At 39.2% G+C, this 72,089-nt stretch overlaps 1 protein-coding gene across 13 annotated transcripts; it reads left to right on the top strand.

Annotated features, from left to right (window-relative positions):
- The first annotated feature begins 19,250 nt into the window (after positions 1 to 19,250).
- Positions 19,251 to 71,790, top strand: EZH2 (enhancer of zeste 2 polycomb repressive complex 2 subunit). Of its 13 annotated transcripts, none has more exons than XM_037386546.1 (21): positions 20,504 to 20,647; positions 21,287 to 21,352; positions 41,332 to 41,455; positions 42,002 to 42,130; positions 45,068 to 45,184; positions 46,483 to 46,621; positions 48,788 to 48,919; positions 49,474 to 49,576; positions 50,157 to 50,320; positions 56,987 to 57,078; positions 58,054 to 58,294; positions 58,714 to 58,883; positions 59,268 to 59,362; positions 66,013 to 66,053; positions 67,191 to 67,316; positions 67,709 to 67,887; positions 68,722 to 68,817; positions 69,432 to 69,513; positions 70,357 to 70,437; positions 70,553 to 70,637; positions 71,447 to 71,790. In XM_037386546.1, the coding sequence occupies exons 2-21, from the start codon at positions 21,315 to 21,317 to the stop codon at positions 71,505 to 71,507; spliced, it is 2,295 nt and encodes a 764-aa protein (XP_037242443.1). In that variant the 5' UTR covers positions 20,504 to 20,647; positions 21,287 to 21,314; the 3' UTR covers positions 71,508 to 71,790. The 13 variants fall into 13 exon arrangements, with proteins under 13 accessions (XP_037242449.1, XP_037242448.1, XP_037242443.1 ...); XM_037386545.1 differs by lacking the exon at positions 21,287 to 21,352 and adding an exon at positions 33,160 to 33,272 and having other exon boundaries at positions 20,505 to 20,647; positions 48,788 to 48,931; XM_037386549.1 differs by having other exon boundaries at positions 20,505 to 20,647; positions 42,002 to 42,103; positions 46,483 to 46,603; positions 48,788 to 48,931.
- Positions 71,791 to 72,089: the final 299 nt, after the last annotated feature.

Genomic DNA, 72,089 nt, shown 5'->3' with positions numbered 1-72,089 from the left:
GAACAAGAAATGTCAAAAGTAAAAAAAAAAACCACAAGCCCAAACCAAAAAACTATGAGCCTAGAGCTATATATTCCTGCATGTAGAATTATCTATTCCTGCTCTGAAGGAAGTAGGAAAAGACAATACAAAATGAGAAACGCATTGGATTACAGGAGCTTTGTGGGTGTGAAAAGTACGTGTCATACAGAAATTTTATCTGCTTATTTTATTATGGTTTTAACTGTTTTACTTTAAATCATGGCATGCACTATTTATACAAGCTTAAACAGAATATTAATTAGAAGTGACGGTTAAGCCTGAATATAAATCAAGATGTTAAGTGAGCAGTCTCAGTGGACAATTATAATTAGCATTTGAATGTATAAGTACGTATTAATTGCAAGCTACCCAAAGAACTGTAGAAAAAGCTATAGTTTTGAGTATGAACAGGGCTGGATTTCATATGATTGCATTTACTCATACAACACATTTGGGTAAAAACGGATTCTCTCAGCTTCCTGGTCCCCTGAACGGCCTGCAAGCAGATTTTCTTAATGTCTGTCAAGACAATGACTGGGTTTTTTTCTCAGTCAGAAAAGAAGCTGGCGAGGATTTCCTCGACCCCAGGATGCTGGATGGCCTTTTTACAAACCCTCCACTGAAAGCAGCTGTACATGTGCCAAGTGGTGTTTGAGCAACACGTTTAAAGAGCGCTCTGCTGACTGCACCCCAAGGAAACCGTAGCACGAGTGCCCAAACGGCGTCTCACGTTCTCTCTGTCCCTGTCATTGTATGGTGTTGCTTACTGTGGCCTGACAGTGATCTGAGCACTGCTCTGCTTCACATACTGCTGCTGGTAAGAAGGGAATTAGAATTTAAATGATAATTTCATTAGGGATTCACAGGTCTCAATAAACTCCAGCTGACTCTCCATCAGCTGTGCAGCTCTGTAACACTAGCAGTAGTTAAGGGTCTGGTTTTGTCAGTGGTACAAGCATGTAAGTCAGGGAAAGAACAGATATATATATATATATAACAAATAATTTCTTAATTTCTTAAAATCTTGAAACCTAAGACTTAAAATCATTTGTATCATCTAAATATTGAAATATTATAAATATATATTCTAAAAATAATTCTTTAATTATGAATACAAACATTTTTGTATACAAGCATTGCATAACTTGCAGTAATATATTGTATATGCTAAAAATACTACTTAATCCAGGAGGAATATATTGTAACACAGTATTTCAATTTCCTACATAAAGCAGTAAACCAAAACTTACATTAAGCGAATCTGAGCCTTTGCATTCTGACATTGAATTAATTTTTACTTTGATAAGAAAAAAAGATTGAAATTAAACAACAGTAAAAGGTGGGAAAAATTTTAAGTGCAGTGAGGTGAGCTATGAATTTTCATCATCATTATTACTACTACTTTTTATTTCCTTGGGGTTTGCAGGGAATATTTGGTATTAAAAAGTCATGTTGGAAAATGAAAACAATTTTTTGCTAATACTAATGAGGTCTCTGATATTCTGCCATCCAAGGTTTACCAAGTGTTTTACAAAAGCCTGCATCATCAGTATTCTCTGATAACAAATGAAGAAACAGGTGTAAAAAGTGTGAACTGCTCCAAACACCATGATACAGCTGGGAGAGTGAAGAACAAACCCAAAGCCTCCTGACTCATCTGCATCTCCTCTGTTGTGTCACCAGTAAGTAGAGCACTAATGAGATATGAAAAGGATATGTAGGCTTTACATTTCCACACGTGGATTTGAGAAGGAGGTAATAGTGAAAGAATACTGGTACTTATTTACTTTATGGTTGGTAGATGAGCTGGTGGTCTTCATAAAACCCATCAGCACCTTGCAGGAGATGTTTGGTGTACACAGACATATTAACAACTAAAGAAAATGAAACCAAAAGCAAGGAGAGAAAATGAAATCAGCGTTATACCCCACAAAGTAATCCCTCAAAGACTGAAGCACTACTAAGATGCTATATTTAGGACAGAAGTCTTAAAGGTTGTTTTCTAGCTCATTGGGTCTGGCACTCTGCTTATCACAAGTGCTAGATCCTGTAGTTTATGTCACGACCCTAGCTGGGTCCATAACTCTTTCTCCTTTCACCTGTTTACAACCTAGTCGACACCTCAATGCCTTCCCCTCTCCGTTCTGTACACACTCCCACCCCCATCCCCTTTTCTCTGGTTTTCACTCATTTACGCTCAAACATTTTTATTTCCTTCTTCTTTTCCACACTGACTTCCTGATAGGGACGAAGAGAAATCCCTCCCTCCTGCTGCTTTCCTCTCTCTTTCCTCCTTAGTCCTTATCAGTTGCACCAGGGCAGCTCCATGTCACCTAAAGCCCTGCTGTAGGCACAACATTTAACCCTTTGACGTATTTGAGGAATACCAGAGTCACTTAAAAATGCTGCAACAATACGAAACACTGGAACTGCCTAGCTACCAAATTAATTCTTGAATGTCTATTTGTACTAGACAAAATTTACCTCAGGTGGCCTTCCTTTTGCACCTCATAGCTGAAATGATGTCTCGGCTATCTGTGGGCTCTCCAGACTAGGGGTAATTTCATATTTATCTCAGAAAAGGGTCTTCTGATTTTTTGAATGAATGGATTTACTACTCATGTAAGTAAGTAGAATGTTATTCCATCAGCTAAAGACAGATTTTATTTAAAACTTGTTTGCATTTATACTAAATTAGATACTGCACTACTAGTGTATCCATTAACTATAAAAATAAAAAATACATGTGTAGTTTTGCCACTGTTTTAATAATGTGACATATAATTGACCTGTTTCAGTCATCAGTTAAACCATACGTTATCACCAGTCTTGCACATGTACATAAGAACAAGTCAATCTTTTAGTCTAGAGAAGTATTAAACAATATTTAGCTGTGTCTACAGTACCTGGGGTCCCACTTACTCGTGCTTTGTCTGTTTCCAGCCATTTTCACAACATGTTGTGGATTTCATGTCTTAGTAGATGTCTATAGGTAAAGAAGATTTTCAGTAACTGACCTGGAGACATAAGACTTCTCCAGCAAGCAAGTCCGGAGCAGATCAACTCTCAATCAGATAATTCAGACCATAGGTGGTGATGTGAGTGGCGAAACTCCAGAAGGTATGATCGCATAGCAACATGCTTTCTTCTGGTCTTCACTTAAGATAACACATTTCCCACCTGTAAACTTTTCTCTAATGTTTCCCTTTCCGTAAAATTCTTGCTTGGCATCTAGTTACATGATGTTGGATTTGCCAGAGTTCGAGGCCATTTGGTAGACTGAGGTCTACACACGTGTTTACAATAAATGTTCTTCTTTACCTACATAACTGAAGGAAAAGAACATTAGAAATAGCCTTTGCCTTACAATTTTCCAGAATGTATTGAAAAAATCTTAGTACTTCCAACTGAAATACCTGAAAAAGGTTTAAAATTACATTTTGGTAGAACAGTCCTACCTGCAGGTTAATGCATATGTGCCGCACACCCATTTTACAAGTGTCACTTCAGGAACTGAGCTGCTTCAGACAGCTGCAGTCCACCTGAAACTTGGAATGCTGCAGCAAACGCGGCACCCACTCAGCAAGGCACATAAGCCTACACTTAACAGACTTTGCTGAGTAAGTATCTACAACTTCAAGACACTGCAATCTGTGCTTTCAATATACCTTCACTGATATATACAGGTATACCATATCATAAGTTCTTCTAAAAGCAACCTCTCTGTAACAATAAGACCCAAATTTTGATATTTTTTTTTCCTGATCTACAAACATGCATCTTCCCTCTCCTCTCCTGATCAGTTTGGAACTAGCAGAGATTTACAACAGGTCTCAGCATCTGGAGCCCAAAGTCTGGGCATGTGAGCAAGCTACCAGCTGGCTCTTTCAATAAAAGAAGTGAAGGCAAACAAACTTGATTCTGTAACTTCAAAAGCAAATTGAAATGGGGAATACCTCTTCCAACGAAGTCTGACAGTCTATGACTTGTTTTAATCAGATGCATGGCAAATGTTGCTGTAATTTTTCTTCACAGTATATATGCTTTGTAAAATATCAGAAAGGTTGACCAGCTGTACTCCAAACATCTTCAGCCTTTCCTGGTCTATTATACATTCCATCATGTATTTTGAATGTGTATACAATATGGTTAACAAGATAATAGGTGTTGGTTCCTTGTTGGCTGTTTCAGACCATAATATAATCACATAATTGTAGTCTTGAAGCATCTCATTTACCTGTTAGGCCTGAACTGCAGTTCTCAAAAGCCAATTGTAAGGATGCTCAGGCGAGACAGAAAGGATGTGTGGATTCATCTATGCATGGGTAAAAAGCTTAAGCAAAGCATGACAGAAAATAAATTCAGGGAGAAGTAGCTGAAAACCAATGATTACAAAATAAGAAACTCAGTAAAAAGTATCAGTAATAATAAAATAAGAACTCAGTAAAAAGTATCAGTAATTCTAAAACTATATCTATCATCCTTATTAAATCACAGAAGTGAAGTACTCCATGAAAGTGCCATGTAAACTGACAAAATCATAGCTTCCAAAGATTTAGACCAGACTGGTATTTGTAACTTTTTACTTTTTCTTAACAACAGATGCTGTTCCTCTCCCTTATTCCCTTGGTACAAAACAGTGTGTCTGTGATTTGCACAGGTAGGATAAGCCTGTCAGGAAATGGGTTTAACAGCCCCAAAGCACTTGAAATTATTAGTATAAAGCAAAATTGTCAAATGGTAAATTTTACTAAAAAATTTATTCATCACCTGGAAGACACCATTGCATGCCATCCAAAAATCTTAAATGAGTTTATACTTAGAAAAGAGGTGTAAGTATTAGTACAAACCACTGAGCCAATAAACTCCTGAAGCCCTTTGATGAAATTGTCTCATAGTCTTATATAAAAATTCCTATAAAATATCAAGGAAGACAAATTTTTTACAATAAGTAGAATGTTTGTTAGCTTCCAAATCTTGACATTTCAGCTGACTGATCTCCTTCAAAAAATGAGGCATTTGGAAACAATCTAGATAATTATTAGATAATTATTAGATAATAATAAAAATTGTTCTATTTACACAAATACTAAGGTTTTATTGAAGCAAGCCAGGTAGCAATAGTGTGTTAAACTTTTAAAGGTGCTAAACTAAACTGCTGCATCTGTTATTGCTTTCCAGTTAATACAGCAGGTGCACAGTCCTTTCCAGAGTTTGCCTTGGTATCCTTGACTTACAAATCTACTGCTTTCTCTTTTTTTTTTTTTTGTTTTAAGTCCTGTAATTAGAAATAACTTGTCCCTTTAATGTATTACTGAAAATTATTTCCATTAACAATAAAATACAAGATATATATCATTACAGAAAATGTTATCGACATAAAGGAAAGAAAACGTGCATTATCTTTGGTTCTTTGCAGTGTTAACATTTTGGTCTCATGCATTTTAGATCTTCGGCAGGCATTATTTCCTAAATTAAGGCACTGGCAGCTTATGAGATATGATAACGTCTCACTGCCATATGCAATGCTAAATGAGTTTAAAAGTCAGACTGTGATTTCATGGTACCATAAACCTGAATTTAACACTTACGCCAGCACTGGATAAAAACCACAATGGTGATGTAATTTGAAACACTGACCCAATATAAACTCTTCCAGATGTTTCAAATCTGTTTATGGCCTCAGATGAAGAACTTTGCAGTAACAGGCTTTAGTGCCAGAGCAGGTTCTCTCTCTGAGCTGCTCTGACCTCGAGACGCCTTAGGGAGCCTGTTTCACCATGGCTGATGCAATGCCTGCATGGAAAACACACCATCCAGTAACCGCGTGGTCCAGGCCAACAGCAATGTGATCATAAGCCCGTTCATCTGTATTGAAGACATACTCGTGGGAACCTTGCAGTGCCCTGACGCAACAGCGATGGCTGAGGAACCACCCCTTCACAAATAATATAGTCAGTTTAACAGCTGCTTTTCTGAAGATAAGATTACCATCTTAAGTATTTGCAAGTCTTTGTGCAGCCTCTGTTGAAAGACTGCAGTACAACAAAAAAAAATAATATGTATATGCTTATTTTACATATAGAGGGGGGAAAAAATAAGGCCAACCCAACACAATTTGTCTTGAGTGAAATCTGGCAGAACAGATGTTTATATGTGCCCCCAGCCTTCACTTGTTGTGATAAACAGATTTTTAATGTAACAAGAAAATGGAAAAAAACCTTTAAAACTGCAGACTTCTTTCTGCAGGCCTACAGTATCTTTATATTGCACATGGAAAGTGGCAGATATTAATAGAAGCCACAACAGGGGCCACTGTAGCTATGCCTAACTATCGACTTTTATGCTATTATTCAGTATTGTATATATATTATTCGTGGTCCTATTGTATATATTATTTTGCGTGGTCCTGCGACTAAGTCTAGGCGTTTTTCAAACCCAGTGGCAAAGTAGCCTCTACTGATGGTGAGATCATCACTGTTAAAATTTTGGCTATTCAACAATTGGGAATAAATCTTTTTCTGATCCCCTCTTCTATTCTATGGATAGCATGTGCACAGGCTTTGTTTTTCTCTTGTTTAAGTAAATGTGAATTCTAGATGATCTTCCTCATGGAAGACAAGATTAAAAAAGGATCAGGTTTCTGAAATGAAACAGAATTCTATGGTAGTTCATAAATTGGTGTATTCCATAGTCTACACGCATTATCAAAAGCATTTACTCCTTTATGCACACATCATATTTTGAAACATAGAGATGATTAAAATCTTAGAAACAATAGTACGATGCATAAATGGAAAATAAAGTGCAGTTTTACCAGTTCTGACTTACTAATTCCATGGGAAATGGTAAGGGTTCTTAAACGTTTTTACTGCCATTGGTCATGGACAATGAATACTGAATGGCCAAATAACAGCTACTCAAGGTCTCCACTTCCTTCTGCAAGCTGCATTTTTCTTTACTCAGCACCACTGCAGATTTAAATAAGAAGTTTAGGACTAGCTGTTAATTTGAAACATTCACATTTTCAAGGCACGCTTATTTACAAGTTAGGTTGCAAATCCAGCTCTAACATATAAGACTGTTTCTACTAAACAGATCAAAATTATGTGTTTCTTTGCAGACTTGACTTCCAACTAGCAGACATGACTGTAAGTAGGTTTTGGGAGTGGCAGCTCAGTGTTTATCCTTCTAATATAATGGGGGTTTTTCTGTATATGCTACTTCTACTGGTTCTTTCAGTCAAATTCAACATCCAGTATTAAATTCAGAATAATAGTAAATAGTAAAGGTTCACATGTTTCCTCCCTCAAAAAATTAAACCAGACCAGGGACACTCCCTGCCTCCCAAAAAGATCTCTGTATGAATATACACTGGACAAAACCAGTTCAAGTCAAATTCTTCATCTGTTCCGCAGTGTGCAATTTAGTGATCAATCATATAAAAATGCTTCAGAAAGATTGCTAACCACTTAACTCAGGTCCCAAATTTACATTTATGTATTATTGTGTGTGAAAACTTGTTCAGATAATAAATTCCCAAATATCACACATTATTTAATGAAGAACATGCTAACTAACACAGATTTTTCAGCAGTCCTTAGAAGCATATACGTTTTGAAGCTTCTCCAGCAGAGAAACACGGGGAATTCTCTCTTGGTTAGTAAATTTCTAGGTGTTGTTCACTTTGAGCTAAAGAGTAGAAGATAATTTTAAATATAAAATCTTACAGCATAGAATTGTTCTCTAATTCACAAATGCAGGATGTTATCAGCCACAAAATGTAAATATTAAGCTTCTACAGCAACATTAATTTAGACACAATGTACATCTGGTTTATTTTACAGTACACATTAAACAGCAGAAGTGTAACAAGCAATGTATTCCATTAATTTTATTACTGAGACGTATTTTATTATTATGCAAGCACTAATTATATTTTTCCAAACAAGTGTGGGCAGTTTAGTTGGTTTGTTCCAGATGTTAGCATCTTATTCTCAAAAACTGTGAAGCTTCTGCAGTTTAAGAGGGGCCATAAACCTGAATAAATGTAACAAGGAAAACAGGACGAGAAAGACTGTCTCCATTCCATGCAGGAAAGCTGACATAAGAACATTAACTTTTGCATTTCCTGACTTCTTACATTTCAACAGAGTAGCTGTACGTGTGCATGAATGTAGGGTTTCATTTATTTATTTTTGCATTTAATTTCCTAGAGTTTGGTGTTTTTTAAAAAAAAAAGGCGAGTAAATAATGACAAAAAGCCTTCTGTTTATGCAGTCTAACGAAGCTGATTTGGTGTGTTTGATGTGGTATTCTCTGCATGCTGGATAAGGCACACAGGGGGAAGTGTTTTTCAACTATGCAGTTTAGAAGAGCCCTCTGAACTGCTGCGATTCTTTGGATACAGCCTGAATCTCAGGATTAATGAGGTTTCTCTTTACGCCTTCATACAGTGTCTCCAGAAAACACTGCATACTACAAATAAATGAGCTATAGCTCCGAGAACATGTAAAGTTTACTCAAAGCATGAATCTGAAGCTATTCATGCTGGCCAGTCCTGCAGCATTGTACAAACTGGTTTTAAAGATGCAGCTTCTGTAGCACTTTTCTGGTCCCTTCAGTCTGTACGCAGAGAAGGGCAGCAAAAGCTGGTGAAATAAATTTGGATACTCATAATATGTGTCAACGAGCAGCTGTCAAACGGCAGCAGTTTTTTATTATGTAGGATCCTCTCTACCTTCACACTAATATGAACTTCTCAACCCGCGAAAGATACTCAGTGAAAGAGGCACTATGAACAAGCACATGATGTGCAAAGCGTGTGCATTTGGCTGCCACACTCTGAGGAAGCATGAAGAGAATTCTGAATCAGTTACATGAAGTATGGGCTAAGAAGGTGGAAAAGTGCAGCACTTCCAGAGGTAGGCCATTATTCTTAACGACGCTGTGCACAAAAGTAGTCATGAGGTTCTGTTTTTGTGCAGGCATCACTATAAGGCTGAAGCTCAAATACCAAATGAGTCATTCAGGTTTCAATTTATTTTTGTCTATTAGTCCAGTTTAAGAACCAGAGTGCAATCTGATCACCGCATGCAGCGGATGCTCTTCAGTTAAGCTCCATGAGCCATGGTAGACATCGAGCCACAGCCAGACTGACCTTTCTAAGATCTGCAAGAATTATGTGCACATGAGCCTTTGCTTGCTGTATGGTGTAACTAACAGAGCACACTGCCCTTTCTTATCTGAAAAGTTGACCCAGCTGTGGGCAAGGTTTCTCTCTCCGCGTATTTGGCCACCCAAAACAAATATGACATGATTTAACCCCTACTTATCTTCTGATACTGTATTTCAATATTGCATTCAAATCTTCCAATACAGTACATTCTGTACTTCAAAAATAATTTTAAAATTTCACAAATATGAATGTCAGTGACATCTTATATGGTATGTTTCCACTCCAATAATGACATTCTGAGATGCTAAAGCCTTCTTTTCTCTAGGCATCAAAAGCACTTTATAAACATTCATTAATCCTGGCCTCATTTTGAAAATGCAAGAATTAGGCACATGGAAATGCAGTTGCAAAAAACCACAAAGCGAATCAAAGGAACAGTAAAGCACATCTGTTCCCTTATCCTGGACCATCTACTCCTCACACCTCAGGTTCCCAGCAATTAATACTAAACTAAAGAACTAGACTGAAATAATCCCCAAACGCTCTTCTTTGACACACAGTTCATCTCAGAGAGATGTTGTTGAGCCTTCTCTGTTCAGTGGCACTGTTTGGAATTGGTAGTTGGTGACTGAGAAGAACATTGGGCAGTTTTCAGCTCTTTGTAAAACAGTTGCCAATGGTAGCCTTAGATAGGAACACACGTGTTTTGATTGCAGAGATCAAATAGAAGATTTTTGCCATTTACCAATCAGTTTAAAACCTAGACTGGTAATTCTCAGTTTTCTATAAAACAATTCTGCCGTTTAAAACATTTTCAATAATTTTTGCCTTTGTTTATCTCCAGGTTAGATATTTGTTGTCATGAGACCTGAATGGAATCCCACCCTAGTTTTACCACTGCATGGATAACTGGAACTTGCCCACGTGACTTCCATCAACAGAATTCACAAATTTTTACCTTTGGCATTGGACTTGCACATACATCAGTGAATAATTTTGCTCATAAAGTCAGATAGCTCTTTTGGCTAGGTAAACCCACAAAAATCCCAAAATTGTTACTTTCTTTAAAGCTAATAGCATAGTTTAGGACATCCAAATCAAGACCAAATACACTTGGAAAGATGGCAGCATATGCAGAACATCAGCATTTTGCTAAATCACAGTTTCTTTGCCAAATTATGTCCTTTTCTGGAGGACTGCCATCCCAAACCTTGGGGATGTAAAAAGCAAAGGATTCCTGCTTTTTAAAGAAGGGCAAAATGTTGTTAGATCATAAGATACATGAAAAAATACTGCCAGCTGCTCAATTTACTGACACATTCTGAGAGAGTGTGGTACAGATGAGAGGGCAGATTTTGGCTTAGGATCAGGAAATATCTTCTATTGGAACAATCAGCCGACATGCAAGAAAAAGCCTGAAAAACTGCAGGATTCATTATGTAATATACATATGTTTCCCATAACCTCAGTTTTCAAATTCAGAATAATTTACAATAATTAAAAGCATTCCCCAGCTCAGGTCAAGACATCAGAGTTGTTGAAATGCTGGTAACTACTAATGCTTGATATATTTTCTCCGGCCTTTCCTACTATTGCAAGTTACTTTTTTTATTATTATTTTTCAGAAAAAGGTGTTGAAGGCCAGTGAGTCTTCAGGAAAAAAAAAATCCATAGGGAGGAAAAATCTCAAAGTTTTCCAAGATTCTTTACTATGTCTTTATACGCATGTATCACACCTATGATTTGATTGGATTTTAGAAGCATAGTGTTGACTCCTCTTAATTGCATGCAGCTATGAAATGAAAAGTGACAATAGAACATGATTTATATATGATATAACAGAACAAGGCTTTATTCTGTTTCTGTGTGTGCTATTTGAAGGAATAAGCTTTTAGGGTGCCAAAATTATTGCTAGCCTTGTTAACTATGTTGGAAACAAAACAGTTGACATAAGGAAAGCCAAATCTGTTCCTTTATGAAAGTGTAATATGACAGAAAATCATTTCATTGTCAGCTAATGCTTCAGTTTATATTACACAATTAGATTTGCAATAAACTACAAACAGATTTGGTAATGTCACTTGTACCAATAATCCTGGAAGAAGTAAGAGTGTACCATTGAGCTCCCCAACACCAGCGGGCTGAAAGCAACCTGAAAGAGTTACAGGTATGCAACCGAAAACACACCTTGGCATGTTATCGTTCATATTTTTTAATTTGTCTCCAAACTATATAACAAGTTTAGCTCTAGCTTATGTGTATTAATATTCCAAACACTTGGCTCATTAGTCTAATGAAATGATGAAAAGACCACACAAATGTATGGATTGTTCAGTAACCCTGACCCCACTCATTCACACATGTAATAGCCCTGCCATTCACTCATGCATAGAAATGATCACAAAAGCAAACAATGCTGTGCTCACTCATTCACTTAATTAGTTAGTCACTGTTTCACTCACTTGGTTGACTCAGTCCTTCGTACTTACAGCCTTAGAATCTCATCTCACTTTCCCAGTGAGTAATGCCAATTAAAATTCACTTAAGACCCACATAGATTGAGAAAATCAGAATCACACCCTCAGTCTGACAGATACTAATCTTCATGAAACAATCCCTCAATGTGACTTGGAAGTATTTTAAGGTATAAGTAGAAATTTAGTACTGTACAGGCCTTGCCTAGCCTTCTCTTTTTTCCTTTCTACCTCACTTGCTTTGAAGCAAAAGAAAGGGTTCTGCCCTTGATATTATTTATTTAAGTAAGCATTATTGGGAGCAACATGTGGCCTTTTGCACACAAATTAAAGACAAGGTTTGAACAGTTCATAGTTGTCAGCAGTCTATCCTTCATAAAGCATTTCTCAGCATCAGTCTGTGCAGACACTCATTTATTTCACAGTTTTCTTGGCTAACATCTAGTTCCCTTAATTTCTTTTAATTGCATATTTCATACTCAGTGTAAAGGCTTCTGAAAGGATAGGATGACAAGTAACATTTTAAAATTGTTAAGCCAATGACCTATTTTTATTCTATGATACAAGTCTGAAACAAACTCAAATTGGTGTTTCCTTCTGTTACGTATCTGACCAGCATATTCAGCTGACACCCAAAATGCAATGTTGTCTACACATCTCACAAGGAAGTCTTGCATCACTGCATCACAGAGTAATGTGCAGGTCTGTCTGTATTTGTACATGCACCTAAATCACTGTAATGGTGATTCTTTCTGTCATAAAGCACAAAACCCTCTTATCCTCTGATTTTGGAAATAAGACCATTATTTTCTCAGTAATAGCTTTTCCAGACCAGCAGTAGAGTGATTTTTGTTTTTACCATTTTGATCTTCAGAGATATTATATGATAAAGAACCACATCTTTGGCAAAAAGTCTGCCAACTAACTAGAAATCCTTACAGCTAGGAAGTTAACTCACTGACACAATGTCACAGTAGTGAATGGGTCTGTGTAATCCTTTTCTAAAATTTCCATTTATTTGTGAATGTTTTCATCAAGAGGTAAGACTGGAAAACAAAAAGCCTGGGGTGCTGGAAGGCTTTGCCTTCAGTTGGTAGGGACCAGCAACTCAACTCACTACGGGATCTCCACAAAGATGCAAACAAGGAAGAGGAATGGGGCAGCAGCTTGGTATGATCCTGGACCTGACAGAAGCTTTCTGCAACCCATGCCCAAGGGATGAGCTTTGGAAAAAACTCTAACTTGAAGAGGCTTCTGAATCATAAGAAACATTAACACAACCCGGAAGCATATTCAAACAGGATCCATAATTTGTACTTTGTACATCTCCATAAAGCTTTGTGAAGAACATCTTATTTTTATGACTTGCATTAGATGACGTTTACCTAATGGGTGGATAGGTATCATTACCTTTTTTGCTTCCAATGTAAAGTCTTTACCATACATCTTCTTAAATTCACTTTTTTTGACAAAATACCTTACAAGTCCTGGCAAGATTTAACAGATTATCAAATCCACTTTCAAAGTATAGGTATTCACAGTCTTCTCCCATAAAGGCAAGAAGACCAGGATTTTTTTCAGTTGAATCAAGTTTATGTTATGAAATAACACTTTCATTTTTCCTTTATGAATCTACCAACCTTCAGAATGTCAGATCATGTGTGTATATATATATATATACATGTATATATATGTATATATATATATATATACATAATATGCATTATTATATTTTCTAAAAAGGTAGGTAGGGTTGGTGCAACTGTAAATACATCCCACTATTTTAGATGTCAGGATTAGGTAATTCTAGAAAGGACAGGATTGCACCTTTACAAAGGATGACCTGAAAGTGAGTATACTGTCAATATAAAAGAGAGAATGAGGAGGGGTAAATGATGCTACAAATGGAGGCCTATGCATGGCAAATTCGCACACAAATGGAAGTGTGGCTACATTTGGAGGTAATACTTTTGAGAGGTGAAACGATGAACAGAAGAAAAGAGATTTTACAACTGCATTTACTTTTGCAAACAATCTGATTTATGACTATGGGTATATTGCTCTTCACTGTCTAAAGAAATACTTTCTGCAGCCAAACTAGAAGATTTGATTCTAGTCAGTCAGCTCTATCCATCTGCTAGGGTAATCGAGCCACTGCCTCTGAAGAATCTTGACACCTCAGACACAGAGCACTCAAACAGAGCTCAAGCTTTTTATCTTGGATTTGGCCTGATGGTACACCATCCATCAAAGCTCATTGAATGCCCACTTGAACCTTTAAATTTGAGCAAAATCCTCCCCTGTGAGTAGCACACCCAGCAGTATCATAGTTACACTGCCAAATACACCTGGAGATGGGGACAGGGCTCTAGAATTTAAGTTCTCAAGCATGTGCTTTCATGGCAGTTTTGTTACATGAGACCATTTAGACCTTTAAATGGTTTGACTATAACAGTAAATGCAGATCAGGTAAAGAATAAAAAGAAAAGGGAAAAGCAAGCAATAGGGATGGGAGAAGTTTGTCTTCCTCAACTTAAGCAGCTTCTGTGACCATAAAACAAACAAAAGTAAATTCTTTAAAGTGAAACCTTACCTATAGATAGTTTTTTAAAGTCAAATTCACTTCTAACTGATGCCGGGGAAGTCAATTAATCCCTTTCACAAACTGAAATGGATGCTCACATGTAATAAGCATTATCTCTCTGTTAAAAAAAAAGTTAATAGGAAACCACCTGCATTGCTTTCCTTGTTGTATAAAAACAACACTGGAGTTTTCCTTTTGGCAACATTTCTCCTTAGCCAAAAAGATACTATCATGCATTTGATACAGAGCCATAGTTTGAGTTAATTGTTTGTGCCACTCTCACTTCCACCTTTATTTGTCTTGCATCCCCTTCCCTCAACAAAATCTCATTGCACTCAGTATGATAGAGCTGAGGTGGCCTGGCATGCTGAAAACAGTTATACTTAGTATAAAATAGATGACATACCTTTATCATGATACATGAGGCAAACATTCGGTGAAAGGTCAGGCAGCTTTACACTACTTGCAGCGGGAGGGACACTGATGCTTTTGCAGAGCTAAGAACCAGCTGCATGTGTTACCATTTGCAGCACCAGACACAGACAGACCCTAAATGGCACAGAAGTCATGTTTAGCAGTGTACTTACTCTTTTTTCATGCATGCGGTCTATTTAATTTTCATGGTGCTCTCGTGTTAGACAATACACCTACGCTTGCCACTGTGCACATTTTTCACTCTGGCTGCGTACACCTCCCAGCCTTCTTCGGTTATGTGAGTTCCCGGGTACGGGGTCTCGTGACAAGCGCGTCAAGTCAAATGGCAACCACACCTCTGCTTGCAGGACAGGGAAAGGGTCTTACAGCAGGAGTAACTTCTGCTAGCAGGGACCCTTGGAGCATGGTGCTTCTTTTGGAGGCATGCCTTCAGCTGCAGGGCTTGGTCCAGCCCCCAGGCCCTACACCTTCGGCACATGAGGCACCCAACCAGACGAGGCCACGGTGCTCGCTGCAAGTGAACAAACAGGGGAAGGCAGCGCAGGGAGTCAAAAACCACTGTGTATGTTAGGTCTTGCAGTGACTCGGCTCCTGGTTCTCTTAATCTAGCCTAATGGCCACTGTGTCCAAAGATACATTGGCTGATTATCAGATTATTAAATTCAGTTCTGCAGAGATGCACATAACAAACGGAAAGAAAGAGGTCAGAAAGGGTTTGCGAAACAGGACATAAGGTTGCATTTCTTTCAGGGAAATTGGCCCAGAAGTACCATTAAGATATTAGTGGAAAAACATTTAAAAACATCATAGTGGATCTCAAAATGGGTAGTTACAAAACACAGTCATTAGTTGTTTTTTAAAAGTTAACACAAAAGTAGTGCTTTTTTAATAATAATGAAACAAGAAGCCAACTCTTTTAAGAGGGCATGAACTGACTTCTGTGTAATCATTGCCATGCATGAACAGTTTAATGCCATCACAGATTTACTAGCTTAGGCTGTATATACGTTTCCATGTGTGTCAACCTTTGGTAAAATCTTACCAATTTCACATGAGCTACAATGCAGAATTTAAGCCCTGCAATAAGCCAAGTTACCAGGAAAACTACAGATTAGCATCAGGAATTGAATGAGTAGCATATGGAAGGCACATCTGCCAAAACAGACACGGAATATGTTTTTAAAATAAATAAAATAAACAACTCCCAAAGAAACAAAGACCATGCTCCTAAATGACCTGCTGAATGAAATATTATTTGCAGTGCTATAGGCTTTGCTTGTAGGGGTAAGGTACAAGAAGGGGAGTGTGTTCATCTTCCTTCTCTCCCCACCAGTGAGCAACCAAGCTCAAAAGGAAGCGGACTGAACCTTTCCAGGCTGCGTGGCTAATACATGAAGTCCCCCAGACCAAGCCACAGAGAAGACCCACCCAAAAGCTGCAGGCAGCATTGTTAGAGCGCGATTTGGAAGCACAAAGCCAAGTGATGCTGTGATCGAGTCACAAGCTTATCTACAAGAATTACAGATGCAGCTCCAGCATGCCTGCTCTGGGCTGCTTGTGGCGGGGGTGGCCTAGCTGTGCTTCTCCGTAGTGAACCCAGGCGGACAACAGGAAAACTGGCCAACATTCGTGGTTATTTCAGGCTAAGGCAGTTCCCTGACTGGTCCTGCTTGGTTCCCCCAGCCAGATGGAAGAAATGCCATGTGATTCTGACCACAAGGAAATCATTAGGATGATAAATGCTTAAAGAATAAGCTATGCTTTGGAAACACCATCTTGTCTGAGATGTCAAAATCTTAATTTAAAAGAAACCACTCAACTATCACTTTTGCTTTGAAGTGCTGTACCTTTTTTTTTTTTTTTCTGTATTCAAATGCCACTTTTTTAAAGGGGGGAAGAGGTTCAGAAGTACACCCCAATCATTGTTTGCAATATCCTGTGATGCTGTTAAACAATTCTTTTAAAGTCTAATTGATGTTTGTGATCTAGCACTGACAAATCCTTATTCTGCTACTTTAGTCATACATACAGTATGAACATACATCTTTCATTCACATCTCGGGAACATTGAAAAAGTTATTCTACAATGTGTTAGCTATAAAAAAAGGCAAAAGCTTTCAACAATTCCAGAAGGGTCTAAACCAAATCTGATACTTTTTTCCTAAGTCTGATTTTATTTTCATTGTTATGTAACACATGTATTTCTACAATGTTAGCTACTTTTCTCAAAAGCACTATTACATGCTGTCATCAGAATTAACTCTTTTCAGAATGACTCCTCAAAATACCAGGTTTTGTAATTATTTCAAAAATATTTGTACTATTTTTGCCTAAAGATCTGGTCTGAACGTCTCTGCATAAAGCAGATCCTTGTTCAAATAGGTGTTCTTTAATCATAAAAATGCAGCAGAAACAGAAAACTCTTTGGGTGTTTTATGGTGTGAAAACAGAAAGTCTGTACGGAGCTGGTTTCAACATCAAACTGCCGTATGCAGAAAAAAACCCCCGACCAGCTGCTAAAATTCTGCTGGTTCTTTGAGACAGCCTGAACAACTGATCAGAAGATTGGTGCATGATGGAGTTCCTCACTTTAAAAGCCTAGAAGGGAGCCTTGGTGGAAAGGTTGTTTTGCTACAGTGCAAAGGAGAAAGAGTAACTCCATTCAAAATGTGTTTAATTTTCTAGTAAACATTGGTTTCAGGTATAATGGATGATAACCTTCTGGGCAAGAGAGAAAAACAAAGTTATCTGTGCTGAGGTCTAGTCGCAGGATAGGTTCTACAAGGCAGATTTTCCACCTTGTGACTGATTGTGCCTTACAGTAAGTTACCCTTTGCTTATTGAGTGATGATTATTCACACTTACTAAGACCAGATCCCATAAAGTGCAACTCTAACTCTCAAAATAAATTACAAATTCTAGGTTGAGAAGGGACTGGGGAGCCATTTTGGTGGTGGCAACCATCTTGGGGCAGAATTGATTCAAATAGCTGGATTTCCAGAAATTACTAATATTTTGCAAATGTGATAATTTTAAGATAATCTTTCCAACTGTCAGCCATTCCACTAGAATTAGAGGAAGGGTACAGCAATCTACCTATGACACGTAATCATAAGAGGAATAATTTCTGCCACACATTTTTTGCTCTTAACTCAGAAGACCTCAGAGATTTAGAAATAAAAGTGAGTAGTAGAAACCACTTTTCGAGGCCATGAGGTAAATTGAGAACATACAGCATAGGAATGCCCCCTCTTAAGATCTCATTGCAGGTTTAATATTCAATGAAGTTTGGAGGTTTTAAGTACTTACACATTTGACACATAAACCAACTGCATGATTTAGGAACGAGGTTTTGTTTGTGATTTAGTTCCCCTGCAGAAGACTTATCACTCAAGACCTGCTCATTTGCGGAGCTTTGACCCTGAAGATGCACCAATGTATTTGTGAGGAAGAGGGTTCCTGATACTTGGTAAAGAAAGATGAGGGGAATAGTCTGTGAAAACAAGGATGAGGCTCATGCTCCTGTGCACCTCAGAAGCGATGCTCAGTGCGGGATGCACAGGAAAGGGGTACGGTCCCAAGGGAAGGACAAAGTGGCTGTTAGGAAAGTTTTATCTTCACAGATTTATTTTTCACCACTGAAGATGACAAAGGCTAGAGTGACTGAAGAGGGGGAGTACAGAGGACTTTTAAAGGAGCAAGAATCCTCAAGGTTTAAACAGAACCTCTGCAACAAGTTTGATGCACGGGGCAACGGTTTAGAAACGGGGGAAAACAATAGCAATCTTAAGAGGCTGGAGACTGCACGTAACAAGCCACACGATCCAAGCCTGGTGTGGAGCAGACACCTTTGCCGCTGCTGTGATTTATTACCATTCCCACGACAGGGCAGGGCAGGATTGTGGCAGTGGAGAAACCACTGCTGGATGCAGAGCAACGAGGCAGGAAAAGCCGAGAGGAACACCGTGATGCACAAAAAAACAGGGCACCTGCCGGTGAAGTTTGCGTAAGCAAAGGTCAAACGCCCCGACGTGAGGCAGCCCCGGGCAGTGAGTCAGCCAGCCGGCGGGCCCGGGGAGCGGCAGGGGCGCCCGTGTGCCGGGGTGGGAGGGCGCAGGCCGCCCTCGCCTCAGCCCAGAGCCGGCCGCGACCCGCTGCGGCGCCGAGAGCCGGGCGGAGGGCGAGCCGCCTTGCCCGCCGGGGAAGCAACAGGCGGGGGGCGGCGGCTGAGGGGAGCGGCAACTGAGGGGAGCCGCGGCGGCGGCTGAGGGGGGCGGCGGCCGAGGGGAGCCGCTCCCCTCCCCTGCCCGCCGCCGCGGCGAGCCCCGCGCCTCTCGCCAGGGCTGCCCCTTCCCGCGCGCGCAGCGGCGGGACCGTTAAAACCGTTGCCGCTCCCACTTTCGAACTGATTCAAACTCGGCAGCGCCGAGCGGCGCGGCCCCTCCCCAGGCTGTGCCGCGCTCCCTCCCGGTGCCCGCCAATCCTCTCGCCTCCCTCCTTTCCCCTCCCTCTCCCCCCTCCACGTGAGGCGGCGGAGAGTCCCAAGCCTCCCCGACGCGGCGCCGGGCCCGGCCCCAGTGAGGGGGAGCTGGGGCGCGGCGGGCGCGGGGCTGGGGCCGGAACCGGGGGGCGGGAGGGGGAAGCGCGGAGCCCCCAGTCCCCCGCGGGCAGCGCGAGAACAAAGAGTTCTCCCACCCCTCTCTCCCCCCCCCGCACGTGGGGAGCGAGTGCCCGCCTCTCGCCCCGCCCCCCGCCGCGCCTGATTGGCGCGGGGGGGGCCCTGTCCGGGGGCCGTCCAATCGGGGCGGCGCTCGGCGCTCGCCAATGAGCGCGATGCCGATTGGGCCGCTGCGTTTGGCGCTCGGTCCGGGAGGGTGAATCCGGCAGCCGGAGGCTGAGGGGAGGGAGAGCGGCGCGGCGCGGAGCTGGCGGCGGCGGCAGCGGCGGGGCGGCGGCGACGGCGGCGCGAAGCCGGGGCAGGGGGGCGGGTGAGTGAGCGAGCGGGTGGCAGGGCGGGCGGCAGGGCGAGCGACACCTCGCGGGCTTGAGGCGTTGGCGCCGGGAGCGGCTATTTATAACCGGCTGTCTTTGTAATGGGGGAGGGGAGGAGGGGGTGGAAGGGGGGCGACGGCTCCCGGGGAGCAGCCGCCTCCCGTCCCCTTCCCGCGGGCGCGGCAGGGCCGCGGGGGTCCGGCGGCGGGTGGCGCTGGCGGCCCGACACGCGCGCTCCCGGCCGGTGACAGCTGGAGGGGAGAGACATGGAGTCTGAAGTGCCCTTTGTCTAAGTTGGCTCCGTCCAGCCCGGCCGGCGCTCCCCGTTCCGACCCCCGCCCGGCGGAGCGCAGCCCCGGGTTAGGGGGCGAGGTCGTCGCCCCCCTCCTTCGGGGGTGGGGGGCGGCGGGCGCGGGGCCCGCGGGGAAGACCCGGTGGTTTCGTTCCCCGCCTCCCCGGTCCTGCTGGCCTCATGCGGCGGCGGCTGCCGGGCACGGTTTGATTGCAGGGGCAGAGGGGAGGGCTGCGGGCGCCTCCCGCCCGCCGGCTGCCGTCTCGGAGCGCTCGGTGGAGAGATCCGCGGCACCCGGCGCTTCCCCCGCCGAGGCCGGGCTGCCGGCGGGCTGGGACGGCGCGGCTCCCGCGGCCGCCCGGAAGCGGGCGCTCGGCGGGGCGAGCTGGGCGGGGAGGCTGAGCACGCCCCGGGCCGCCACCGCACCCGCTGTCCTGCAAACCGGCTCCGGGCCGGAGCTCCCGCCCTGCCGCGCCTGGCCTTGCGGGGGGTGCTGGCTCGGGGAGGGGGTTTGCGGGGGGCGAGGGGGTGGATCGGTCTGGAGCCGTCTCCCTTCGGCCAACTTCCTAATCGTTAAGAGCACGGTGCGAGCTTGGACTGCTGGAGCGCCGCGAGAAAGTTCAGAGAGAGCTGGAAGTCCCGGGGTTTGGACCTGATGTCGCCGAGCTGGGGTATACAGAGCGCTCTCTAAAACTGGGGTGTCTGGGGAGGCGTGCTGGGGGGCACTGGGCAGCGCTGGCCCCGAGGAGCAGTACGGTTGGGTAAAGGTGGGAGAAATCGGTGTGTTGTGGCGTCACGCGTGTGTGTGTAACACCAACAGGTATTCATGGTGATTCAGGAATTGTTATTAGCAGACAAAAGGAAAGCAATCTGTGCATAGATGCAGCAGGAATGAGATAATAAACCCTGCACGTTACTCAAGATACTTATTCCTAACTTACAAAGCACTACCCTTATTCTCTTGGAGCTACAGAAAAGTTTTTTTTGTTTTTCTAACTAGGGAGCTGGAAGTTCAGATTCTTGGTCTCGTTAATAAGAAGCATGTAACAGTTTGAACAAAGCTGTTTAATTGTTGCAGGCTAGGTTCGTCTTTGTTTAAGTCTACCAACCGTAGTTTCAGTTCTCAGGAGTTTGGTTCTTACTAACACAGATTCCAGTGAAGAGTTTTTTTACCAGCATTTTCAGTGTAATCTTCACTTCTAAATTGGGATTTCCTCATAGATAGGTTGATCTTTTTTGTAGGGGTTGGCGCATTCAGGTTCTTTATATGAATTATAAAAATTAAAAGGTCGTTCTTTGTTTGTCCCCAGTGTCTATATCAAATTGAGAGTCCGGGGAATGTTTATTTGTGGTAACAATAAAGCATCTTCAGAAGGGTGAGTATTCCTTGTACGTAGTGTACTATAACTACTCTCACTTTAGATTATTAAAATGTGAATATTTAAGATCTGCAGAGTCTTTCAGAGAGCATGCTTCCAGTGTTTTAGGAGATACAACTCAAAAGTTTTGTGCAACATGTTGAGTGTTTTTAACTTTGAGAGCTAGTGAGTGCTTTATCAAGTACTGGCTTTAAGATCATTACATCAAAAATGTTACATTTCTTGTTGTGGCATTTAAAAAAAAAAGGGGGGGGGAATCTTTTTTTTTCATCCGTCTACATGATGAATGAAAGTAACAATTAAAGTTGAACAACCTGTGGAGAAATCTGTGACAGTAAAGTGTTGCATGAGATGCCAACAGCTATTTTCGTCTGGAACTTTGGAAGAATTCAAGATTCTAATCAAGGAAAAAAATTAGGGAAAAAAATATTTTTTCCAGAGATTTCTGTTTTAAATAAGTAGTTTCATCCTGAAAAGTGACAGACACTGAAAACTGGCATTGTCAAAAGGTCATACAGTGTCTTTGCTCAGTTTAGAGCTAAAGCAGTAGTGTGTAAACTTAGGCCAGAGACTTGAAATTCAAGCTCAATTTTTTTTTTCTGACTGTATTTTTCCCCCTCTTGCTAGAATTGCCAACAAGCTGAAATACGGTGATTTCGTCAAATAGATTTTTGTTTGTTCTGAAACATTGCAACATTCGTGGGTGAAATGTAAATATATTCCTGCACTTCTGCTTACCTGTAAAGAAACTTCAGCTTAGTGAGAAGGAAATTTTTGTACTGCATTATTGAACACGCTAACTATATTATATAGAGAGTGCAAGCTAACTGCCGCTTTCTGTAAAGCAGTTTATGTCAGAATAAAATACATCTAGCATGTAGTACAGTCCAACAGTGTTCCTAAAAAAGCTGATGCACTCTAAAATTCCTATCAAAATCAGTCAAAAAAAATCTGTTCTTGTCACTGCTCACAAGCAGATTCAGCTTCTTTAGCTGTATATATTGTATACATTTTAATAAGTTCATAGATAAAATGTTAAAATTGAACAACAGTTTTAGACAACAGTACTGTATGCATGTGAATGAACAGTGAGAGTTATTTTTTAAAATGGCTGCAATACTGACAGCAGGCATATTTAATAAATGTTTGCTTTACTTTGTATTTGAGCAAGTGCTGTGGGAAACTATTGTTGGCTGTCATCTGAAAGTTCTGTAACTCTACAGTCGGCTAAAATGCATCTGTAAGCGCCGACTTGAGAAGTATCAGTGAAAATTCAGGGGGAATAAAGTTTTCCTCAGCAGGGATGCTGAAAATCTCAGGAACAGGACCTAGTCTTTGCTAAGCAAGTAAGTTTACTAAGTCAAGTAGGTCATCTTTACAGATTTACCTATTCAAGCAAAATTTGGTTTACCAGATTTGTTAAAAAGTGGAGGAAATGGACGAGGCGCTGTATATATAAATTTTAAGGCTATGTTGAGGTGTTTGAATAATACTTACATTAAGAAACAAGCTCCCTGTTAACAGAAGCTGTAGGACAGTAATGGGAGGTTTATTTTAATGTTAAAACCGCTACTAGCCTTCTGCTCATACTGTGAGCAAGGTCCATGGAGAGCAGTGCTGGGCTCATTGAAATGGTGTCTGGTTGAAGACCGCATTTATGCTGTCTCTATCTCTAAATGTATAGATACATTCAGCACCTATGTATATGACTTGTACAACTGTTCTGGAATGACTAAGTCGATGTTCAAATGGATGAGTTACTCCAGTACGGACATATAAGTGATAACTTCAGTTAAGTGATTACGTCTATGAGGTGAGGCAAAGAAAAACCTTGTATAAAATGGATGCAAAACAGGGAGAGGTGCTTGGCAGGGGAATGATACATTGATTACAAGTTAGCAGAGTGCTTGGGTTTCTTTTTTAGCTCTGAGTATGTGGCCCCGGGGGTTCTGTTGACCTCAAGGTGAAAAGGAAAACAATGTACAGAATTATTAAATTGGTATTCTGTTCTCACAGAGATCGGTTAAAGATTTTGGGATGATGCTGTGTATGTCTGTTTATGGATGAGGTAAAACTGAAGAGTGAAATCTGTTGGAGGAAGGGAACAGGTTCTGTTGAGTTCCAAGCAAGAAACAGTGAAGTTTTCTAAAAAACAGTAGTAACAGTGCTGCTTTCTGTAACAGATAATTGTAGGTAGTTTGATAGTTATGGGCTTTTTCTAGTTATACACCTATATTTCTACTAAGATGTGTCACGCTGTTGTCTTGAGGTCTGGATCCTCAGTGAAAGTGAGAAAACCACCTCCAGTCTTGCAGTCAGAATATGTATTCTGAATTAAAAAGATAAAGTAACACTATTAAACTGTTGTAGAGGCAACTCTTAAGAAGAGTGAAAAGTATAATTTGCCTATTATATCGATAAATTAAGCTTCTTTAGAAATGGTAAAAAAGAAAGGAATCTTCAAATATATGACTATTTAACTGCAGACTTGTAAACTGGTCATCATGTAAAAAAAGAAAAAAATATTGGGAAAGAAGAGGATGTCTGTTAGTGTCCCTGCTGTGCCCAGGAAAAACTGAAAACGAACCAACACACACAAACACCCCACACACCCCTCAGATTAATGTGGGTCATGCCCTTATTTTAGGAATCTTTTGGCTACCTGGCTGAAGTCTGCATATAGTATTTTCCAATAATTGTGCCTCTGCTCAGTTTCTGAAAAATACTCTTGTCTTGGAACAATTTATAATGCATGCTATGCTTCCTTTCTAATGGTAAAATCAGTGGTACTTTTAAGGCGAGAAGGCCATTTGGAAATCTAGATAGATCCTGCACGTGTTCTGAATGCTCTGGATCAAAATAACAATGTAACGAGTGGATCAGCACAGAGTTGTCATTTGCTTGAAAACGTCATGTATTACTTCCAGAGCTTCTAATTTGGATATATACAATTTCATCAACAAGTGAGGTAAACCCAGTGCCTTACTGTGTCCAAATAGAGACTGCCTTGATACACAATTGCAGAACTTCAGAATTTACTATTAGTTTTCTTTTTATATGTATGCATATGGTGCCTGCTTAAACGATGTTGTATGTGTAATTATGCAAGCAAAGTAGTACAAATTGCAGTGCACATCCTAGGTTTTCTGAGGTGTGAACTGAAAATAAATCTGTACAGAAGAGTATGATTTCTTTATGCTTTTATATTATTTTTAAATCTAGAAATAGGCCCATTTCCCTTACCAGTTTTTGTTGTACCTTGCTCCTTCCCATTCTGCTTTTTACGTGGTTGGTTCAGGTTTTTTTTTTTCTGCCATGTATTCTATTTTTCACAGCTTGCATGTTCAGTTTAAATCCCAAAGCAGTTGGATCTAATTTAAAGAAACAAAAGTATTTGAAAGGAAGAAAACTCAAACCTTTAAACATATATAATTTTTATTTTTCTTTTTAATGTGAGCTGTTTCCTTTCCATGTTTCTTAGTGTGAGTGGATTTGGCAGGCTTTATATTTTTGGTGTGTAATTGTCTGATTTTATTTTTCACTATTAAGATAAAATATTCTAGAAATGGAATTCTAGAAACTGGAATTCAGTTTGCTGCTGCTGTCAGAAGTCAGGCAGATGTGTGTTACAGGTGCTTGATTTACCTGTGAAACTATACCATGACAAATGTATTAAAGTCATTAAGTTATTATTGTCTCTTTTTAATGATATGATTTATAACCAGGGTCAGTATATAATCTGTCTTTTGTGATAACTTCTTCTACCTATATGTTCACTAGTTTGTGTCATGTTTCTAGTGAGTATTTATTACTTGGGTCTTTAGTGCAAAGTTAAATCCACTGTTCAACCATTGGAAGAAGGATTGACATAGGTTGTTTTATTCTTAAAATAGTTTAACTGTTATTGGTGTGGAATCCATCATTGCTTTGAAACTGGGAGATGTAATTGGTCCCAAAGCCTTACTATTTGTAATTTTCTTCCTTACCCTGAGGGAGGTGATTTTTTTTCACTGGTGGGTGCTGGAGTTTTTTGGGGGGTGTGTTTGTTTGTTTTTTTCCCTTGTGCTTGGGATTTTGTTTTGTGTTGTTTTTTTTTCCAAGATAAACTGTTTCTTATTAATTTTCTCCATTAAATCAAGCTTCTAGAAAAGTAGTCTCTCTGTTTTTTCCCTTTATAAGCAATGCTTAATCTAATGTGCTGTTGGATTAATCCCCATATACCTTATAGAAGAGTAATGCCATACATTAGACCCAATTATTTTCAGGACTTTAAAATGAGAGTTGTGTAAATAACTCTTATGGTTGTTTTAATCATTTGAAGCTTGTCTTAGAATTTTTCAGATGGCTGGCAAAATACTAGATCAGCTCCAAAATTTGCCAGACTGTTCTAGAATAAATTTACATACATGGAAGTGTAACGTCTTTGAAAGTTTAGAGTATTTGCCTATGCAGGGGAAGAAGTTAGCTATTAAACTAAACTGTTGTGTGGCAGGGTTTTTGTAGTATGGAGTGTGTGGTTTTTTTGTGTGTGTGGATTGAGCTGAAGAACCTGTGGCTATTTTAGCGTTTTTAGAGTAAAAAAGGTGTGTCCACAAAACAAGTTTGGGTGGAATAGTCTGCACTTCATATTCACACCCTAAATTTTTGCCTGTGGAGACATGCCTTAAGTGCTCCCAGCAAATGTTACCTTTTCTGCCAGACTTATCCAGGATATCAAAAAGCTGAATATTAAGAGATGGAGGTGTTAGGCAACAGAGGCTATTTGGAATGTGTGTGGGAGTCATCTGACTCCTCTGGGCATCTGTGAATGAGTGTTAAGGGAGAAATTTGGAGGTATGCATTTGAACAACTCAGAGGTGCTGTTCGAGTTTTATGTGTAAAACATAACTTTCTCCTGACAAGTAGCCAGGCTTGGTCTTATGTAAGGAGTGTGGGATGGTTTTAATGTGACTTGTAAAAATCATGATCAAAATTAGGCCTGATACTTTTTGTTGCTTTTGTGCTGTTCTTAGATTTAAAATGTTTTACTTTGTTTTTGATCCATATAGTCTTACTCATGCATGCAAATATAGTTAAAAGTATTTATACATGCAGATACCCAAATAGAAGGTAAAAAACTTGCATTACCCTGCTGCACAGTGTTTTGCTGATGTTGCCCAAACTGAGGAAAGATGTCAGTTGACTTCAGTTAGTGCAGATTTTGGATTGATCTTAAATATAAAGTATCTGGTTATGACTTCCCCATTCTCTCTTTCCCCTTTTCCCCACCCAGGTTGGGGGCAGGGGGGAGATAGTACTTGAACTTGTTATTTTTATTTCCAAAACAGTATTTTTCTAAAAGTATCAAATGTTGAAATGTTCTGGAAGAAAGCAATAACATAGTGAATTTAGAAAATTTTGCTTTGAAATAGTTAGTGTTACTCCTTACATGTTATTCAGTAATGATTTTATGTCTCTTCTTGTTTCTCTAAATTCTGAGGCTGTAGGGATACAGAGAAGGAACTTAATTTTTGAAAGGAAGAGGAATACTTTTGAAGGTTGCAGGCTTGCATATGCAGACTGATTGGACACACTAGTAAGGATTTGTCTTTTTCTTTTAAGGGCTGTCTGAAAGGTGCTACATTACTTTTTTTGTTCTACTCTTGTATTTGCTTAAGGAAATGTATTGAAAACCCAATTATTTGTATGGGAATCTTACTTTGTTATTAACAGACATAATTTTTTTTTCTCTACTGAAGAGAATGAGACTGAGAAGTACCCATACCGTTGTTTCTTGAGGAGTAAATGTTCTAAATGAAGCACTCCAACAAAATAAATCTAAAGGCAGTGTACTATTAGGAAAAAAGAAGTCATCAAACTGATGTCCTCCTTTTTGGCTGTTAGAAAATCTGAAATAAGCTTGTTTTCTAGAACTGTCATGTTGTTGGATCTTACTCAGGTATTCATGTTTAATCAACCTATACTCAGTGCCTAAAACTTTTAAAATGATTGGGAGAATTAGTCAAGACTAGGTGAGTTCTTGCCATTTTTTCCTTCTTCCTTTTTATTGTTTAAATTTTTGAAGCAATTGATTTATTATTTATTTTTTAAAGATATTTAGAACCACAGACAATTTTGGCTGTATCTTTGGAAGTACTTCTGGAAGGTCTGAGTTACTTAAAAATTCTGAGTTGCAAAATTTTTAACATCCTGGCAGATAGGGTAGGGGATGTTGATTATCTGATAGTTGCTTTGTTTTGATAGTTTTCTAACACCCCCCACCCCCCCTCCGCCCCCCCCCCACCCCACCCCAAAAAAAAGAAAATCCAACGTAAAACTAGTAAGAAGATAAATTCAGATTCCTCATGTTTTTCAAGGAAGGAAAAGGGGAGTGATGGAACATTTCCTCCTCTTTAATATCCAAGAGCTACTTGACTCCTAATTCTTCCCTTTCTTTCCTCCTTGTCCTTGGTAAAGAGTTGGAGTTTCTAGCGTTTGCCTGGTCAGTTTATAATGGTGGTAAAACTCCGTATAAGAATATTCAAGCAATACAGTGCTAAACTATCTATATGAATGAACTGTTAGGGGAGAAAGCAAGAAATAAAATAGCATGGGAGGCAAGTTCTTTTATTTTTTTTAAATCAGATGGGGGGGAGCATGATTGAAGAAGAAAAAAAGTGAGTTCTGTGAGCCCTAGAGTTGACTTGCTTCTGTTCTGTCTTGTGTGTCAGTAACTGAACTGCTTTGATTTACTATGTGAGGTGAGCATTCCAAGTAATAAGTTGTATGAGTTTCAGTATGAACTGAACGCATCCAGAAATTGGTCTGCAGGCTTAGGCATTTAGTAGTCTCACAAGAAGCTGAAAATTGAATGTCTAAGGCCATAGCTCACAGTGTGTTTAGATGGGAACAGAGTGGCTGGATGCTCACTTTTCTTCAGTCAAAAGTAGCAAGGTATTTTCAGCCAGAGAACTTCCTCGCGTCTGTCAGTATCTGACTGCAAAAATGCTCATGCTGGCAGGAGGGAAATGACAGCACAGGTGCAGGAAGAAGTGGCAGGTAAAATTGCTTCTTTTTGCAGCAATGCCAGTGTAAAGTAGGGGTGATGCTTGAAAATCAAAGCTGTCTGGTCCTCCATACAGTTTTTGCCTGGTATGTTTGGGCAGTAATGAGAAACTGTGTTTGAGAGATTCATTTAACTTTTAAAAACAGATTGCAAACAATAATTGATGAAGGAAGGTAGATATTGTCATCAAGGTAAGCAGAAGTCGGGAGTTAAGTATAGGGAGGGAAAACAGGGATTTCTACCAAATCTGGAAATTGGGCTGAAGGTTAGAATTTCTAATACCTAAGGTAGGAGCATTCCCTAGCAACATCTAGACATACAATGCAGGATTGTAGCTACTGTAAAGTGGTGTATGTAATTATGTTACGTACTGGAGCAGAGAGCAGGTATGGAGTGAGTCTTCTGAATTGTGGTTAGCTGCAGTGCATTGCTTGTGTAGGGATCTGCTGCTATCTGTTGATATATCAGTGTCTGCAGCCTGAAGTGATGTTTCTCCCTAGTAATTAGTTTTGGTTTTCATGACTTCCCTGATTATTTATTTATTCATTATTTTTTTCTCTAAAATGTGAATTCACACTGCAGCATTTCATTAATGCCAGGGTATTTGCAGTCCTTCATGAAACCGTTGCAGAAAGCATACATAACTTGGTGACACAGTCACGTCACATTTGACTTACGTCTGCCATTTGCATCAAAAGTTACTGTAGAGGATGTATGCAGAAGGATGCATCAGCCTTGTTGTCACAGGAAAGCTAAAAATCAGCCATTTAGAGGAAATTCTGATTACATTGATTAGCTCCGATACAAGCTATTGCCTATGTTTATAATAATAAGTAACCATTCCAACTAGTTTTAGTTTGGGGAATAATACTGCAAATAAAAATATAGGCATTACAGTTAATAAGTTAGTTTGGTAGTAGTACTGCTGCTACAAGTAAGAAGTTTGATTAGATTAAGTATGCCATGAAAATGTACTCTTAGTTGACTGATAGCCGTACATACACTGTAAGAGAAAAGGTGTCTGTTATAAACACAGTAACTGTACACATCTTGGTCAGGGTAGTGTGTGATGACCAAGTGTGAATTTGCCACAAAATGATGATTTATTTTTTTTAATCCTCTTTTGAAAGAAGCTGTAAATCTTACTCAAAAGATACAAAAAAGCATCTCTGTAATCTTGATTATCCTGAAGGATCATTTGGGAGCTATTAATTAAGGAGCTTCTGGGGTAGTAAAAAGGCCCAAAAACATTATACTTGGGGAGAAATAATTGAGAAGGAACATCTTTTGAGTTGTGGGGAAGTAGGTCATAGAGTAGTTGCTTATTGTGAATGTGTATGGCTCGACTTACTTGTTAATATGTTTACTTGTTAATATGTTTTAAAAAATTTAAACAATGTGTTTAAAATTCATTTAAAAAAATCAAAAAAAGTGAAATTGAAGTCAGGGTGGGTGGGTGGGTGGGGATACCCACCAAAAAAACCCAAACCCAAGAAACCATTTAATGTTCCAGGGTGTATCTCAGGCTTCTGATCTTAAGCACACCAAATGCAAGGTAAGGCTGTAGTCACTTAAAGGATAGAAGATAGAAGTAAAAGGTCTGAAGAGTGAAATTTCAAAGGCACAAAGATTGGACTGTAAAAGAAGCGGAACCCTATTAGGATAAGAAGACAACTTATTGGAAAAACAGTTCCTTCATATTTGTTTTTTGGTTGTTTTTTTTTTTTTTAAATTTTAAACATAATGGTAAGTTTAGGGAGAGTATGTAGCACTTGTTAGACTACATTCTTAATTAGTGAAGACCTTTCTGATCTGGCTTTTTTAAATTATGATTTCTAAGAGGTAGAACTGAGGGCTCCAACTATACTGTTAAGCAGACAAGGCCTCTTTCAAATGAATAAACACACAGAATAGTAGTGGAAAGGAGTGTGTGAACTAAGTAGTTGATGGAGATGTTAAAGGACACTGTAATATAGCAAATGTTTCTACTGATTAGAACAATCAATGATTACACACCAAACTGAAGAGTTCAGCCTGATTAAGCTCTTAAGCATTTTAATTCACAAATTATTGTTCCCTTAAAATAATTCCCAAATTGTACCTGTAGCTGATTGAAATACCAAGAGTTTTAGAATGCAGTGGTGGTTGTTTTCATGTGCTGAAATATTAAACTGGAATTTCAAAGGCAAGCAAACTCCATAGCATCACCTTTAAAAATAATGTGGTCCTTGGTTTTGAGATGGTGGGCCCAGTTCAGAGTTGTATTGAACTGTAGAATAGTTTAGGTTGCAGGTACATCTAGAGGTCATCTGATCCAGTGTCCCACTCGGGCAAGGCCAACGTTGAAATTGTCTTTTCCAGACCACTCCTAAAATGTTTCAAGAATGGAGATTCTAGCACCTCTCTGCTTAATGTGTTCCTATACTGGACTGCACTCACCGTGAAGAATTTTCTCCCTCTGTCTTGTCTGTTGCCTTCTTGCACTTTTATTTAGCATAGATTAGCATGTCTCAGTAGAGGGGCTGGAATAGTGCTCAGCTTCTGTGATCAGCCAGGTTTAGCACTGATTTGTGTAAGAAAGCACGCTGTTAAGGAAATTAATTCTTTTATGTATTGTTTGAAATTCTTGAAGCGATTCGTCCAATTTTGATGAAGGCTAGAAACAGGCAAAAACATGATATATTGTAAAGAGTCTGTTTAGGAGTTTGGGAGCCTACATGCCATATTCTTAAATAATTTTGTTAAGAATAAATAGAATGTGCCTTGAAGCCTTAGACTTGTACTAATGCCTTAGACTTGTACTAATGATAGGAAATGGAAAATAACCATTGTTAACCATTGATTTGAATATATGCAGTTGTTGTGAATGGCTGTAGCGGGATGTGTGAGGCAGAACTGAATTGAACAAACCTATGGTAGCTCTTCATGTGTTGCAGAGATCTATATTTGTCTTGCACTGGCAATTAACGTAGACAAGTTAGAGATGGTTGCTGCTGTTTTGCCACTCACATCTTTTCAGAGCAATCTTCAGTTGATCTAGAGATAGCAGGAAATACGCGTCTTGAAAGCTACTTGTACAGAAGTAGTTTCCCACATTAACTGCTTTGATTGTGCAAAGTCTTGTAAAAAAAAATACACTGTGTGAATAGTATGTTTTACATGGTATGGAAATGTCTAGTGTAAATGGATGGTATGCTCTAATGGTTTGCTGACATTGACAGGGAAAGGCTTTGATCCTTTCCCTTGACCCTTGTTGTATGCTTCCTCTCCTTCCCTGCCAGTTTGGGTACTTACCAGGCCAGCATGAGCAATTTTGGTCCAGTTAGGGAACTCCTTATTTTGAGTACAGAAAAGATCTGATTTGATGTAACTGATCACATTTGCAATGCAAATTCTATCAGAGATGCTGAAGTAGTGCAGACAGACAATGAAGAGAGGAAACAAATGTCGTTTTAAGGTTCCACTTTCTTTTGCAGTCCTAGTTGAGAAGTACGGTAGGATGTATTTCTTGTCAACTTCCAAAAGCAAATAGGCATGTAAATGTGTTGCACGGTTTTGGTTAAGCTGAAATGTTCTTCAAAGTTAAGTTCTGTTAAGTAACTGTTAATACACAGTAACCATTGATTATGTTAGGGAGGAGAGAGAGCACTGACCTTGAACTTGACAACTCTGTTCCAGTGGAGGCAAAATGTTTAAGTTGTTGGTACATAAACAACACCCCCACGCCCCCCCAATATCGTAGTGACAGCTGAGTACTTTTGAAGGGATTCCACTAACTGAAATGTATTCAGTGTTGCAAATAGTAATTTCAGGTAACTTAACTATCATGATAGAAGGAGTTTAATTGTGATGTGACTGCTCATAATAAAGGCATGCCCGTTATTATAGCAGCAGGCCACCTGCTTTTGGTGCTGCCATACTGTCTTGAAAACCTACAGTCATCATCAGTCTGTATTGGTGTTAGGGCTGACAGTAAAAGGTCTTGGATGTGGTCATTACCTACGCTGTACAGAGGCTTTTAATTCTACTTGCAAGTGAGGGGTTTTCTGCTAACTTGAGAGGGAGGAAGAGGTAGTATTACAAGATTTGAACATTTGCTTTCATACACAGACATTACTCCTCGATTTGGGGTTATGGCATTGGTACATCTGAGGATGTTAATAGTTCTCCTCCTTACATGAAGTTTGTTCAAATTAATACTTTTGTCTTTGGCAATAGCTTGAATAATGGTTTCTATCTCTAGAGTAATCAAAAACATTCTTGTAGAACATGGAATCTCATTAGAGTACATCACAAGTGTTTTTCTTAACCTACATCATCCACAGCCTCTGAAGCCTGTCCGAGTGCAGAAGAACAGATGATTTGTTTGGAGTTACTTGCTCAGATCAGTTCGTGAACTTACCAGTTTCTTTTGGATACTGTCAGAGCCCAATAGAGGTTAAACTTTTGTAGGCCAATACAAGCCTGTTGGCATTTTTCTGCCCAAAGAGTGGTACAGCTGGCATGGATGGCTTAGTAAATGTTTCCTGTTTCTAGTTGTTAAAAATAATATTTCTATATTGGTAAAACGGAGTAAACCCTCTTGTTTTGGCCCCAGTGTTGCCACGCCTTCACTTGTGCTGATTCAAGAATTCATGTGGCTGCTGAGCAAACCAGCTTGTGGAGCTGATTTTGTTGAAAAATTGTATTTAAGAACCAAGCGTGTTTATTTTCTGGGCTGTTCAGAATTTTTTTTAATTTTTTTTTTCCCCTGACCTAGTTTGATTAACAGAATCGTAAGCACTTAAGCTCTCACGGTAGAGAAGACTGAGTAGAGGTGGAAAGGAGTGACCAGGGGCCACTGATGCAGCAAACAGATGATCTCTTTCCCAGGTAAAACTGACACTAAATTTGAGGAAGGTAGTTGAACTGATGGTAGCATTTGATGTAAGCTCTCTCTAAATGCAAACATCCTTTATTGATTCAGTACTTCAGCATATGGAATAACAACATGAAGCAAATTTTAAAGCATAGATAAGTATTTTTAGGTATTTCTAGATTAAAAATAGGTTAAGCTGCGCTAAGCTTAAAATACCACATTTCTGTAATATAGAATCGTAAAAAACACACTACAGTTTACTCCCATCTATTTCTCTGTGACTAATTCTGTAAAAGAGTAAACGTGCTGTAGTTGTTTTTGTAGTGAAATATTAATAATAAACTGTGTAATCTTTCCTTACTTGTGTTTCAGAGCTAGAGATTTTTCTTAGTCGGTCTGGTTTGGCATCTGAAACCCCAGTCTGACAGTGGCCTTGAGAATATTTTTCTTCTCATGGAAATGAGAATGTTTTATTTTACATAGATAAGTTCGAAAGAAAACCATGTTTTGCTTTAGAAAGTCCAGAAAGCAGAGTAGCAATCAACTACAAAACTTCTGGGCATTTTTTGTGTGTCTGCTGATAGGACAGGTAAAAAGCCATTTGAGGTGCTGGGAGTGTCATTCTTCCCCCCGCCCCTGCAGCTTGCATAACTTAATGTGGAAATAGCAGCTGTGAAAATTACAGCAGTGAACAATTTTTCTTACTTAGCCCAAGAGAGTAATACTGTTTTTGACCATAGTTTTTTTATGAATCTCTTTGTGCTGTTAACATTTTGGTATAAATGAAGGAGACAGATTATAGCATTAATTCATAATTAACTTTCAAGTCAGTTTTTTTGAAGGCTGGCAATAGGTATGTGTTTTATTGATAGTTTATTTTCAAGTGCTTGATAATTGTAGTAAGAATCTACTGGAAACTGCTTATTCTGGAGGGGTTTAGGATAGGTTCATAGAGAACATTGTTGTTTTGCATTTAGGGTGCAGGAAGTAGAATAAAAGTAAATTTCAAAGAGTTTCTGAGTAATAAAGTTTAGTTTAACGTAGCTGAAAACTACTTAGCTGCTTGGTTAACAATCATTTTGTTGTATTGTGCTGTGTAAAATCCCATAACATAGAAGATCATTTGGGTTTTTTAATGAGGTGGGTTTGGAAAGTTAAGAACTCCACATCTAAGCTTTAATGCATTGATTTTTTGATACTTGAAAGGTGTTATCTTTTTTTGTTTTCTAGCAAGTATTGAATTTTTTTGCAGGCTTATGGAAAAATCTTGTTAATCCCTTCTGTTGGTAAAAATCTGCTTTTTGAATTGAACATGAAAGTTGTTCTAAATTCTACTGCCCAAGCAAAAATCTTTTTAGTTTGAGAAAAAACATAGAAGGGTGTGGTGGGGTTGGATGATGGTGGTTGTTGTTGTTGCTTTATTTTAAACAAAACCCCAGGTTTTGTAGATGCTTGAAGAAGTTCAATGATTATTTCAGCTAGGGTTTAATGTACAATTTTTTCATTAGTAGGATTGCATATGCTTAGACTGAGAGTTACGTATACTGTCTGTATCTGGTAACAGCTTACAGTTAAAGACCATGCCTGCCACTCCAGAGCAAACCAATGTATAAAACCAGTGCGTTTGTGGTATAATTGCCTGCACTAGTTTCTTCCTAATGTTGGCCTAAGTTCCTAACAAATCCTTCCTGCTTTATAGTTGTGCACAGGAAACCAGAGTTGTGCATGGGGTCATCAAACTGATCTGTGTTTCAGAAAACAAACAATCGCAAAAGTGAGCTTTTATTTGTTGTTGGTCAGTTTAATCCAGTTTACCATGCATCCCTTCGAGAAGAGTGGCTGTGGCTCAGTGGGCAGTATTGGGGTGAGAATAAAGAGTTGGGATGGGTGGGATGATTGTAAAATGTCGTTGCTGCTGAAGAAATTACTTACGTGAGCATCTTCGTTATGTAGTATTGCATCTAAATTCATAAGTTTATGGTATCTGAAGTGACAGTTCATGAAGCCAGCTCAAATGCATGTTTTGAACTTACCAGCACATCCAGTCCAGGGCACTTAGTGGAAGTTAATTTGTTCACAGGGCTGTGGGCATGCTAATGGTGAGGTAGAAGAGGTTGAGAAGCAGCATGATGCTGTTGATCGAACAGGGTTGTGCAGTTAAATGCATTCCTTTAGAGTTCAAGGTTTTAAGAAGCAAATGTGAAAGCATTCACATTTGGTTTTATGGGAGGTAAAAGTAGTACTTCACCCCTGCCTGCCCTGTCTGAATTATTTTACTCCTTCATTACTCTAGGCAACAAAAAGCACAATGACTTGTTTTATTGTTCAGCTTGCGTCAAGGTGCATATGTAGTTTCTGTGTTGGGTTTTATATTCTCCACCATTCTCCCTGCCCCGCGATTGAAACTGTTGCTTAAGAGTGCTTTTTAGTGCAGTATTATATCAGTGTATGCATATATTTTAAGTATGTGTATATATATAAAGTATATGCATAACCTTTTGACTGTAGATTAATTCACAAAAAATGGCTGAGAAGTTATATTGTACACAGTATGTTTTAATTCATAAATATCTCCAAACAGAAATCCTGAGTAGCAGGAAGATAAGGTAATACTGTTACAGTTTAAAATATTGTGTAATATTAAGCACAGATATAATCTAATAGCATTCTCTTAAAGGGCAGACCTCTTCATTTGTTCTCCCATGCTTTCCAGCTTGAAAATCTTCATTAATTTTTTTTGCCTGAAATTTGGCACAGTAGCCAGAGGAGCTTAAATATAGTCTTTGACAGCAGTATGACTGCCTAATTTAGAGAATTATCTGTGTGCTTGTCTGTCACTGATGGATATTGCCAAAATGATGGAAGAAATAGGACGTTGTCTTTAAATAAGGCTATTTCTATGTTTGGTAGGCAAAACAGCAATTTGAGCTGAATTTTTCTACGCTTCTTTCTCTCTCGCTGTCAACTCTAGATGTATTGTACACACTTCGGCTGCTGAAAGTGTTGGCGGATTTAAGCTTATAGACATGAATTTTCTTTGAAACTTACTGTAAAGAATGTGGATCTTGTACATAATTTAATTATGAAACGTAAATATGTATGCTCTAGGACACTGCCATTTCTTTGTTGTTGAATTTCCAACTATGCAAGCATGAGTAGGAACTGAAAAAAAATAGCTATGTGTTTGTTTTTATTTTCTTGTAGTATTTTTCTAAAAATCAGTGGTTAGGTGGGTTCAGTATATATCATTCCTAATACCATAGTTCACACTTCCTATTGGTCAAAAAGAGGCATTAATTTTGTTATTTTTCTTGTATTTGATGGTGGTCTGTTTAGAATTACATTGATCCTCTCACTAGTGTGACTATGTAATGTCTAGTTCTGCCCATGCACTTAGGTATACAGTGCATAGGTATAGTCTGTAGCTTAGGGAATTAAGTAGCTGTAATATTACAAGTAATGGAAAAATATGGATGTTACAAGAGCTGTCAAGCAGAGTGTATCAACACTCAGCTGTATGTTTGGAATAAGCAACAAGGGGTTGCTTTGGTTCTGCAGTGCTGTGCTCTGGGAGGGTTGGCTGGGTTAAGTGCAACTTTGGACCCAAGGTATTAAACTTTTGCATTTCAGTGTGCCACATGCATCCTTGCTTGCTGTGGCATCAGGGTGATTGCTCGGTCTGGAATGAGAGTCCATCTGGCTGTGGCTGTACCACGTTGACACTAGAATTGCTTGGGCTGTCTCGCCACACTTTCCAGTGTCTCCTCTTCCACAGAGAGGGTGCAGGGAGTTATGGCAAGGTTTCCCTCCGTAGTGTGCTGCCAGGTACGATCTGGCAAGTTTAGCTCAGGTTCTACGTGGAAGTTATTGTGCACTTTGGGAGATGCACTGTGTCTAGAAGCAGCATACCTGCTTCAGAGTTAGGCTTGCTTGCTTGTATCTCTTCTGGAGATGAGATAATATGCCCACAAGTAACTGAGTTGACTGCTACTTAATTTCTTTCTCTGGAATAAAAGTTCTCTGGGCTGGGATCTTTAGCAGTTAGATGGTTTCTTTGGGCCCTTCCTATGAAGAGGGTGAAAAAATGGGAAAGAAAAAGACTTGAAAACAATAGAAACTGCTAGCAGGATTCAGAAGGGAAGATGGGGACAGAGAAGAGGGACACGGCCTAGGGGCTCTCAGAATCAGACTGTTGCACTAAGACAATCCAGTATCATGTTTTTATTTGTTAAATGGAAACTTTTTGACATTATGCTGTCTCTTAAGACAGGCTAAACCATTCTTAGATGGGATTTAGCTTGTGCCACTTGTGCTACTGTAGGGAATGCTCTGAAACTTTATATGAAAAGTTGACGAGTTCTGACAAATTGATCTTAACTAGCTTTTCTGCTGTGCAATCCTAGTTAGAAATCCCATGCAACATAATTTAATGAAAATGTACAGGTTTTTTTTTTTTAACAAGAATTGCTAAAAAATTCTTGTTTAGCAAAGTAAAATCTGTGTCGTTACAGCTCAAGTACTTATGAATGTGAACAGCAGAAATGCTGGAAGAAAGCGATTTGGGAAAGGTTTTTCTTCCACATAGGTACTAGCGCAAGTGGACCAACAGTAGGCTTGAGAAGACAGCATCTACAATCCTGAATTATGTTTCCCTGAAGTCTTTTAATCCTTCAAATTACTCTCCCTTTCAGGAATGGAGGTAATGTCCAGCACCCTTCTGTAAGAGTTCCATCTTTCTGTCTCATTTTTTTGCTCCCACAGCCCTGACCCAGCATGGGCTGTCCTTGTCTGTAAAACTTCTTATCCCAGTTTCTCAGGCTTAGTTTCTTAAATGTATAGTTTGGGGGCCAATCTTTGAATTGACATTAGAAATTGTCAGTAGCATTTGGCTATGGTCCTAATGTGAACATGATGTATCAACTGCACTGTGAGAATTAACTGTCTGCTATGAATATGCTCTTCTTTCCCTGCCCCCCTGCTTCTTCCTTCCCCCGCCCCCCCCCCCCCCCCCCCCTCCTTCTTCTGAGATTAGGGACAGAAAAAGTTACCTCTTACCCCATTACATGTATTAACAACACTGTAATTCAACTTTGGTGGTCTTCAGCTGCCCAGAAACATACAAATATGGTTCACTTAGTTTGAAAAACTGCTGCTCAAAATCAGAATTCATTAATAAAGTTTCAGGGGTTTTCAGAATTGATAGTTTACAAACATGCATCCAGGACACTTGGCTTTTTTTCTTAACTATAATTTTTCTATAACCTATACATGCATTTGCTTTCTTTCCCCTTAGGTGTTTTTTTTCTCTTAATATAGACTTGCCATTTATGAGGCTGTTTCTAATTTGTTTATACATACTTGACTTTATACACTCTGTGTATCCCACTGACTGGTGCACATTAACATTATTACTTTATCTGGAAGAACTTTTTCTTGCTATACCTTGACATAAGCAACAGTGCCTTTTTTTCATTTTCTATGGTTTATTATTTGGTGTCTTGAACATTAAATTATTGTCTATGTTGTGCCCTAGATAGCAACTTCAAACTAGTGCAAGAGAGTGTTCTTTTAAGTCCCATTTGTTTTCAGATGAATGACCTGATTATGTGTAAACTATGCTGCTTTAAAAGGGGGTATTTATCTTCTTGTGAAGTATTTTTTTTTTTTTTAACCAATTTAATATAACGGGTAACAATGGTGTTCATTACTGAAAAATTGAATAGATTGGATTTGCTTATTTGATGGGGGTGTATTTCTCTCAGGTCTTAAATCCTTGTTTGTGGGGTCTTCCAGGGGTTGTATGAAAGAAAGATGAGATTTCTGTTGGGTTTTGTTAGTTTATTGTTTTTGGTTTTGATCTAATCATATATGATTTCCATATAGATCTGCTTTTGATGAGTAGGGCTTATCTGGCAATTTAATTTTAGTTAAGAAAGCTTTTTTTTAAGCTTGAGTCATTCGTAATTCTCCAGGAAACTAGAATAAAAAGGGTTGTGGTTGGTGCAGCATTAAAGTGAGGAAACATAATCTGGGTTTTGTTTTTATGGGATATGTTACTTCAGTGGTGTGAGCTGAGCCTTCATTTATCTTTTGAATTCATTGGTGCTTTTCCGATACCTTTTGACTGAATCATAACCAAAGTGATTTTGATGTTCTGCATTACTTACAAATTGAGATTTTCTCTTTCTGTTATTTAATGATACTTATTCTATGTCTAATTTATTTCCAGTTAGTGGGATGTTCTTCTGTTTTTTTGCTTTGCTTAGTTTAGCATATAATATAATGCATTTTCTGTAGTTCGTAATGCTTTTAAGCTGTTCTCTAAGCAGTGTCCTAGTGCACTATGAATCACTGTCTTTACCATCTTCAAACATGAATGGTCCAGGATTTTTTTTGTGGCTTTTTTTTTTTTTTTTTTTTTTATATCTTTCTCTTGTAACCACTGGTGTTGTGGCAAATGAGATGCAGGTGGATTCTGCTTGCTGCCCTGAGGCCTGTAAAGAGGGCAACTGTGTTTGAGCTTTGCTCTAGATTTACCTGTCCCTGCTGGTTCTCTGTCCTCCCCCTCTGTCTAGTCAGGTGCTTTGGGCATTATGTGGAACTTTGCCTTTTTTCCTCAGAGAATATTTCCCATAATTTGGATTGGCAATTCCACCATTTGTTTGTTGATTCATTGTCATTCTAAATCTAAAAACCTGGCAATTTTTCTTACAAAATACAATATAATGTCTTGCATAAAAATGGGTGTCAGGCTTTTATAGACTATAACTTTTGTTCAATGTAAATGTGTGGTGTAAATGAAGGCATACTACTGAGAATAAACAGGTTCTGTATTGATTCCCCCCTCAATCATCGTAAAGTCTGATAGAACTCAAGTCTGACCTGTACAAAACCGCTGAAAATAGAGCTGTATGTACAGCAGCGAGGAGCTCTTGATAATTTGGATAAAGCTGTACTCACAACTGTCAGGGGAGCTGTGGTGCGGAGCAGGGGCTGGCACTGGACATTCAACTCCAGCCTGAAGAGGACACCTCTGTTCACATTTACCTACCTTGAGAATTAGAAAGGCTGAAATTATTTCTGCTCAAATTGATTATGCTTGTTTGAAAATGTATTAACCTTGGGTAACTGGACATTTCAGCCATTCAGTCCATGATGGCTATTGTGACTGCTATTGCTATTCAGGGAAATACTGTAGGTTGTTACAGAGCAACTCTTGAGAGGAAGCCAGTCTTCAGTGTAGTGGTTTTGTTTCAGGATGCTGTCAAAATAGTCATTGCCAGCATAGTCACAGCATACGGTCCTTGATTTTGAAAAACGCTGAGCAGATTGGCATATTCTAGCAACACATTTGGATTGTAATGTAAAAATACAACTTGATTGCCAGCAGTCCTGTAGCATAAAAATGAAGCACTTGGTACTAGGATGGTGATCAGTAAAAGTGGAATCAGCATCCTATTTGCAGTCAGCTGGACAGTTTAGGTTTTTGTAGAATACTTGAGAAAAAAGCAAGGCCTCTTACTCTGTTTCAAAACTCTTAATGTCTGAATTTTCTAGAACTTTTTGACATTTGAGTGGCTGGGTAGGAGGACTGTACTTGGGTACCTCTTAGCACTTGCAATCAACTCCAGAAGCCTATTTTAGGAGTTGGTATCTTACTGAAGAGGACCACTCCTGCAAGGAGGCAAAGGTTTGTCTGCCATGAACACAGCTGCCCAGAAGTTTATTTACATGACTGCTTGCAAGGATTCCAGTGTGTAGCATTGCAGTGGGAATCTTGATCTGTTCCGCTTCACCCCTTTAAATCCATTAGGTACCTTCCTGTGTAGAGGCGTTAGAAGTGCTTAAAGCAAATGTGAAGGGTCCTGCTGATTTGTGATTAAAATTACTGTTTTCTGGTGTCTATTTTAATTGTTTTTGTTGTTGGATTGGGATGGTATTGCAAGTGTCTGATTGAAAGGAATGAAAGGAGTTGGATATGAAAGGTATTAAAGGAATGTTTCTATCCTACTTTGACTTCCTCTGTAAGCCACAGTGTCAGATCTGGTAATGTTAACATGATGTTTCTTGTAGGATAATCATGGGTCAAACCGGAAAAAAATCTGAGAAGGGACCAATTTGTTGGCGAAAACGTGTGAAATCAGAATATATGAGACTGAGGCAGCTCAAGAGGTTCCGACGTGCAGATGAAGTAAAGGTATGTTATCTTTCAGTTCTATTGCTTAAAAAATGATACAAAAATTTATTTTCTTCTGAAGTAGGAGTTGTCCTGCAGTTAACACCTGCAGTAACAATTTAAGTAATGAACGTGTCAACATACTGAAAACTTGTCTTAACTCTGTGATCTGATGAACAGGTATGATATATTCTATGTGATTGAATCAGGTATGCTAAGTATCAGAAGAGACTGTGGAGAGCAAGTACAGCAATTTCTTTAGCCACATACTCTTTATAATTCCAAGTAGAATTTAATTCCATGCTAAATCTCTGAGCCTCTAAACACGAGGACATGGTTTGAGTCAAAGAAAGGGACAATGAATTACATTGACCCTCTCTGACATCTAAACAAAATTTGCATTGTTGAGTTTTGAGCACTTTTCTTTTAATCCTATCGTGCTTTGTTTGGTTTTTTTGGTTTTTTGGCTTTTTTTTTTAGTAAATGTTGTAATGCCTTATGATGCTAGCAGGTGAATTTAGAGTCTTTGATTTATTTGTAATGTTTACAATTGTGATTAATTTTTAGAGTATGTTTAATTCTAATCGTCAGAAGATACTGGAAAGAACTGAAATCTTAAATCAAGAGTGGAAACAACGTAGGATACAGCCTGTTCACATCATGACTTCTGTGAGCTCATTGCGCGGGACCAGGGAGGTTGGTTAACATGTGTTGTGGTAATTTCGCTTACAAGGTTGTTAGCACGTTTTTGTTTTATTACTGGAAAGTTGACTGGTTTTTTTTTGTTTTGTTTTTGGTTTTTTTTGCAGCATGCTATGACTTGGCAGATAAATATTTTTCATACAAATCTTTTAAAGAATTTATTATTTACTTCAATCATCTGGCTTCTGGAAAGCAATAAATATGTAGCAGGCTACCTAGCTTTGAATGACACACAAAAGTGAAACTTCTTTTTTTCTGATAATACTCGGATCATACCTCAGCATCCTTTAATCAAACTGGTTTGACTCGCTCATATTGGGAGTTTAATCTTGTACCTATTTAAGTTGACACCTGGTGGTACTTTGGCTCTTACTGAGTTAAAGCACATGAAAGCTATGAACATACCCACTTGATGAAGTCTTTTAGATTAATTGAAGTCATTGAACCACAGAGGTGTGCTAAAAGGACTTAAAGTTGAGTTGATGCAAGCTTGTGTTGCACAAGCTGGCTGGATGCTAAATTTGAAGAAAACACTTCCATGTTTGTGATGCAATTTGAGCGCCTAAACTGGCTTTCACGTTGGTAGCTCAGTGCTTTAAACCTACTTCAACTTTCTGTATTCAGCTTAAGTTAATTTATCTTCTTTCTCAGTTGCTTTTTAGACACTTCTCCAAACTAAGCCAGTTTGAAGATGTTCCACATGTAATAATCTGAAAAGCTAGCTGTTTTCAGTAGGATGAGAATGAAAAGACTTTACTGTCAATAGGTTAAAAAAAAAGAAAACAAAACACTTTATCTTCAAGGAAATTTGTCAGATTTTCCTTTTCCTAAAATTTCAGTTGGAAACTGTGTGTGTGTGTGTCACAGAGGTCCATTTGTGTGCATGCATGGTCAGATGCAAACAAGCAAGGACCTTTGCCTGAGTGTTTTGTTTTAAACATGATTGAATATGCAATTACTGATGTACAGTTCTATACCTATTATATGGCATTGTAGGATTGGAACATCTGATAATAATTGACACAGGTACACATCCAATTTTCACCTTTTTTTTGTTAGTAAAAGATCGTTCCTCACTGTTCTTCTTTCTTGTTGCTGCTTTTTTTTTTTAGCTCGATTGACTATTCTTTTATGTTAATTTCCTGCCTGAATTGATTTCCTGCCTGAATAGATAGAGCACACTAATTACTGCATTCAAATCCAGTCTCTGTCTCGTGAATCAGAAATCTTAATGCTTGATTTAAGATTGCCGTAATTTATAATGAGAGAAGTGAGACACAGAAATGGTGGGGTTTTTAAAAGATTACTTTAAAAATCTTTTTTTTTTTGTTGTTTTTTTTTTTTTTTTAATATGCTGAATTTTTTTAGAGTTGCATAGGACACTGGCTAGAAGTTTAGTGACCTGATGGAAAGGTTTTGTGAGAGCCTTCATGTGTTTGAAGACTGCAGGGCATCGCTGGTGATACAGGTTTTCTCTAATGGCTAGTCCAGTCATCATCAACCAGAGACCATAACGTGTCCTGTGTTGGCCTAATAAGCATCAAGCTGAGTTCCGTACCAAAACAATTGGGCAACGTAACTGAGACTTCGTACCAAACACTTCCAGTCGTTTTGACATAGCTCGTTTATCAGCCTGAGACTTCTAGTTCCAAAGATAAAAGTAATTATTTTTTTAATTTTGTATTTTTTTAAAAAGACATGGAAAATGTGCTGGATGGCTGCTAACTGGAAAACTAAGTGTTAACCTGAAATGTGAATAAAGGACTGGCATAGGACAGTCTTGTCAATATCTTGAGTATTGATATACACAGCAGAAATCTAACTTCATTTGCTGCAGATTAAAAAGAAAATAAATAAATCTGGCTTGTGTCATTCTACCGGGGTACTGTCTCTGTATACTGTTTGTTACATTACTTTGTGTATTTCTTTAGAAATGTGAAGCTCTGTTCATCTTTCCCTTCTGGAAAGGAGAAAGATCTTTTGTCTCCACTTCCTTTTTTCCTTTCAGGTAGCTATGATAGCTGTTCTAAACTTTGTTTTACCTACCTCCAAATCCTCTTTATTGTACTTTCCCTAGCTTTGTATGTTCCTGTCTTGCTTTTGTTTGTAACTTTTTTCAGAGTTCTTCATACTGCTGTCCAAGTATTTGAGAAAAGTTGATCTGTGTCTGTTAACCGTTCAATAGATGCAAGAATAATCTAGAAGTTGTCTGTATTTCTGTGGCATGTTTATCTTTTGGAGGCTACATAAAACTCTGAATCTCAAAAAAACCCAAAAAGGAAGCCCTGTAGCTGAAAAAAGTCATTGACATGTCCAGAGTTGCATATTTAGGGTTAATTTTCATTTTTCAGTTTTGAGTGGTGAACATAATCAAAGGCTGGAGGATAGGATAAACAGACAATTATGGAGAAACGGCGCTGGAATTAGCAAGACATATGGAGTGTTTATTTCCATAAGATGTCTTGCTGGCATTAAAGTAAAATTTATTATTATTTTTAAACATAAGTAATATGATTTCTGCAGTGTATTGATCTGAAGCCAGGGGAATTCAGTAGCCTTTCTGATGGCTTGAGTAAATACCCTTAACATCAATGTACAGGCAACTGTTTTGCGATACCAAACATATTTTCTTTTGTATATTGTATAGTCTTGAGTAAAATACTATCACAGCCACTTACTATGTGGAAAAAGAACTATCACCATCTATTTAGTAAAGGTATTGACATAGAAATAATTCTTGTGTCTTTTTTTTCCTGCTAAACCTCTTCTTACTATTACGCCATAAAAATCTAATGCATTTTTCAAAGGCTGATAAGGCTAATTTTGACAAACACTTTGAATTTTTTGCATTGTAGAGTGTCCTGTGACTTTTTTTTTTTTTTTTTTTTCCTGGTGTTGCTGTGTAAGTGTAACTTCAACCTCTTATTTCAGTGCTCCGTTACCAGTGACATAGATTTTCCAAAACAAGTCATCCCACTGAAGACTCTCAATGCCGTTGCTTCTGTGCCTATAATGTATTCTTGGTCTCCCCTTCAACAGAATTTTATGGTAAGTTTAGAAAAGTGCTGGGAGGAGAAATGTATGGAGAAAAGGGAGGGGGTAATTTTAGAAATAAACCAACAAAAAACTGTTGCCCGTTAACGTTCCCTGTCTTTTTGGTGTTGGTAATAAGGCACTAATGATTAGAAATAGGCTCCCCTGAAAAAAATTTTTTTTGGGGAAAAAAAAAAAGTAACTTTGATTGCAAACTAAACCTTTGTCCTCGTTAACCTGAGTATCTCTAAAACCTTGCTGTAAAGTGACCCCAAGGTTATTTAATTCAGATGACCAATTGACCAGCATACCTGTAGCATATAGTAATCCTTATGTAATAGAGGACTTAATCCTGAAATAGTCTCCCCGCATAATGGTCCTTCTTGTATAGTAACTGATTATAGCCTTTTCTAATTAGCTTCACTGTATGTAGAAGCCATAATGTTAGATTTCTGATGTAGGTATTTGACTGACTTGAAAAGCTTAGCTTATTACAAATCTTTGTCACATCATTTTGTATATGATCACCTTTGCTCACTGGTTATTATGATAATAATCATAGCAGAGTGATTTAAGTAACCAGTTTTATCAGTGTAGGTACAGAGTTCTTCCACACGCTTTTGTATGTGCTTTCAATTCATCAGTGGTTGGGTATTTCGCGCTGCTGCAGAATCCTGCAGAATCAGCAGGAAAGTTTATTTTCTTAACAACAGAAACCACAATTCTTCTGTGGTATTGGAATATATATCTGAGTATCAAGGTCTGCAGATTCTACTGATAAAATGTGGGAGTATTAATGCATTTAGTCTACATGCAGACAAAAAAAAAATCAACAGCGGAGTTCAGATTAAATTATAAGGCATGTTTCTGTGCTTGCTCTTTAGAGAACTTTAGATTTAGAGTCTTTATGTTGTTTTTTCTTATCTCTGGCAAAGCAATGCAGGGGTGATTTCCATTGCACGTTACTGTGGAAGAGAACCAAGGACGGGAGAATGAACTTGTCAAAGGCAGGCTTCCCAAAGCTAGGTAGCTTACTGTGTTTCAAGAGTAGAAGCCTTTTGGAAACACCCTGCTAACCTTCATGCTAGGAGCTAGTGTCGCTATGTTGAGCCAGTCACTGCTAGAGAAAAAAATTGTTGAACACAGATGAGGGTTTTATTTTATTAATGTAGTTAATGGTAAATGTGCTAAAGCAGTGAAGCTAGTTAGCTAACTGTGATAGCTAGGCATTTGTAGATTGTGAAAATAGCAATGCAGAAATGGTCAACTGAAAATGCAATTTTAAATTGTTTGATTGTAACTGTTGCTATCAGGTAGAGGATGAAACTGTTCTACATAACATTCCATACATGGGAGATGAAGTGCTTGACCAGGATGGTACCTTTATTGAAGAACTGATCAAGAACTATGATGGGAAAGTGCATGGAGACAGAGGTGAGCCCAAAGACGCAGGTATACTAATCACTTCTTTCTACATAAATAATTGTTGTCAGTGTTGCTTGTTAAGGCCTGATGCTTGATTGTTACAGTATTATCCCTAGAATCCATGCCTTGTGTAAACATTGGGGTATAACAGACTTCCTTATCTAAGTATATTGATTTGCATTTTCATAACGCTGCAAAGTATTAAGGTAATAGTATGGAGAAATTAAACACATTGACTTTTTCCCTGGTCTATAGAGTGATTCATCATAATGCCTAGTTGCAATGTGGAGAAGTCTTCAAATTTATGTTTGGAGCTTTGGAATATAATGTCCCTACCTGTCCTGCCTAGCAGAAAGTGGCAGAATTATGCAAAACTCTGGTAATGACAACACTTGTGGATGCAATTCGATAGAATAACCTCTTGTGGTTTTGGATTTTTTTTCCTTTAAGGAAGTTATTAGCTATTTAGAAACCTCTTTTCTATAAGTCAGCATATAGAGCAAAGTTGTATCCCTCTGTTGGTACGCTATGTATATTGTTTGGTGTAGTTTACCTCTTACTTTGTGTGGGGACTAGATGCGATGTCATCTATCTCTTAGTTTGCAAAAGTCTCAGTGAAGTAGCAACCTTTCACTTGCTCTACGTATCCACTCAGAACTGGCTTATACAAGCCTGAACTTTACAGTTGTGAAGGTTTCTCTGACTACACTGCTTTCCCCTTCACAGAAACATTATCCACCCACCTGCCTTTGCCCAAATGGGGAATTATTTCTTAAAATTGCTTATATTCCTGTTAATGCTGGAGTGACTGAGAGAGAGAACTACATCTTTTGAGTACATTGTATGCCACTCATGGAGGTTAAGCTTGCGACTCAGTAATAAATGCTACTCAATCCTACCTCAGTCGTGTTAAAGGCACCAGCTATCCTAAGGACATTATATTTCATGAGGAACATGAAATGTTACATGGGGTTTTGCCTTTGGATATTTGTACAGATTTACGGATTGCTGACATCCCTGTCGGAGAACGCGTTATGTCAAAATAGTGACGTTACTAGTAAATGAAATATTGATTTCATTTATTATTAAATCAGTCTAGATTTAAAATTAATCTTGTTTCGTAGTCTTGAGGTTCAAGTTTATGACGACAATTACTGTTATAGTTCCTTCAAAACTATATGTCAAAAGCAGAAAGATTTATTTTTATTTTTTTTTTAGTCTCCCAGTAACTAGTATTCTTGTGTGACTGTAATTAAATGTAAGTGCTGTGGGAATCTGAAATCCAGAGGCATTCCCATGCAGGAGTCAGGATTGTCAGCTAGCTCTGTAATTGCACTTTTGGAAGAGAAATTCAGTACTAACTTGTGTATGTTAAGCTGTGTTTAAAACATCCAAATGAAGTACCATGCCTTGTCTACTTAGGAATAAAACTATTAGTTTCCTTCAAGTTATTGTTTGACATCCAATCCCAGGCTAGGTTCAAAAGGATGGTGATTGGCACTACAGTCCTCACTCAGTTCACAGTTATTTTTTGAAAAACAGCAGCAGTCTCTGTCAACGCTAACTACGATGTTCCTCTCTGCAGAAATGCCGTATTGTCTGCGCTGCCCTCTGAATTTTACAGCAGAATCTAAGCTAATAAGCAGATATATGCAGCATTGTATCCTTCAGTTTTCTCTTGATTTTTTAAAATATAACTGTTTTCTTTTTTATCAGCTTGCCAGTGGGGTCTGTAGTGGGGAAGTGGATGCTATGGAACTACCAACCAAAAAAATCTCTCTGGAGATTCCCTAGCTATCCAAGGATAGCTTCATAGACTGTTTGCATGCATTTCCAGGCTGGCTTAACTCAACCGTGTTGGAATTGGGATTCTGGCATAAAATCTCTTAAATCGTCTAGCTAGTAAGTAATTTTATCTTCCAAGGAAGAGAGATTTATTTATGTCTGCTGGTATGAAGCACAGTGAGTCAGGAAAAGAAAAGTTTCAACAAGTTCCCCTGTTGTCAGTCTAAGAAATAAATACTGAGTATTTTTAACTCTTCTCAGTTCATAACTTGAAACTAAGACATGAAAAATACAGGACTGTTATTCATAAACTACAGCATTGGCCATAATTCAGGTATAGGGAGGATTAAGAATACTTCATATACACCTTGTGCTTTTATGTTCACTCCCAATTTTGCTGAATTTCAGAATGTGGATTTATCAATGATGAAATATTTGTTGAGCTGGTCAATGCACTTGGTCAATATAGTGATGATGAAGATGATGATGATGGAGATGACAATCCTGATGAAAGAGATGACAAGCAAAAAGATCGGGAAGGTAACAGGATGGGTATGTCTGTCTGCAGACTTTAGAAATTAAAACAATACCCCTTTTCCTTAATGACTCGATAAATTTGTTCAAACCCTTCTACTAGACAGTTTTCAGGTCTAAAGTAGCATAATTTTCTTCATCATTTCCTTTTCCATTTAGTTCAGGAGTTGTACAGATAATACTATGAAAGGCACTTCTGCCGGTTTTTGTTTATCTGCATACTGAGACAGTGAAATGCTCCAAAAATCAGTCAAGATCTGTCTAATAAATGCTTTGGTACTCAGAAAATGAAATACCATTCTAAAGTAGGCGGTTCTGAATTGCCATCTCCATCTGCTGGTGAAATAATGGTTTCTCCAAATTTTACTAGTGGAGTTCTCTCAGCAGGAAAGATCACTTAATGCAGTTTAAGTTGTCTGTAACTTAGAAATAAAAACCTTTGCTTCTTTTTTTTATTAGGATTTTGGCGAAGTCCCCCTTTCTCTGAACACCTCCTTGAAGTAGCGAAGGAGCAGAAATATAATTTTTTTTGCTTTCCAAATTTTTTGCTTCTTTGACAGAGAAAGAAAGCCACCCACCTCGAAGATTTCCTTCTGACAAGATATTTGAAGCCATTTCCTCAATGTTTCCAGACAAGGGTACAGCCGAAGAATTGAAAGAGAAGTAAGAAGTATTCCTTAAGATATATTGCTGTGTTGCTTTATGAAACAAAGATTCCTTCGCTTCATTAAATACTTTTTGATTAGGAATGGTCCCCTTTGCATCTAGGTTCTGTGGCAATTGTGTAACTTCTGCAAGTGCTACTTGAAGGAAATTGGCTGTTCCCACAGAGTCAAACAATACAGAGGTGTTTATTAGCCTTCCTTTCAAACTACTGAAAATACTGGGGGCTTGTATGTGTTTAATAATCCACATTGGGTTTTTGAGGTGGTAAAATAACAGCTTCTGTTAGAAAAAAAAATAAAAGTCTCCTTATTGGAGTTAGCGAGTAATAGTGAGTAATGTATATGAGGAGATGACGGCCCAGAAAGTAAATGCATTCTTTCCTAGCCAATTTCACATTTGTATCAATGAGTATGGCACTAATAACTTGTTGCATCATTGACAGATTAACATTTCTAGCTGGCACGTATTTCTTAATATATTTTTTTAACTTGTCACTGAAAATGCAGAGCGGTACTGGAATCAGAAATTACTTTTTTAAAATATACTGAGTAAATAACTTCTATTTCTTTCTTTTAAGATACAAAGAACTCACTGAGCAGCAGCTTCCTGGAGCTCTTCCTCCTGAATGCACACCAAACATAGATGGACCAAATGCTAAATCTGTTCAGAGGGAGCAAAGCCTGCACTCTTTTCACACACTCTTCTGTAGACGCTGTTTTAAGTATGATTGCTTCTTACATCGTAAGTACAGTTATAGTGTGCTTGTATATCTTCTATTTTTTGCAAGTCAGGAAACCTAAAAGTACCATGAGATGCAATACAGGAGGAAGGAGAGAGAAGAAAAATGAAAGCAAGAATATCGCTAAAGTTTACTAGAACAACCTGTCCATACTGACATCATTTTGCAGTGAAAACTACACCTCAGAAACCTGAATGCACCTGTTTGGGGTAGTTTGTTATCCTTTTTGCATTTAGGAATTCATATAGAATTCCTGGCTTGGACCAACCTATAATGTTACTTCTCTTTTTATAGTCTTCAAGAAAACTATGTTGTTTTCTACTGCTGTTTTTGTGTTACACTTTCTCAGTTTGTGCATGGAGAATGGAATATTTTTCTCCATAAAAATACACAGTTATTCATCAGACTGGCTTAATTTTCCGGCAGGGAGAATGAATATCCAACTCTTATTCTCTCAGGTTACTTTCTAGCCACTTCACATGCACCTGGTGATTTGAAGAAGAATTGTTTCTGACAGTTGAGTTTTAGAAATTGCGGTATGCTTTCCAGTGAATTGTTTTCATGTTGCCCCATTCTTTTGGGGGCAGGATTTAACAAGAGCATTGGCAATGAAGCTCGTTTCCATTTGCAAGGTCTGAAGAGTAAGAGAGACTCTGAAGTGCTACTTGAGACAGTTTTCTCTGACAACTGAGCCAAATGTAAAGGGAACCTAACAGTCAAATGTGAAATGGTTTTGACTTGCAGTTAATACTATGATGCCTTCTATTTCAAATTAATTCTCTTTTGACTTAACTGTTTATTTGCATGTCCCACTGTGAGTGTGCATGCATGTTTGTTGGGAAATCTTTGCGCTTTGTCAGCAGCTCCTCATCCAGCACACATGCAGTCTGCCTGTATTTGTACTTCACACTGAAGGTTTTACACAGTGCTGCTGCTTTGTAGTATCCCTTAGTTGCCTTTCAGTTTCAGGAGGAACTGGGGTTGTTCTCAGATGGTGGGGAGAGGGGAAGCTTTTCCTGTTCCTAGTTTCTTCAGTATTTGTGGCTTTTGGAGTTAGGTCTGTTGGTTTCACTTTCTTGCATTCTGTTGGCAGGTCTTGCCTGAAAATACAAAGAAAGAAGCTCTTGCTTCTGAATAATGTTTAAGAACAGTAAGTTTCTGCAGCTTGCTGCCTTGTCCAGCCAGCTTCAACATGGTGTGTTCTGTGAAGCTGTAGGTTTTGTTTAGGATTATCTTAGTCGCTTAGATGACTCATTCCAAGAAGCTTTGAGTGCAGCCTTAGTCTGTAGGACAGGGAAGCAAAGCTGTATGCTACCTCTTGGCAAATGCATTCATCTGGCAGTGGTTTAATGAGTTCTTGACACTCTGAATAGTCTATCAAGGAGATTGAGTGTCAGTCTGGTTTTACTTCTTCAAAAGGATTTTGGTTTTTAAGTCAACAAGAAAGCATTGTCCAGACATAGTGAGAACAAACTTTTTCTTGTAGCACCCCAGAAGGCTTTAGGTACTTATGCAGCAGTGGGTTTAGGCCATTTTTCTCACGAATTTTATAAACTTGTGGGAGTTTTCTAGTGAAGATATGTGCTCCTCTACAATACACACATATTTGATTACTTACATAGTTTATATAGATTTGCCTTTCATCGTCATTTTTGCAGATTGTTAGAAGTAGAACTGAAAGGATCCACAGACCACATTTTGTTACTTGTTACTCTGGGGAACCTGGTATTAGCAGTCCATGGTTTTGAGGCACCAACTCAAGTTCTTTTCGCTGGTGATTTTTTGATAAGTGCCTTAAACAAGTCAATATTCTTTCCAAAGTGTTCCATGTCCAAGGCTTCATTTTTAAACCATACTTAGTACTTAAAAAGGCCCAAACCTTACGTCATCTCATCAAGTTTTCAGGGCCATAGCAGAAAGAAGGAAGAATAACGCTTCCACCGTGGAGGCATTAAAGATGTACTTTTGTGTCAAGATGGAGTGTGAAATTACCAGTTATGATAATGCTTTTCATGAGTTTATGCAGCACATGCATTGTCACTGATAAAAATTATGTTTGATACTTGATTGTTGCAAAGGGATCTCTTGAAGCTTGATTTACACATTCACTGTGTAGCCTTCAGACTGCACACTGAATGTAGTAAACTGATGCTTCAGACCCTGTTCCCTGAGACATACCTAAATCCCACCTCTACAATGACTGGTCACTGCTTTGGATGCATTGCTTCCTTCTGCTTTTGTCTATAGTAACACCAAAGGAAGAGATTGTTTTCTTTCTGTGTGTCTGTCTCTCTGTGTGTCTGTCTAGAGCTAAGAAGTTATCTGTTAAAAACTGACAGTGTCAGCTGTATGACCTTTTTGCTTTCTGTGGAATTTTAAGATTGTCAAAATCCACCAGACTCATTGCTGGGAATAAGTAACTCATCAAAAAAAAATACTACTCTGGTTATTGGAAGGCTGAGTGTCTCTCTGCAACAATTTAATAATTGAACTTTTTTAAAAAATAGAATGGTGTTCTGGCTTCTGCACATGACTTTTGATGAATTACTTTGGTAGCATGGTGGACTGCAGTGATCAGATTTGTACTTCAAAAGGTGCACATCTCCAGAGAAGGCATAGAGAATAAAAAAAAAAACAAAAACAACCAGGAATTCTATTAGGTCTGGGTTTGATTTTTGTAATTCCCCCTCTTGGAATCCATTTTTGTTAAGATTAGCCTTATTTTATGGCGTTTCAAATCTCTGTTCTAGAACATTTGAGTTAAATATTAGAAAAGTTATCATTAGATTTTTACGTGTCAAGTCCCCTTGACGACCTGGCAATCCCTTTATGTGCAGGTGATGACAGTACTGAAAAAACTTGTGTACCGACTTCATTTGCTGACAGCAAGGAATTATGCCTAAATGTCTGGACTAACAAAGAATTTAGAAGAAGGAAAAATATCAGGTAGGGAGAATTTCCCAAATAGCTTGACTGTGAAGCAAATGTACATTTCAGGCTAAACTGTTGCCTGTGTACTTTCACATTATGAAAAATATGAGAATTGAGCCCACTGGGGATGAGGCAGGTAATAAATCTCAAAGACAGAAAACATGCTCAGTGAAGCAGTTTTAGAATGACTTTCTTAAGGAGATTATTGAAGAAATACAGAGTTTAGTTATTTAGGAAATTCTACAAAGTCGTCTTTGATTTTTTTGTAAATAATTCACTGCTGATATTTGCAAGATTCATAATACAGCTATACAAGCATTTTTATGTTTTTCTTGGGTCTTTTCTTTGTAACAAGCCTTCCAAAAATTACCTCACAACAGCAGTGGTAGATTCTGACTATAATTATCAGTACTACACTATGTTGAGTGTTTTTGAAATAGTGGGATACAAGATATATGATTCGAATATGGAGTACCAGATAAAGCATATTTTTGAGGTCTCGCTGATTTAAGAAGTCAAATGTTGATTTGTTTCACTGCATTTCAAACTAAACATTTCTTCATCATCTAAAGGCAAACAATTTAAAAAACCCAACCTCATTTTAGGACCTTGCACAGATGAAATTGAGAGAGTGTTTGCATCTGCAAGCAATGTAAAAAGAATAGTTTTGATTTCTGTGAATTGCAGCAGTCTGATACAGATCATGGCTTGCAAATGATTTAATGGGTTTTTTTTTGTGTCATTGCAAAATTATTTTCCTTGTGGTATGGAGAGAGGGTAAAACAGTTACATGAGAAAAAACCAAAAAAACAACCAAAAAACCCCCACCAAACCCAAAACCCTGAATGAATGAAATGGTATACTGTGCAAATTTAAAGATGCAGTGTTGAAAAATGTGGGGGTTTTCCCCTCCACTTTTGGGTGGGGAGCAGCCATCATCTCTTCCTTTCTAAAAATCTGGGATAAGGTAGAATAACTTGTAATTACATTGCAAGGTTTCTTTGTTATTTAACATATTTTACCTACAGAATGTATGAACACTTCAACGATATGTAAAACATATGAGAAGTGACATACCATGTAAGAGCTTTTAACTGGAATGTGGGTGAAGAAAGAGTGCTGATAGCAATAATAAGCACAATTTACATTTCTGTACTTTCTTGTAAATAATTTTTATGTATCTATATATCATACATGGAAAATCAAAGCTTTTTTGTTTTCTGATTTATAAAATGTAATATATTTCTCTGGAGAAAGTGATGCAATATTTAATTAGTGATACTTTTCTATTGTTTATAGCTTTTTAAGAAAGCTTTGGAAGAATACATTGCTTCCTTGAGGTTCCCATGTGCTCCTGTCATTAATACAGGCATTGTACAATTTATGATTTGATCGCCATTATGGGAGGGGAGCATGAAGTGATGGTTCCAAGATGAGTGGTTTCATCAGAGAAGCTCTCTTAAAGTGCTCACCACGACTGGTCACCTTCCCCACTGGTGCCAAAACAAGTGTTTGTGAAGCTATGCTGCAAACCAGATCACTGAAATGAGATTTGCTTTTAAAAACTTTCTGTGAAGGCCTACGTGAGCTGTGCCCACATTCTTTAAAAGGGAAGGGACTGCATTCAAAAGGTTCAGTCTTGAAAGTGTAGTGGACTATTACGAAGAGAAGCCTTGTTTAGAAATCGGTCTAGAAACCAGATGAGTAGGAAAGCCTATGGTGGTGGCTTGTTGAAGGAGAAAGATGTGTGTGGGTTGGTACAGAACAGCCCTTACAGATTAATAGGGGATAGAGGAGAGGGATTTCTTCTTTCAGTTTGAACATTAGCACTTCTTATTCACTGAGTGTTGAAAAACTTCTTAACTGCTAGTTATGGTTGCCTAGCTTGAACTGTGGTAAAACCACAGCGTAAGTGCTTTTGAAGTGCTTGGGAATCATGCATTTTCAGATTGGTGTCTTTTGTAGCGTTAGGAAGCCCACAGGTAGCACTGAGTGTTGGTGGGTTTTTTTTTGTTGGTTTTTTGCTTTGTTTTTTTTAACTTGAGTGCATTCTCCAGTTTTGTTCCTTGCAGTTGTATACTTTTTAGGGGGGAAAACTATTGATAGATAGATAGATATCTGTATATTAAACCCAGAAAATTTTGTTCCTTGAGAATGAAGAAATTTCTTTTAAAAGAGAATTGCAGAAAACTAAGCATGGTATTTCAAAAAGCTCCTAGTATAATCTGGAAACATGAGTATGTGAGTTCTGGTGAGAATCTAGCTGCATGTTTTCCAGGCTTCAGTTAAGGTAGTGTGGTTTAACCCAGCAGGTAGCTAAACACCACACAGCTGCCTGCTCGCTCCCCACCCCCACCCCAGTGGGATGGGGGGAAAGTGAAATTCATGGTTGAGATAAAGACAGTTTAATAGGACAGAAATGGAAGGGAAAATAATGATAAAAGAATTAGAATGCATAAAACAAGGTGACACACAATGCAATTGCTTGCCACCTGTCAACTGATGCCCAGCCAGTTCCCGAGCAGTGGCCTCCAGCCAGCTTTCTCCCTAATTTATATACTGAGCATGATGTCATATGGTATGGAATATCACTTTGGCCAGTTTGGGTCAGCTGTCCTGGCTGTGTCTCCTCCCAGCTTCTTGTCCCTGCCAGCCTACTTGCTGGTGGGGTGGTATGAGAAGCTGAAAAGTCCTTGAGTTAGTGTAAACAGTGCTTAGCAACTACTAAAACTTCAATGTGTTATCAACATTATTCTTATCCTAAATCCAAAACACAGCAGTGCACCAGCTACTAAGAAGATTAACTCTATCCCAGCCGGAACCAGGACAGTAAGGGATATGAAAGAGTTCCCAAGACTTCAGCAAAGCCGGGAAAGTCAGTCTCTGAAAACATCCTGCTGTGAGGCAGGGATGGCTCGGGCAGAAAGTTGGTAGAGATGAGCTCTGGCTAAAGGAATGTGTAGGAAACTGCCATGCTGTTATGAAGGTGCTTGTGTTGCATCTGTAATGTGCCTGGCTCTGCTCCATTCAGAGTCACCCTTCTGCAGCTTATACAGAGCTATACAGTCTGTCAGGTACATGAGCAGACACTTCTCTGCAAGTCGCAGACTTAATTGTCGTTGTTCTGATCCATAGTGACTGTGCGATGCTAACTTATTTTTACCCTGCAGCTGGGATGTAGGAACTGAACTCTTATCACCTGACAGCTTAGTTGGAGTGCTGATAAACTAATAGAGTAAAATCACTTGTGCGTCCTTCTCACTAACAAGAAGGAAAAGTGGGTCTATTACTTTTCCAAAGTATGTGGGGTTGGATTTTTTGACAAGATAGAAATTGAACACCTGAATTTTATGCATTGAGAGATGATCACACATTATTAGGTGAAGCCCTGAATAATTCTTTTTAATACGGTAACAGAAGTAAAGTCTGTTCTGTTTGTGGGGAAAGGAGATATAGTAAGTCTTCCTTGATACATGAAACAAATGTGGTGATATCTTCACTGATGTAAACGGGCATATGTGAAACTTACCCCTGTGCTGTCTCTGTGTGTTAAAGTGGTAAGTCAGATGTCACTAGACGGGGTTTATTTTGCAGGTTTTTTTTTTCCATTTGTTATCATTTTTATTCTGATTTTAGTGAAGTCTTGGTAAACCTTGTGTTTTAGATACTGTTTGAGGTTAGGTATTTAATGTATTTTTTGTATTAAAGCTTACAAATGTGATGTTTTGATTTAACAGCATTCCATGCAACTCCTAATACTTATAAACGAAAGAATACAGAAACAGCATTAGATAATAAGCCTTGTGGACCGCACTGTTATCAACATCTGGTAAGATAATTTCATATGTTAGAATTCACTAAGTGCTAGCGCTAGCTGCAATATAGCAAGCTACACTTAGTGTAAGAACATGCTGGATCTATGATACTGCATATCCTTGTGGGCTACTCGCAGTCTATGATCTTATCTTCAGTTTGTGTGAAAGAAGTTAACTTTCAATCACCTAAGTAGGAATAGTTTTAGCTCTTATTAGATGTAGCCTGATATTTGTAGGGAAGAAGGATTATTATCACCTAATAAAACATTGCTGCTATTGTGTCTGGTCTTGTCAAAAAACTACAGACTTAGCTGTTTCGCAAGTTGCATCACAAGTAAACATTATAAAGTTTTTTTTAGTTTGCTGGAGGCGAATTCCATCCAGTATTTGTGCTGTTAAGAAACAAAGGATGGAAATTAATAAGGTGAAATCCTTAGTAATGTAATTTCGAATCTCCCTCATACATCCCCTGATTTTTTTAATACGAGAAACCATGTAATTTTCCAATTTAAAAACTTGCTATGTGTTGTCATACCCCTTTCCACTAGAAAACAATTATGAGTGAAAAATCATGAGTGATTGATTGCATTTTAAAAAAGTGCAGAATGTGTATTGTTTAAGCGCCACTTACAAGAAGTATTGTATTTTGAAGGATATCCTCTGTGGGAAATTCTCATTCCTTTTCTGTCATCTAGGAAGATAGGAACTTCCTATGGAATTATTTTTCCTTTGGTAGCCAAAACAAAAGTATAACTGAAATACCGACATAAGTACTTCATAAGTAAATGCAGATTTTTTTCACGATAGCATCAAAAGTACATATGCTCATGGTTAAAGTACATTTAACTCAAATTTGTGTGTGCATGATTAATTTGTAGAATAATGCAGTTATACAGCATGCAGGTAGAATGTGTTCTCCCTCAGTCCCTGATCATAGGTGAAAACACTTTCTAATTCCTTTACTGAAAATTTGCATGTTTTGTGTTTAGGAAGGTGCAAAGGAATTTGCAGCTGCCTTGACTGCTGAGCGTATAAAGACACCACCAAAGCGCCCAGGTGGCCGCCGAAGGGGAAGGCTTCCAAACAACACCAGCAGACCCAGCACGCCGACAATAAATGTATTGGAATCAAAAGACACAGATAGCGATAGAGAAGCTGGAACTGAAACTGGAGGAGAAAACAATGATAAAGAAGAAGAAGAAAAGAAAGATGAAACATCCAGTTCCTCTGGTAAGGCTAGTCAATGCTTCTTTATTCAATTAGCTACAGTGCTTGAGAGGATAAAAATAATAAAATAAGCAAAAGGTTGGGCCATGCGATTGTAGAAACCAGGTATTTGGCATGTATGGAACTGAGTGAAAAGACTGAGTAATAATACGAGTTTAATCAAATAGGACCCTATAAGAAAACTTCCAGATTGTCTAGATTTCTTTATAGAGGTGAGATCATATAATTTCAATAGCTACTGTTACCTAATTTTTACCTTTGTTAAGAGGTATGTGAAAATTGCTGTTTTGTGTGGCACTTAAATAAGAAACAACAAAAACCTGGGATATTTTAACTACAGTTAGTAATTTGCCATTTTTAAGGGCTGTGTAAAGTTTTTGAAACATAGCCTTACATTGACCCATACTCTCAATTTATTACAGAAGCAAATTCTAGGTGTCAAACACCGATAAAGATGAAGCCAAATATTGAGCCCCCAGAGAATGTGGAATGGAGTGGTGCAGAAGCCTCTATGTTTAGAGTTCTTATTGGCACCTACTATGACAACTTCTGTGCAATTGCCAGACTGATTGGGACCAAAACATGCAGGCAGGTAAGAAGGGAATCTACTTACTAGGGATGATAGATAGCATTTTACTTTTAAAACTGAAGTATAGAAATACTAGTATTGATTACCAAAACAGAAAATGAATTCATTTTCTTGGTTTTCCCAAGAATGCTATGATCCAGAATTCATGCCACAAATATATAAAAGTTAGTTTTAAAACTGTTTTTAAATTACATTGACAGGAGGTTTAAATTAGACTATCTGTTCTTAAATGACAAAAATAATCAACTTTTAAATGTATTGAAAAGAGACTATGACTGGATATAATCTGTAAGTTGTTGGTTGGAGGAAATCATACTAACTTAGAAAATGAGCAACCTTCTACTAGTGAGAGATTTATCGTGGATGTATTATGGTATCTCTTGTTAGGTGTATGAGTTTAGAGTAAAGGAATCTAGTATTATTGCTCCAGTCCCTGCTGAAGATGTTGATACTCCTCCCAGAAAGAAGAAAAGGAAACACAGGTAAATCTGTTACTAAATAACCTTAGCATAACAATAAATTGAAGATACAGGGGATAAGAACAGAAAGTATTTTAGAGGAAAAGTCACGCAACTCTTCTCCTTTTGCTTCCCAAACCAAAACTTGCAGCAATAAAACAAAAAGGTGGTTTGGTTTCAGACAAAAGTCTTACCACATTGGCAATTATAACCTTCCTCTTCTCTTCCCCTCTCCCTTCTTTTTAACCTCTTTAACAGCCACATTCTTGTAGGTGTATTGTTGCAAGTCGTCAAACTAAGTTTAGATTAGAAATACTCTACACAGCTTGTTATAAAATTCAAGATATTGTGGTATAATTTTGTTTACAGCAATAAGCAGTACATTTAAAAATGTTATAATGGGATTCAATAATCGTTATATGGTATTTTGTAAATTAAAACTTATGGGGGTTTTATGGTGAAGTGTATTACATTAAGATTCAGATGACAAGGAAAAATGTAGCAAACTAGTAGGATTGCCTTTTTTTTTTTTCTTTGAGAGACTGAATGTTCCTTTGTAGCACCCCAGCTTCATTATCAACTAGAACTCCAGCTGAAAAAATAGGTTAACAAGTTATTATTTGAAGTGAAGCTACAACGAAGGTCAAAATCAAGCTTTTTGCTGGAGCCCCAAAGACCACCTGAAACAATTTCTGTTGAAATTGTAAACTTGGTGGCTACTGTCAGTGAAATGCATTTTTCTTTGAGAATCCTGAGGTTTGAAAATGCGACCCTGCATTGATTATTTTTATTTCCAGGGGTAAAAACGTGGGAGGTAAAAAGCTAACTGAAAACTAGTGAGAACATTTCTTTCTGCAAGCAATAAGTACACTTTTTTTCCATGAAGTTTCCCATTTCTCCCTTTAGCTTTCCTTATTTTCCCTAAGTTTGTTCTTCCAGTTCTTCTCCCATCAATTCTTGTCTTAGCTTGTCTGTTTATTATTTTCAGGCTTAGTGAAATTCTTGATACTGGCTCAGAGATACTGTTGATGTGGAGTAGAATGTTTCTGCTTTGTAGCATAGAGGCAGCTGATGTGAGCTAGGAAAAGATTCAGCAAGCATCTGGAAGAGATTCTGTTTTCAGCAAAACTATTGATTTAATGCTCTAGGCACAGTTTTCAAGTTTTGGGGCATTTCATGGGCTTGTGTGTTTGAATCTGGAGTTAGTAGCCATAGTGCAAGTTTGGAATATGCATTTGGGAATTAGCTTGCTTTCAGATTCTTGCAAATAGCTATGAAAATGATGCCACTACATCTGTTTGAAAAGAGCAACTATAAGACTCAAATGCATTTTGAAGCTGAAATGGATTGTGTGGTTACCAGGCTGACATTGTTTTGGAGGAGTTTGAGACTTTTTTTTTTTTTTTTTATTGAGTAGGTTTTTTTTCCCCAAGTAAATAAAATCACATATCATTTTATGGGGTTTCTTGATGTTTTGTTCTTACTAGTTGCCAATATAAAAACTTTTATGCTAGCCATTTAGTTCTGAAATGCCTTTTAATTCTTTTAACTCTCACTGAAGGAAGGAGATTATTTTTTTTTAATTTGATTTCACAGAATATGTGGCAATCAAGCTGTCTCCATTCTTCTATGTGCAGTAGGCTTTTAAGACAGGAAAACCTTTTAGCCCGCCTACATACTACTGTAATCTGAGCACTCCCTAAAGATGTCCTGCAACTAGCAATTGGGAAAACCACCTGGAAGTCTTTTCTTATATTTCTTTGAGTTGAATTTGTTTACTCCTGGAGTAAATTCAGCCCTAGAGCCAGGAAGGCCCTTCTGTCCTGTTTGCGCTTTTCCACTGTGAACCTGGTCCACAGGTTTTCCGTGTGTATGTGTGGCAAACAGCCTTTGAGCAAAAGCAGCACTCACGCCAGAGAAGAGCAGCAGCAGAAGGCTGCTTTTAATGCCCTCTTGTAACTGATTTGATAGCAGATTTGCTTACAAGACTTTACCTATTTCCCATGCAATCTTGGTGCCCATAGTATCATTTAGGTTGGAAAAGACCTTTAAGGTTAAGACCAACTGTTAATCGAGGACTGCCAAGTCCACCACTAAACAGTATCCCTAAGCACCACATTTATGCATTTTTTTGAACACCTTCAGGAATGTTGATTCCACCACCTCCCTGGGCAGCCTGTCCCAGTGCTTGAGCACCCTTTCAGTGAAGAAATGTCTCCTAATGTCCAATCTAAACCTCCCCTGATGCAATTTGAGGTTGTTTCCTCTTGTTCTGTCGCTTGTTACCTGGGAGAAGGGACCACCACCCCCCCCCGCCTACAGCCCCTGTCAGGCAGTTGTAAAGAGCGAGAAGGTCCCCCCTGAGCCGCCTTCTCTCCAGGCTGAATCCCCCCAGCTCCCTCAGCTGCTCCCCATCAGCCTTGTGCCCCAGCCCCTTCCCCAGCCCCCTGCCCATCTCTGGACATGCTCCAGCCCCTCTGTGTCTTTCTTGCAGTGAGGGGCCCAACACTGAACACAGGATTCCAGGAGCAGCCCCACCAGTGCGGCTTACAGGGGGATGGGCACTGCCCTGGCCCTGCTGGCCACGCTGTTTCTGTTACAGGCCAGGATGCTGCTGGCCACCGCCCAGGCCCTTTCCCACCGGCAGCTCCCCAGCCCCTGCCCCCCACCTGCAGCTCCTGGGGCTGGTGTGACCCAGGGCAGGGCCCAGCACCAAGCCCTTGTGACCCTCACGCCACTGGCCTCGGGCCCTTGGCCTGGCCTGCCCAGCCCCTGCAGAGCCCTCTGCCCCCCAGCAGATCAACGCTCCTGCCCAGCTTGGTGTCCGCTGCCAACTGATGGAGGGTGTGCTCCATCCCCTTGTCTGCACCATCGGTGAAGATGTTGATCAGGACTGGCCCTGCCACCGAGCCCTGGGGACACCCCCTGTGCCCGGCACCAGTGGGATGGAGCTCCATTCCCCACTGCGCTCTGGGCTCGGCCCTCCAGGCAGCTCCTAACCCCATGCAGAGTGCCCTGGCCCGGACAGGAGCAGCCAGGTTCTCCAGGAGATGCTGTGGGAGATGGTGTCAGTGCCCAGGTAGACACTGCCTCATCCACTGGGTGGGTCATCTTGTTGTAGAAGGAGACCAGGTTCATCAGGCAGGGCCTGGCATTCATAAACCCGTCCTGGCTGGGCCTGACCCCCGGCTGTCCTGCACATGCCTTGTGATGGCACTCAGGGTGATCTGCTCTGTAACCTTCCCTGGCACCGAGGTCAGGCTGACAGGGCTGCAGTTCCCTGGATCCTCCTCCAGCCCTTCTTGTTGTTGAGTGTCACACTGGCTAACCTCCAGTCTGCTGGGACCTCCCTGGTTAGCCAGAACTGCTGATAAATGATGGAAAGGGGCTTGGCAAGCTCCTCCGCCAGCTCGGTGGGTGGGTCCCATTCGGCTCCATAGGTTTGTGCACTTCTAAGTGGAGCAGCAAGTCACTGTTTTCTCCTGGACTATGAGCTGGTTGCTCAGTATGCCTGTATTGAACAGCTTATGTGGCTCTGCCTAGAGTTCTGGGTGCCTTTTTATAGGGATTTAAAGTTTTACTGTTACCAGGCAAAAGGTGCAGCTGAGGCATTGACATGGATTGTTATGTCCCACCTGGTTGGAAGGCTGTGTCTTAGAGTGGCAGGGAGGCTGTGGATAAAATAGGATTTAGGAGACTGAAGAGAAGTCTTTGAGTGATGCCAGAAATATCAATCACTACAAAGACTTAACTACATATATTGACATAATTGGCACGTATTTTGAATTTCAGTGCTGTTTCTGGTAGCAGAGTATCCCTGTGCAGAGAAAGAAATGTGAGTGTAGCTTTTTCCAAAGAATGTGTTTCTGCTGCCTGATGATAGTAGTGCCTCCTTAAAACTCTGGCAAAACCTAGTAGGTTGTTAGCAGAGAAGAACAATATTTTTGACAGCTCTGATCGTAATGCTTCTGGAAACACTTGTTTTCTAAGCTGGCTATCCTGCAGATGTCAGCAGCCAGATGTACAAATCCACCTGCTTGGAAATCTGCTACTGACTTTTCAATTTGCCTTTTTTTTTTTTTTTTTTTATGAAGCTTCAAGTTGTGAGGGCTTTCTCAGCTTTCTGTCTTTTCATTACCTTTGCTTCTTGGTGCATGGGACCACATCTTGCCTCTTGTTTCTGGTTAAGATAGCAGATTATAGGGCAGATAGATCAATTAGTCCACCTTTAGTATGATACTCATTCAGGCTTCAGCTTTCTGCATTAATTTGCCGTGCTTTGTGGCAGTTTTTGAAAGTTACAAGCCGAAATTGTGCTAATCAAACCTTCTGTTGAACTGGTCAGTGTTGGCAGCTTACTTCATGGTGTTTTCTGTCATTCACCACAATTCATGCTTGTACTTGGTGTCTCCAGCTCCTTTCTTGCTAGGTTCTCTCCCTCCTGTGAGACCACTCTCTGTTACAAGAGTGGCTAAGCCTTTGCCATGTGTGGCAACGTGTTAATTCTCTATTTGGTTTGAGTTGTTAGTATTAATGTTTTATTGATGGTGGCAATCCTTGTCATATTCAGGTAACCTTGTCTATACAGTCTATACTTTCCCATGGAAACCAAGAAGTCTCAGCTGGCAACTAGTCAGCAAGTGGCATTTTACTTTTAAAGTATTAAGATAGTGCTTACCTGGGGTGTGGGGGAGAAATCATACTAATTGCTAATGAAATGAGGTTTGAAGAAGTCTGTCCACAGAAAGCTTTTAAGGGATTGGTATGCCAGGTCTTACTGTCTTGGGCTGACAGACAAACTTCTGTGAAAGAGCCGTTCAAAAATACGGTATGTGTTACATTTGCTGAATACCAGCCAGACAAAAAAGAAAAGCAGTTTGATGTGCCTTACAGTAGTATAAGTCAAAACTGTTTTCCTTCTTTCAGTTATATAGGAACTGTCTTCAAAGAGTCAGCATCTCATAATTCATAAATAAATGTTGGTAGCCTTTTTTTCTAGAACAAGTCATACTTAATAGGAACGTTATCTATTCATTATAGTGCTCTGTAACACTGATTAGTCTTTGGGCTTGTTCCTTTCCCTCAGCCTCAGTTACCTGGACAAGCCTGCTTCTGTGGGCTCCTAACCTGTGGGGGTGCCGAGCTGGCTGTTGAGCACTTCAGTCTGACTTAAGTTAGAAAGCTTTGAAAGGGCAATTGCACAAAGAACCTTGTTTACACAAAGTGTTTGTATGTGGTGGTGGGGCCAGCACATCATTCAGTTAAAGTAGAAGTTGATACCATGCTTTTATGAAAGAAGTAGCAGTTAAAAAGTTCTATTTAAGTAGTTACAGCAGGAGATACATTTTTCTGAGTGTTGTATTCACTGAAAGGCAGGATAGCTTTCTAAGTGTCCTGTGCTGGGGATTTTTGAGTATAGTGTTCACCAGTATTTTGGACTGCTAAGTACATCTGCCCAGAAAATGAGGTTGCTAGGTGCAGCTAGCAGTGTATTCTTTGGTCAGGGAATGAGGCTTCTCCCATATTCTCTTAACATTGCTAGATCATACACTAAGAAAGCTCAAGAAGTATAAGCTTTCTAAATTTCTTACAGTTTGTTCACTGAAATTCAAGTGCTAACTAAAATGCATAGATTTGAAGTAAAACTAAACCTACTGATTTTTCCTTTTAATTTTAAGGCTACTGAAATTAAAGTCTGGTTTTCTTTTTTGGTACCAAAGGTCAAGACAGGTGTTTTTGCTCAATTGTGTGTGACACAGCTTTTCAAGGATTAGTAGACATTTCCTGCACTAAGAACTTGCAATCTGACATGGATACAAAATAAAAGGGGTAATTGTAACTTGCAAGAACTTTATAGTGAGATATGTTACCGTAACCAAAAGCATGATGTTATTAAAAACAAACAAAACCCAACAAACAACCACACAATAAAAACACTGTTTCCTGCAAATGGAGTGCTTAGCAAAGCTAATGGGGAAAAAGGACACTGGAGGAAAACCCTAAGGACATGAAGGCGTACAGACTTTGAAGTAGAAGGGAAGAGGCTTAGCACAGTACCAGTGGGTAGAACAAACTGGGAAAAGTCCATCCAACCAGAAGAAATCTGAGGCCGCATCAATGTGGCTGTGCCAGACAGATGCGATCCCTGCTCTTATACACTTGGGAGCTCAGCACATGAAGGTTGTTACCTGGCTGCGATCTCTGGGAAGCCACCAATGTGGTACAATGTGACAGACCTTCACTCCCCCATTTAGACATGTTCCTCCCTATCTGCAATTCCACATCCTTCCTTCCAATGCTGCTGCTGCCTGCTTAGAAGTAGCTCCAGCAGCCTCCTCTTTGCAGGTTTTCTTTCAAGGCCATCTGCATTTAAGCATCTCTTTAGCCTGGGCTGGAGGCGGGGGGGGGGGCTGCTCGCCTGTACAATTCTGGGACTAGCAGAATCGTATGGGGAGGGGGAGGGAGCAGCCGGTGGAGCGTCAATCTTGTCAGCTGCAGGAGCCTGGGACAGGGTGGTTCTGCTGCAACCACTTCTGGTTGGTGTGCAGCTCGCAGGTGTTCACAGTACCAGCGGCTTTCCCGTTTTCATTCAAGTGTGGGTGCAGCTCCCTTTCCCAGCCCACTGCAGGAGGAGTTCCTGTCAACCTTTTTGTGTTTGTTTTGTGTTTTTGCAGGTTGTGGGCTGCTCATTGCAGAAAGATACAGCTGAAAAAGGGTTAGCATCTTTCCATTCAATTTATGTCCTGAATTTTTAAGATCCTACTATTGCATTTTTGGTTTTGTTTTTTGGGGTTTTGGGTTCTTTTTCTTCCTAATGTTAGGCCATTATATACATTTCATGGGGAGCTACAGATTATAGGGGGAATAAAAAGAAAAAAAGTAAGCTCTCATTACAGATATTGTAGGGACAAAAAGGTACTGTTTGGGTTATGTAACTCGAAGAACTCTGTATAATTGAATGAAAAGGGGAGGAGGCTGAATTTGCAATCTTTTCAGTATGGCCTCATTGAAGTACAGATAAAAATGTTATTAACAATAGGAGCTGCAGTAAAAAGCGGCATTTGTTTTTTTAAAAAACCAGTTTATTTTAGAAATAGTTATCTGAAAATTTGTCGAGAGTGGTTGGGACTTCTAGCAACATAAATAATTGATGAGTTTGTGTGTGTGTCCTTTTTTGGTTGCTGATTGCTAACTTGAGCATTTTTACAAATACATGCAAACACAACACAAGCTCAGGAGTATTAACAGCATGTGTAATTTACATAGCACTGAATTCTCCTAGCTGCTCGTTAGGTAAAGCTCTAAACTTGCCCCCAATAGTCCCTCCTTGCCTATAAAACATTAGCATTGTCTGTATTGGAAAATTGATTTGGGAAAGCACAGTGGTATAATGACCAGGTGTTATTTTGCCAGTCTGTCTGTTTGAAAGTTGACTGTTGCTCTAGGGTAAGAATTACATTGGGTATTGGAGCAAATTTACTTTGCTGAATAATCTCAGTGTTATTCTAGAACACGTTCACATAGGGAATTATACCATTGTAGTTTCGTATTTCAGTTTTCCACAGTAAACACTTTTCAGCTCCGATTCCTTGAAGCAGCTGAGTAATGGGAAGAATGAAGTGCACTAGGATGCAGGCAACTAATGGTGACAAACACCTAACTAACGTTACAGTTCTGGTTTGGTGTCTTGATTTTAACCCCACTCATCATAGGTTTGGGGGGGGGTTTGTTCGTTTTTGGGGTTTTCTTAGTTAAATGACTAAAAGGGCATTTGTGCTTCAAAGAGTGAAGGGAACTGCATCTTGTTTGTTTGCACCTTTCAACTTTACAAAATGTTGCTATTTTTATTCAGATGGGTCATCGAATCATGTTTACAACTATCAGCCATGTGATCATCCACGTCAGCCTTGTGATAGCTCATGCCCATGTGTAATTGCTCAAAACTTCTGTGAGAAGTTTTGTCAGTGCAGCTCAGAATGTAAGTAAAACATTTAAAAGCTATCTATAAATTCCCTTCACTGCCCCAACCTCTAACTCTGTGCTAGCAGTCTGTGTGTACTGCAGGCATCGTCCGCAGGAGCAGCAAATTGTGTCAAATGGTGTGAGAAGGGAGCACATGCTCCGTTTAATTTGTTCCTTTTAATGAGCCATTGAAAGAAGGCAGAAATAGTCTGCAGGCTTAAAATTGAGGAAGACTAAAGTAAAATCAGGGAAGGAAAGAATTTACAGTACTTCCGAATGTCTTAGATATCAGTGGCTATAGTTTGGGGTTTTTTTAATATTCTGATCTGCTATAATTTGCACAGTCTTAATTTTACAATGTACTTTTTTCATAATTGCCCTTTCTGTTTTCCATCTATCCCACTGTAGGCCAAAACAGGTTTCCTGGATGTCGTTGTAAAGCACAATGCAACACTAAGCAGTGTCCGTGTTACCTAGCTGTACGCGAATGTGATCCTGACCTCTGCTTAACATGTGGAGCAGCTGACCACTGGGACAGCAAAAATGTTTCTTGCAAGAACTGCAGCATTCAGAGAGGATCCAAAAAAGTATGTAGCTAGCTGTACAACTACATGCCTCTTGCCTTGGTTTTGAGGTGTTTTTTATATTTTCATGCCGGAGAATGGAATTTCTTTGTCTTCATGCTGTCAAACAGGAAAAGAAAAACAAAAAGGGAGGTAGCTGTCACTTAGGTTAGCATGCTTCTGTGCTGCTCTTAAGCTCTGTGTACATTTCATCATGTACCGATTCGTGGTTTCAGTGTGACACTGCAACAGATGATCTCCTTTTCCCTGTGCAGGTTTTGCTTGTAACTTGCAAATAGGCGGCTGCTGTTTTAAAGTGGTAACTCATCAGTCTTTCCCTGGATCAGCATAAGGAAGTTTGGCTGAGACACAGATACTGGCTATTTCTTTCTTCAGTGTTTGATTCTAACATGCAAACTTTGTATACCATCTACTGAAAACAGTGCAAAAGTCCATCCAGCTCTGTTAAATAAATAAACCAGTAAAGTTTATTTCTGCTCCAGACCATCTTTTCACAAACTTGTTCAGTCAAATACTGAGCTGATCAGTAGTGGGCTCCTGTCTGCAGACCTTTCCAGTTTGAAGGCCTTAGCGCATATGTCTTCATGTAACACCTTTGTTTCAAGGTTAGACTAGTACTTTTACTGGTTTTCAAGTATTTTACATGGTTTTTCTTTCGCGTACAATTCTGATCCACAAGCTGTAGTTTTAGTGTGCATTTGATAATTAGAAGAATCCATGTTTGCCTTCTCTCCTGGAGTCCCGGCATACATTTCATTAAGTGATACAATTAAAAACAAAATGAAAAAAACCCTAAATCCAAGCCAGGCATGTCTAAACTTCCCCCCTCTCCCACAGCACTTGCTCTTGGCACCTTCAGATGTGGCAGGCTGGGGAATTTTCATCAAAGATCCCGTACAGAAGAATGAATTCATCTCTGAATACTGTGGTGAGGTAAGGGTGGAGAACAGTTGTTATGTGTGAGCTTAATTGGTGAGGCTGCATCTTGGCTAGGGACCAAGGGATTGTCTCGCTCGGTATCATGCTTAGACAGAGAGAGGTGATTGAAGTACACAGGCGCTGCTGTCGGAGGCCCCAGACCCAGAGGCCAGGCAGTTGAAATGTCACCAGAAATTTGACATAGGTTCTTGTGAGAATGAGAGGCTGGAATGTCAGTTTTTCTCTTGGATGTAATTTCAGTTCAGACGTGGCAGAGATTGTGTGCAAAATCATTTAGTATAGTGCTACAATTCAGTGGGCACTTTCACCAAATTATGTTCTATAGTAATAAAACCCCGAATCAGGTATGCAGTCTTGATCTTGACATGAGAAGTGATTCTTGCTTTCCTTCTGCTCTGCAAGAACTTATTTGTGCTAAGAACAAACCATGGTGGTTTGATAAGTGCAGAATGCTTGCTGAAAACAGTACTTTATGTTTGGTAATATTTTCGGTCCCAGAGAATAGAAAAATCCACATTTCTCTCAGAATGTCTACGTTTTTTGACCTTTAGCTGCTACGGTTACAAAGGGGAAGAGGTGGTCAGTTTTACAAGTACTATTTCTTTCAGATTATTTCTCAGGATGAGGCAGACAGAAGAGGAAAAGTATACGACAAATACATGTGCAGCTTTCTGTTTAACTTGAATAATGGTATGTATGTATTAGCCACAACCCTTGCCGCATAAGTAAAAATACGTATGGTTGCTATTTTGTTCAGCACGGTTCTTTTGCAGGCAGCAAGTAACGCTGAGAAATCTTTTTCTTTTGCCTATCTTTTCTGAGCAGTGCATGGATTCCTAATATTGATGGCCAGTCACCCCCCAGCAGATGCCAGTCTGCTGGCAGTGGTAGTAGGCAGTGGTGACACAGCTTATTACGCAAGCTAACTAGACAAGATGAGTAGAAGTAGAATTTCATGGAGTAAAATTACAGGAAAGCATTAAGTAGCCTAAAGAATTTAAAAGGTTTGCTAGGTGTTGTCTGAAAGAATTTTACTGTGACTTAAATTAGCAGTAAGTTACGATGGTTATTTTGTGTCAGGGGCGGGGGGTGGGGTGGGGGGGAAGACACACAGATAGGTGGCATGTGGCTACGCCACTTGAAGTGAAAAGTACAGGCTGCAGTGCACGAAGTGTGAAATACCAGAAAATACTTGAAAGGAGGGGAAAAAAGCTGCTTTTTTTCAATGTCGACTTAGCATATTTATGGTACTTGTTCTTATGGAATAAATGTAGAGAAGCTTCAAATGAGAAACTAAGGTAGTGCCACTGTGGCAGGAGATAAATGGAAAGCACAGCAGGAGTATCTGGCATCGTGCAGAACAATAAAGCTGTTGTAGGATGATGTGCCAGTATGTACTTCCATGTGCGAAGCTTGCAGTTATCTTTTCCAGCTGCTAAAATCCAAGCACAGCAGGTATTAAACACAAAAATTTGTTTGTAGGTGACCTATCCATCACGTGTGGGTTTTGTTTGTTTTTTTCCCTCCCCTTAGATTTTGTGGTTGATGCAACACGCAAGGGCAACAAAATTAGGTTTGCAAACCATTCAGTAAATCCCAACTGCTATGCAAAAGGTAAGTTTTAAATTTACTTGCTTTTAGCATGTGTGAAATGTTGTGGGATACTTATTTAGAATACACGTTTTACCAGTATTTGTGTTAACATATGTTTTGAATTTCTTTAAAACAGTTATGATGGTGAATGGTGATCACAGAATAGGAATATTTGCTAAAAGAGCCATTCAGACTGGTGAAGAACTGTTTTTTGACTACAGGTTGGTGGATGGATTTTTGTAATTTCTTCCTATTGCGGACTGGATTAGCTTTCAGTATTTCTGTCCAGCTCAAGATTAATTATTGTGCCTGCCTCCTTACAGCCTCGGGTCTCGGCAGCTGAGAAGCAGTCCCTGGCATATATATATATATATTTTTTTTTAAGCCAGATACCATAGTTAAGACTGACTTGAGCAAACCAACTGGTTAAGAACCTTACAAAATTGCAACAGCAGCTGGTATAGAGAAAAGTTTAGTGACAGGTGGGGACAGACCTGCACAACTTTTCCAGGCAGACCCACGTATTAAACTTTCTCTGGTAGGTTTCCTAGGTACCAATAAAGGTAATCTCTCCCATCATTCAGAAATGGACAAGAATTAGTCTTGTGTAAGATTGTGTTTATACTTTCTTCTAAAAGCATCTCACTTGAAGAAAATCCAGCTGAGCAGCGATGCTGCTGAGTAAGCCAACCTTGAGAAATGCAGCTGCTTTCCACTAGCTCAAGCTCAAATGAACTTTAGCATTGTGAGATTCAAGGCAAAAAAAAAATAATAAAAAAAAAAGTGTAGAATTTTAGTGGTTTGTTGCCTTTTGGTCAGACTTCTCCAAAAGCAGTTTCTTGGATAGTCAGCATTGTTCTGCATCTGCAAACTTCCACAAGGAATACATGCCCCAGCTGGTGAGGAAACTATGGGAGATCTAAATATGATGGTATTCCAGGCTGTGGTGCTGTTCTGTTAGGTCAGAACAACAAAGCAGAAGTGTTCAGTGTTACTGGTTTTTATTTTTGGTCTTATTTTTTAATTTCAGATATAGCCAAGCTGATGCCCTCAAGTATGTGGGCATTGAAAGAGAAATGGAAATCCCTTGACACCAGCTACCTCTTCTTTTAAACAAACAGCTGCCTTATCTTCAGGAATTTCTAGTACTGTGGGCAATTTTAGAAAAATTAAAATGATGCAATTTGAAATTCTGTATTTGCAAAGTACTGTAACAGTAATTTATAGTAACAAATTTAAAAAAAAAAGACAACTTTTTATTGCCTTCTCACCAGCTGCAAAGTGTTTTGTACCTATGAACTTTTGCAATAATGTGGTGTGGTACATTTTTCAACCTTGAATAAAGGATACTTGAACTTCTTCATTTTTACTGGAGCAGAGTTGGAATTTTGTGTCAGTCGGTTGAGGAAGCAATGCGAGTACTTACTTCTGAGCAAAGGCAACTCCATACTTGTCTGTCTTCTCTTACTTCAGGTCACATTTAAAATTAGTATGAAGATGTAAACAGTGTAGGAGACATCAGTCAGGCTGACTGGGGAATTTCAGCACAGAGCACCGCAGTGAAATAGTCACGGTCTTGCAGTTTTCATGCACCCTCGGCATGAAGCTACACTCACGTTCTCTGAAGTGATGGCTGCAGTTCAGAAACTTCTCCAGTTGCTCTTAGTTACCTC

This window comes from Falco rusticolus, chromosome 4, assembly GCF_015220075.1.
Source record: "Falco rusticolus isolate bFalRus1 chromosome 4, bFalRus1.pri, whole genome shotgun sequence".
In the NCBI taxonomy this organism is placed as follows: domain Eukaryota; kingdom Metazoa; phylum Chordata; class Aves; order Falconiformes; family Falconidae; genus Falco; species Falco rusticolus.
The sequence above is the reverse complement of the archived record's forward strand: the minus strand, read 5'-3'. Positions and strand labels throughout refer to the sequence as shown.

Excerpts from the sequence above, each read along its gene's own strand:
- EZH2 (XM_037386543.1), top strand. The coding sequence starts at position 21,315 with ATGTTTATTTGTGGTAACAATAAAGCATCTTCAGAAGG. Across the intron at positions 42,131-45,067 it reads CATTGCGCGGGACCAGGGAG|TGCTCCGTTACCAGTGACAT; the intron begins GTTGGTTAACAT and ends CTCTTATTTCAG. Across the intron at positions 69,514-70,356 it reads TCTGTTTAACTTGAATAATG|ATTTTGTGGTTGATGCAACA; the intron begins GTATGTATGTAT and ends CCCTCCCCTTAG.